This window comes from Chrysemys picta, chromosome 10 (assembly GCF_011386835.1).
Source record: "Chrysemys picta bellii isolate R12L10 chromosome 10, ASM1138683v2, whole genome shotgun sequence".
Classification (NCBI taxonomy): Eukaryota; Metazoa; Chordata; order Testudines; family Emydidae; genus Chrysemys; species Chrysemys picta.
In genome coordinates, this window is record NC_088800.1 from 35,502,585 (window position 1) to 35,563,532 (window position 60,948).

Here is a 60,948-nt window from a genome sequence, read left to right on the forward strand (position 1 = left end):
GAGCCGGGTCAGCCGGGCCCGTGGGGAGCCGGGTCAGCCGGGCCCGCGGGGAGCCGGTCAGCTGGGCCGGCGGGGAGCCGGGCCCGCGGGGGGCCGGGAGCCGGGGGGGTGCGCCAGGCCGCCGGGGGCCGGCAGTGCTGGGCCGGCCGGGGGTGGTCGGCCGGGGCCGGCACCCCAGGGCCCGAGCTGACCCAGGCTGGAAACGCCGGGGGGCCAGCCTGGGCCGCGCCTCCTCCCCCCACACCCCCCTTACCTGCTTCAGGCTTCCCGCGAATCAAATATTCGCGGGAAGCAGGGGAGGGGGCGGAGACTTTGGGGAGGGGGCGGGGTTGGGCGGGGCTGGGGGCGGGGCCGTGGAGTGTCCTCCATTTGGAGGCACAAAATATGGTAACCCTAAGTAACTATCTTGAGTAGTTTTGTATCATCTGCAAGTTTTGTCACCTCACTGTTTACCCCTTTTTCCAGGGAATTTATGAATATGTTGACCAGGACTGTGCCCAGGTCAGACCCCTGGGGGACACGGCTATTTCTCTCTCCAGTCTGGTTACTGAAGAAGAGTTGAGGAACCTGCAGTGCTGTGGCGCCAGGCCGGGCAGATTCAAGGCCTCCCCAGGGCTGGCGCGTTCTCAGCGACAAGGGGGTTTAGTGAGGCAGTTCCGGAGCTGTTGAAATGACGGACACATTGAAGGGGCAGGAGCCCAGCCCTTGCCGGTGTGACCGCGCGCTCCCTGCTCCAGCTCGGAGGCGCCTGGCCAGGGGAGCGAGAGGCCCGGACTAGGAGCGGAGCGATCCTTCACCAGACCCTCTCTCCCCAGGCAGAGCGGTCTGCCCCGCCCGCTCAGCCGCCCGCCTCGCCCCCGGCAGCGCCTCGCTGAGCCGGGACTCGGGAGTGCCCCGGCCAATGGGCCAGGCCATGCTAGCGCGCGTGCGCGGCGGCCATTTTGGCAGGCGGTGAGGGGTTGAGTCAGTGGCCGGTGGCAGCACACTCTCTTCCCGGTGGACGGGCCCCTCAGTGCACCTAGCGCGGCGGTGAGTGCGGGGCGGCCGCCCGAGGGGTGGGGCAGGGCTGGGCCCGAGGAGAGTAGCAACCCCCGGTGTGAACTGGGAGGCGGTGGGGCCTTCCCGTGCTGCGGGGGGAGGGGGATGACTCTGCAGTGCAGCCGCCTGCGAACTGGGCTCAAGCCGGCCTCCTTGGGCCGGGGGAACCCCATCGCCTCTCTCACGGGACTGTGGCTGTCCCCAGCCCCTCTCGGTAGGTCGGGGCGTAAGGGGGCTGGGTAGGGCCTGCCTCTCTTCCCCCCACCACCCGCCTTCTCAGTGGGCCGGGAGACTTAGCTCCCAAGTTCCTCTCGTGCAGGGGATGGTGCCTTGTCTGTCCCAAGATTTCTCTCTTTGGGAATATGGACTTTGCAGGAGAATGAGGGGGAGAAACCTGCCCCCGCCTCAACACTTGTACAGGCACTGATCAGCTTCATTACAACGATTTCTACTTTGACATAATGCATGAAAAGGGATCTTTTTTTATCGGGTTTACTTACCACCTGTCGAGGTGATTCCCACGACCCCCTTTTAATTATCTTATCACTGAGATTCATGTACATTAAAAACTTAACTACAACATTTAAAAAGACCCTTCTATTAGAATAATAAAGAAATGGCTGTTCTGTTATTGAGCGCTAATTACTGTAATTAGTACTTTCGTACATCATTTTTCAATGTCTGAGTGATAAATATATGTAGTTATGTTCTACAAACCTATTCTTTGTATTGACTTTTTTTTTTTTACAGTGTAACAACATACAAGCAAAATGGTGAGTTACTATGCATGAAATAGAGACCTTTTTGTGCCTGAGTTCAGCAGTATCATTAAGCTCTCTGCAGCTAAATGACTTTAAATAACAGAGGCCCCAGTCTTGAAAAAACTTATACACATGCCTAACTTTAACCACCTTAAATTTGGGATTTCTTACCTAAATTAAGCATGTGCAGAAGTGTTTACAGCATTAGTTGTAAAGCTTTGTGAGGAAGACCATGATTGGGATAGGGATAAAGGAAAAAGCACTGACGTAAATGCAAATTGAGCACTCTGTCCCTTGACTAGTAAAAAAAGGTAACTAATACAATAATGGCAACAAAACTACCTGTAATGCTATACGTCTCACCGATATTAAACTGAAATCACTATGTTACTGCTGAACATGATTGACAGTATTACTGAATAAAGTTTCTTCTGTTTAAAGGGAAAAAAAATAACAAGAGTTGTTCTGTTATGTTTTTGTTACAGTCTCGAAGATATGATTCCAGAACTACTATATTTTCTCCAGAAGGTATTGTTCTGTAAATGGGAACCAGATAACCAATCAACTTCTCTCCTTATGCCTCCCAAAAATTTTAAATAGCAACTGAAATATGTAGAAGTTTTGAGTGTTGACAATTTGCCTGAGTTCATTTGTGACACAGAAATCAGATCTTCTCATTAAGAGGAACACCCAAAACTATAAGGGAGTTCATGGCCATAGTGGAGATATGCTTTTAATTTTAATGCAAATTGAGATAATTTTAAGAATAAAATATAAAAGTTCCTCTATCTAATTGAGATCTGCTTCTTTACATTTCTTTTTGAAGGCTCTCCAGCTTAATTTATATATGGTTCTTGCCGGTTCCATTGGCAGTGAATTACGTGTTCGTGCCCAGAGGGGCTGACTGCCACCACCCTTTTGGTAGTAAGTTTGGGTGTGTTTTTTCAGTCCAGCTTTGGGCAAAATTCAGTGAGATTTTGCAGTAAAATTTGTCAGCCAAGAGGGTTCCTTGTGCCAGCCTCGATACACCCCCAGTTTCCAGAAAGACAACCGCATTCATCCTTATAACTCCGGAAACAATGCACAAAAGTAAGAAATGCAAAACCATAAGAATTTTCATGTAGGAACAGACCCAAAGGTTTATCTACTCAGTATCCTGTTTCCTTTTGTCAACAGTGTTTAATGCTGAATGCATCAGAGGAAGGTATTAACCTTCCAAAATTCAAACCATTGTTCAGTACTATCCTAGGCAGTGGAATGACACACAGAAAACATTTCCCAGCTATTGGCTAAGCCCTGACACATGAGTATTAATAGTCCATACAATAGTATCCTACCTAGTGTAACATTTGATGCTATTTATTCATAGAATTGTCTACAACTCCTTTTTGAATCTTGAAAAATTCATGGTTTTTTGTCTCTGCTTCTGCTTCAGTTAGTTTTGTAGATCAGGGTTTCTCAATCCTTTTCTTTCTGAGGCTCCCCACATCATAGTATAAAAACTCCAGGGCCCAGTGGGGAGAGGAGGAAGTTCGGGGGTGGGGGGGATTGAGCCAGCTCCCAGCAGAGTCCGGGGAGGGAGTGCCACCTCCACCCCAACTCTCTTCAGCAGGCCACCCGCCTGTCTGGATTGAGGGGGAGGGGGATGAGGAGGGAGGCGCAACCAAAAATTATAACTCAAAAGTGGAGGCTCAGCTCAAAAAGTTTGAAAACCACTCATGGTGCAGGGAGGTGGTAGCTAGGGGCTGTGTGCGGGCAGAGGGGTAGCTCAGGGTGCAGGGAGGAGGGTAGCTAGAGGCTGTATGCCAGGAGGCCTCCCTTGCGGTCTCTGTTCCCTGAGGGCTCTGCCAGCCATGAAACCGGGTCCCCTCGCCCGAGCGGCTCTTACCAGCTGTGTGAGCAAAGGGGGCTGGGAGCTGAGGAGCAGCTTCAACCACCTGCACTAGCAGCAGCAGGAGATGAGGCAACTCCGCAGGTGCCTGCTTCATGGCACCAGCCAGAGCAGCAGCTGTCCTGCACTGCCTAGCTCTGGCTTCCCACCTCTTACCTGGCCGTGGGGAGAGGGGTGGAGCTGCCCCAGGACTGGCCCTGCTCTTGCACTGTAGTTTCAGGGGGGCAACACCCCTGTGTCCTCCCAACTCTGCCCAGGGCAGAGGGCTCAGGGCATCTGCCCCTCTGGAATTCAGCCCTGCTGCTCCAGGCTTCAGCCCTGTCGGGGGTGCTGAGGATTGGGACTTCAACCACGCAGTTCCTGGCTTCAGCCCCGCGGGAGCTGCTGGGGCTTGGGCTCTGGGTTTTATCTGCGTGGCCCCGCGGACCCTCTGAAAGGGTTTGCGGACCCCCCAATTGAGAACTACTGTTGTAGATAACTTGCATTTGAAATTCTCTGTAAGGGCAAGGCTTTTTTCTATCTGAACCTGCCACTGTGCGTGTTCATTGGATTTCTTATTTGATTCTGACCAATTAACTTACCATCAGTGACAGACCTAGGACCTGATCTTGTGATGTGATGACTTCAGTGAGAGTTGGTTAAGTTATGCTTATTATGTTGTGCGAGGTGCTCAACACCTTGTAGGATTGGCCCTCTTCAGAGTTAAATGGTTGAATTTACCAACTTAAACCTCTTTTTCTAGGTCGCTTGTATCAAGTTGAATATGCTATGGAAGCAATTGGACATGCAGGCACTTGCCTGGGAATTTTAGCAAATGATGGTGTGTTGTTAGCAGCAGAACGGCGCAACATCCACAAGCTTCTTGATGAAGTCTTTTTTTCAGAGAAAATATACAAGCTTAATGAGTAAGTTGAGATGTTGGTGAAATATGTTCACTGCTGTTATAATTGCTAATAGGATATTTAATTACCTCTGTCATTCAGACAACTTGAAGAGTTTTGAGTTCTTGAGTGAAATTATTTTATCTGTGTTAACTTTAGCAGCTCTCAAAAATTATGGTTATAGCAAAATCTTTCTTTTCTAGACAGAATAACCCATATGTTAAAGTGAATATGGGAATGTTTTTTGTAATGGGAGCTGGTATTTCCCAATACGGGGTGCTATCACTGCATTAGTATTTATGTGATAACGCTCTGCTCTCTGATTTCCTCATTTCTCCTAATTTTCAGAATTACTCTTGAACAAATTTACCCATTGCTTCTATTGCTGATAGGTTTTCATATTTCAGTGATGTGCACTCTGTTACATACATTACCTTCCACTTCCTGATTTTCTTCATTTGCTCTCTGTTCTGTTTTAAAACTGAACAATTCTGCACATTATTTCTGCAATAATATTGATCCCTGTCTTGTTTATATGTTATCTTTAGTTTTTAGAGGCTGCAAGTCACATTTCAAATCATGCATTTTTGTCTTTCGTATTTTCTGTGAATATGAGTAAAGCATGCATTCATATTCTATGACATAACTGTAGTAGAGATGATCCATTTCTCAATCTTTTTTTCTAATTATTCAGATTTTTACCACCTGTGTTATCAGCAAGAATCACACTGTGGATTGTTTTCCACTCTGCCCAATAAAGGTCTGGATACTCATGTTCACTGGAGTTCTGCTCGGTGCACGTGAGGCATAAGTGACTTTGTCCTCTTTCCCCCCTCCTTTCTGCCTCAATCCTGGGGGCAGCCAGGGGCTTATTCAGCAGGGGGGGAAGAACTGGGTTATTCAGGAATCCTGTTACCTACAATCAAAGGAGTGATTACTTGTGTCTGCTCCTACTTTTTTTCCTTTAAATCCACTACCTGGATTATTTTTCTACTTTTGTATTTGATCCTGTCTGCTCGAGCAGTGGATATTTTATAGCCATCTCAAATTCAGCAGGAGAAACACTAAATTTAAGCTACTTGGCACAGTTAAGGATATGCAATACTCTTTGCTAAAAATAAATACAGCTAAGAAAATTCTCATCTGTTCTCATCTGAATCAGTTGTTTCTCTCAAATTGTTTTCCAGTAACAATTAACCAGTTTGTCAGTTGCGCGCACACTGAATATCCTCTAGAATCTCCATTAATAAGAATTTAAAGCTTTGTTTTAGTTGGTCATTGCACAGTATGTTTGACCCGAATAAAAGGTTGTCAGAATGTTACTGTGCTGTTACGGGAGTGGTTACAACATGTATCTGACATAATGCAGTGGCAGAAGCCTATGGCCTTTTTTGTTTTACAGTATGTGGGTTTCATTGTAGGTATGAAACGGTGTTCTTCCTCTGAAACGTTGCATAATGATATAACTATTGCTCGGGAATGAATAACAACCCAGTGAACGTGTGTATTTATATTTCAGGGATATGGCTTGCAGTGTTGCAGGGATAACTTCAGATGCTAATGTTCTAACAAATGAACTGAGACTTATTGCACAAAGGTATGGTTACAGATATTCTTGTAGCTTTACTTAAGAGCTGTAACATGTGACAATGAGGACTTAAGACTAACCCTGACTTCAAATTTAATCCTCTAACAAGGAATATGCTTCTCTTTTGGTCTCCGTGTATGTATTAAAGTTTAATCAAACAAAAGGAATAAATGTTCTACATTTTTGCCCCTGACTAAATTAAGTTTTGCTTTTACTTTCATGTATGGTTGGCTCATGTGAACTAAAAGGAGTAGCTCTAAAAGAACTTTAACATTTACCAGAACCTAACCAATGGCTTAATGAATACCTGGTACCAGTCAACAAATTGAACTTCTGGATCTGCTTATTTTATAATTCCTATTTACTATTCTGGTCCAATTGTATACATGTTATAAAATCTAATGCCTTGCATGTGAGCCTCCTTTTTGTGGCCTATGTATATGGCGCATATACCCAACTTTAACGCTATTCAGATAACTAAATATACTAGCAGAAGATAAATTTGTTCAGTTTTAGATGATTTGACAAACCAGGCCAAGAAAATGGAAAATAACAATCTGTGAAACTGTGTTTTACATTATCTTGTTATGTATTCCAGACAGCTCCAGTTTATAGCTGAATCTCTAGTCATATAGCGCAATAAAGGAAACAGTATCGTTTCCCCGTTTGTTTACATTGCATAAAATAGATAACCAAAATGGTTGGATTACATCCACTAAGGATTACCCTGTTCCAGTGAAATGCTAATCAATTTATTGTTAATATGTTAGAGGTAGTTAGAGTACTTTACTTCAGAAATGTCCTTTTTTAAAAATGAAACACTTAACTACTGGATAGCTAGGTAAAGACCTAATAAACGTGTGCAGCTTCAAGGTTGTCTGATTCCTTAAATAAGGAATAATATATAATTACAGAAAGTGTTCTCAAATATAAATTTGGTTTCTTATAAAGAAACATTTTATTTGCCGTATCACCTCATGGAGTACAAAGCCATTCATATAATCACCCAGACCTGTGAAAGGGTACACTTTCATTATACCCAAGGATCTGGTCCATTACTTTAATATGTTTTTCTTAATTTATTATTATTATAGCTGTAGACTTATAGTAAATTTACAGACGTTGTGATGGTAATGTCACAAGTAATAGAAGTTGTGTTGAAATGTAAAGTTACAGGCATGTGTACTCTTTAATAAATTGCTAACCTCAGTCCTTTTTGGGTAACTCGTTATTCCATTCTTATAGCCATCCTTGTAAGATTCACGCTGCTTTCATTTTTTAATTTTTACAATACACCTGTCTTGCCAACATGTTTTCTCTCCTAATTTATCCTGCTCCAAAAAGATTGTTCCAGATTCATTGGTCTCTGCTCATGGGCCATCATCAGGTAATATACTGAGCCCACTCACTTTTGTGACAAATGTACAACCTAATCATTATGGAAAAATTCAAAGTGATTTGTTTTTTTATTAAGTCTTGTGAACCAACTTTGGCACACGTCTTCCATTTGAAAGTTTGGTAACAGAGACATCAGTGCCAGGGATCTTGTTCAGAGACTTGTTTTGTATTACCTTCTGCTCATTCTCATCCTTCCACTAGCTAATTTTATTTTTCATTCCCCTGTTGCAAAAAAGTACAGTTTCCATGGAGGTTGCTATCACAGCCACATTGCAAATTGGCTGGTAAGAATTACTAAATAATAGGGAGGCCTAGTACTTTTTGCTGTGGTACCAGCTGTGTGTTTTGGGATTTCCATTCTCATTCTGATAGAACTGTGAATCAAAATAATATCTTAAGCTTTGCTGTGCTGAGCTCTGTACCTGAATTATGGAGCTGAAAAACAAAAAGAGTATTTTGAAAAATATATTATTTTTTATATTTCTTTTGAATATTAGGTATCTATTGCAGTATCAAGAACCAATTCCTTGTGAGCAGTTGGTAACAGCACTATGTGATATCAAGCAAGCTTATACACAGTTTGGAGGTAATAAATGAAACATATTTGAACTTTTAAATGTCTAAAGAATGATTTTATGAAGTTATTTACAATATTTGGTTACTGGCCTATAAAATTGCTAAGCGCAAATGACCCCTGAAAAATTGCTGAAGGAATTTACTTTTGTTTTCAAGTGATGGCATTGAAATGATGATGAATTTATAGATACTAAATTTGCTGGTATACACACAGCCATTAATCACTATTGAAAAGTTGGTGGCTGAGATGTAGGGCTTTTTGAGCACAGGAATGCCCTGAATCCCAACAGGAAGAAATTAGTTTTGTGTATTTTATTTATTTATTTTTTAAATCTAGGACCCATATATTGTACCAATGTAACTATGGACTAGCAGCTGTGGCTAGGGGCATCTGTCTTCAAATACTTCTTAAAATTATTAGTGTGGGTCAGACAACATGGTTCTGTGACTGTAAGAGAACAATGTTATAGCCTAGGGAGTGTTTCCAAATACACAGAACTGTGATGTTTCCACAAACACAAGCAATAAAAGTGTTAAAACACAGAAGACCCTAACTGGCTGATAACCTCCATTATATCTGTAGTGTGACTTGACCATTAATGTACTTTGGTTTCTGGAGCTCTTATGCTAAAAATTTAAGGATGGTCATTGAAGATTTGTTTTAAGATACTAAGGTGGTAAATTCCAGTTTGTTTACATGGAAATAAATTGCTGGTAGTGTAAGAGATTGAAATAAGACTCCAGCAGCATTCTTCCTCACATCTTAGAAGGAAACAATAAAAGGATTTATAGTAGAGCTTATCTAAAATACCAGAAGTACAGAGCAGTCTATTAAATCCTAGCTCAGAGGAAAGGATTTAACATTTTCCTTGACTCTTTTTTTAAAAGCAGCGTTCGGGACCAATCTTGTTACTAAATTTAGATTACTAATACCCTTGTATTTTAACAGGAAAACGTCCTTTTGGTGTTTCATTGCTGTACATTGGCTGGGATAAACATTATGGATTTCAGCTGTATCAGAGTGATCCTAGTGGAAACTATGGAGGATGGAAAGCCACATGCATTGGGAATAATAGTGCTGTAAGATATTTTTTCTTAATAAAACAAAATAAATGAACTTGTCCATGATAAATAGGTTTACAGTTGTACTGTACTAACCACAATTCCATATTCATTATTACTACAAGCAGAAATAGTTGTAAAACATTTCCTACAGGAATGTTAATGCCAGCAGTATTAATGATCTCTGACAGCTGACACCGGAACTTTAAATTGCCTATATGCATTGCTTTGCATTAAATAAATCTCCATTCTTTGTCTGACAGGCAGCTGTGTCAATGTTAAAACAAGACTATAAAGAAGGAGCAATGACCTTGAAATCTGCACTTGCTTTAGCCGTTAAAGTGCTAAACAAAACCATGGATGTTAGTAAACTCTCTGCAGAGAAAGGTAAGCAGTATTGCTCTCCCATATTTAAAGGTGAACCTGCTTTAACTCCTTGCTGCTGAAAAACCCAAACACTTGCTGTAAAAAGATTACAATAAACTGGATGTGTTTCAAACAATTGCTTTTTAGTGTAAAAAAAAAAAAAAGTCAGTGATAATGCAGTTTTAAAAAACAAACTAGTGTATTATATTGCCACACAGGGTAGTTGTAGCTGTGTCAATCCCAGGATATTAGAGAAACAAGGTGGGAGTGGTAGTATCTTTTATTGGACCAACTTCCTTTGGTGAGAGAGACAAGCTTTTGAGCCATACGGAGCACTGTCTTGCCTCTCTCACCAACAGAAATTGGTCCAATAAAAGATATTACCTCTCCCACCTTCTCTCTCTATTATATTGCCACTCAGTTGCAGTGGACAATGGCCAGTTTTGCAGATGCAGGAATTACTAACTCTCAACCTTGAGCCTGCAAACAAGCACGTGCTTAACTTTGTTTATATGGGCAGAGCCATCCCTAGGGTACGGTGAACTACTCCAGGCCCTTTGCTTTGTGGCGGGGGGGCGAGGAAGAGCCCTCCTCCCAGTGCCTCCCCGTTGATCAGCGCTTCCTCCTCCCTCCCAGCGCCTACCAACGATCAGCTGTTTCCCGGTGTCTGAAGGTGCTGCGGGGGGAGAGGAGAGGAGCGAGGGTGCAGTGCGCTCAGGGGAGGGGGCGGAAGTGCGTGGGGAGGGGGCGGGAGGGGAAGAGAGAGGGTGGGGTGGGGCCTTGGGGAAGGGGTAGGGGGAGCACCCTCTCTCCCCCCTTCCCCTCCTCCCCCCGGCAGAAACTTGGTGCCTTGTCCCGGGCCCTGCACGCCCCTAGGGACAGCCCTGTATATGAGAGTAGTCCATTTATATTTTTAATACTCACATGAGTGAGTAACACCTGTACAAAAGTGTTGACAGAATCAAGGCCTTAAGCTGAGATTTTCAAAGGAGACTGTTTTGAGTTTGGTGCCTAACTCCCTCGGGCTCCTTTGACAATCCTAACCATAAAGAACCTTGGCTATTAAGTATTACTGATTTTAGGTAAAAGTAACAATGCAAATATTTTCTGTCTGTTTCAGTTGAAATTGCAACATTGACAAGAGAGAATGGAAAGACAACAATTAGAGTACTAAAGCAAAAAGAGGTGGAACAGTTGATAAAAAAACATGAGGAGGAAGAAGCAAAATCTGAGCGTGAAAAGAAGGAAAAAGAACAAAAAGAAAAAGATAAATAGAACTTGAAATCAAGCATTTTATAGATTATATAGGACCTGCTTCAATGAAAGATTTGGATTTCCACTTCATGAAAGCCTGCAAATCTGATAAAGTGGAAAAGCCAGAAATATTACTTATTGAGCCAGGCCTTCAGTCATCATAAAATTTAATACTTGATTTACCACTTCTTGCATTGAATTACTATTACTTTAATTCTAGAATTCATTTATTTCTTACATCTTTTTGTTTTGTATTACAGAATAAAATGTTAAAAGAATGGTAATGGGTATTTTATTTCATCAGTAATATCTAAATACACTGATTTGAGGGAAGTTAAATATTTTAAATCAGTCTAGAGCCTATACGTAGCTACTTGGTAAATAACAGAGTTATGACACTACTGTGAAAAATAAAGCCTTTCAGAAGTTTAGAACACCTTTACAGAACATTTCCTATTTAAAATTCTAATACTGAATGAAAGTATATTTGTCATATATATATATATTATCTATAATTTTTTGGCATATTAAGTTTTATAATATCAAGGCTGCTCCACTAATATTCCTGTAAGCAGTAAGAGTACTTCTAATTTGTAGTAAATACTGTTAGTTTAATAATATAACCTTCCAGAAAAGTATACACTTTCAAATAAACTAATTGCCAAAGTTTAAATGATGTAAGATATCAAAATAAGCTATTTTCTCACAAGTAAGTAACATTACCCTCCCTAAAGAAGGTATTTGTAAGAAAAAGTAAACTATCTTTAAGATCCATCTTTAAATCAACCACTTCCACAGAACTTAGGCTGTTTGACTGTTTTTTGTATTCCAAGGGCATTAAACAGTTTCATCTTGTTTTCATGCTCTAGCTTGATGCTACTGGCTTTTCTGACATTGTAGGGAAGGATTAAACCGCTCCCAACAGCTGTATCCATTTGCTTTAAAATTTATGAAAATACTTAAAAACAAATCTGAATAAACCTAAATCAATGTGCAGTGCCCCTTTTTAATACTCCTCACTAAGTACTGACAAACTAGACATTTAGATTATTGGGTGAGGTAAAAAAACAAAAAAAACCTAGCCCAAACTTAAAGTTCTACCCATTAAGTATGAAATAAAAATCCATATGGAACAAATATTATACGATGAAGTCCTACAACTTAGAAGAACTAACTTTTCATTCAATGCTAAAGGGATTTCATCTAGGATAACCAGCCAAATAGGTATTGTATAGGTGGTGATGTGCCTTTTTACTGTCCTTTCTGTTCAATAGTCTCAATTCTCTGACACATCCCAGAATATCACAGGTAATTCTAAAAAATAAGACTGATTGTTCCTTAACTGAGGGGGCTTTAACTGATGGATTTCAAGCTGTAATATTGGTCATTGGGCCTTTAGTTTAATATTCAGTATTTCTTACTGTTCCTCTAAAGGAAACCAGGTTCACAGGATTGAAGTTGATCTGAAAAAAGTTGAGTTCAGTTTCATGTGTCATTTGTATAATCTATCCCAGATAGTTTTGACTGGTAAAGTACCTCCTCCAAATGTGGCCAAAAATTGCCCGCAGTCTGAGCAAAAGTAAATTTATATAGCCTGTTGCCTCAAAGGAACATAGAATTCTATCAGATTGTTTCCAAACATCCTGCATTAAAAGTTTAAATGATTTGGGGATCATAACTATGATTTATTTTAAGATGAGGCATTTGTTCTCATATAATGTATAGCATTCTTCCCGTTTATTTTTTAAGACTTATCTAGTTGATACCTGCAGGTCATATTGAATTCTCTCAACTTTTAGTAGCACATTATATATCAAAGTGGACTTCAAAATATTTTAATCCCAAGGCTTTACATTAATTGGATTTATGTGCTGATTTACTACTAACTATAACTCAGTGTAGTTAGAGTGGGAAGAATTTTTGACATTCTGTTTCAGCTTTAACCATAAGAGCAAGTTTGCTGAAAAAATGAAATCCTGACTAAAACTGTTCATTATATAGACTAATACAAAGTATTAAATTCCCTTCATTATATATGGCCATCATAAAAATGAAGCTTAAACTCTTGTACATAATGGAGTTGCTCCTGATGCATTAGTCTAGACTAGTGTAGAAATGCCAAAGTTTTGAGCCTTTTCACTTTTTAAGATCACAGAAACGCACATATTACAGTGATGGGGGCCATATAAGTACCAAGTATCCCAATAGTGATAGTTCCAAAAGTAATGAACTATTTTTGAAGACATTAACATCATCTGAAAAAGATTGGGTATGCACAGTAAGGGTTGGTCTACCCTGGGGGGGGGAGGGTGGAATTGATCCAAGATACGCAACTTCAGCTACGCGAATAGCGTAGCTGAAGTCAAAGTATCTTGGATCGAATTACCTGGGGTCCACATGGCACGGGATCAACAACCGGGCTCCCCTGTCAACTGCGCTACCCCCCGCTCGCTCTGGTGGAGTACCAGAGTCGACGGTGAGCGCGTTCGGGGATCGGTATATCGCGTCTTAACGAGACGCGATATATCGATCCCGGATAAATCGATTGCCACCCGCCGATACGGTGTGTAGTGAAGACGTACCCTAAGTGTTCTCTCTGGCTGCTGGGAATTGAATGCAGCAGTTGGCTTGTGTGCGTGCTCTATAAATGATGTACACACAATTATTGGCTTAGCATACATATAGTTTGGAGGGGCTGTCACAGTTCAAGTTAAGCGTACCCCACTTTAAGTGTCAGATGTCTAGTCTAGCTGACACCTTTCTCAGGATGGGATCTGACAAAATAGCTGTCTCCATTCAAGGGTTTTAGGCTCCAGACTCTTGCAATTCATAGTGATCACCTCAGCAGGTGTGAATTCAGCAGCTGCAATTCTTGTCTCTCCAGGCAATAACAGGGTTATTCGTGACCATATACTAAGGTCAGGGCTGATATTTTGTTCAGTTTCAAGTCCTTTGTTGTCTTAGTCATCTTAAACCAGGTCAAACCAGTCTAGGCTATTGCTTCAGGGGGTGTAGCTTCAAAAGACCTAATCTGCATTGTTTCAGTATTGGGAATTTATATTATTTACCCCCAAGTGTCTAGTTCCATTAGTTCACCCACTGATCCAGGAAAACAATCACTAACAAGCCCATAAACGTGCCTATAACATTATATAAGGTTGATAAAATAGTCTTTGTCCCAGATTTTTAAAGATATTTGGGCATTACTGCTCTCAGCATTGCAATGCCTAGCTGATTTACGAACCGAAATCTCATTTGAAAAGGGATTTAGGCACTTAGGAACCTAAATCCCATTGACCAAATGTCTACTTTTTTAACTTGTACTCCCATATGTTAGTATTCATATATTGTCTCGTATCTTATAACTAGATTATAAGCTCTTTGGAGCTTGGACTATATTTGTGTTCTCTGTGCAGCACCTTAGCAGAATGAGGTCCTGGTTCACGACTGGGGCTCCTTGGCACTATGGTAATGCAAAAAATCAGAATAAAATGAGTAATACTACATTTCTAAAAGTTCTGTTTTTTTTTTAATTTAAACTGTTATAGTAACAGAGAAGGCCAATATTTTATTAATGTCCCTTGAAACGTTGAAATGGATGCAGGCCTGCAGCATTACCAAGACGATGTTCAATAACCAGCATTCCTCTAACATCTGAAATATACAGAAAAGTTATAGTACACATGAGTCAGCTTCCTCCCAATTTCTGGCTGTATTTTGATCAGAAGTAGAAAGATATTTTCAACACTAAATGTATGCCACAGATCCTTGTAGAGGTATATTAACACTATGCCCAGACTCTTATCTGCTTTCTCAGAAGTATATCTAATATTTGACCATGCTAAACCTATCTTCTACATTCCTTAGCCTTGCAAGAATGTATTTCTTGTGCCCACCACGGTATCTGTGCCTCTTTCAGAGCTAAATTAGGAATGGGTTATAACACCAACAACAGATTTTAACAGTATGTTTATTTCAGGTTTAATAATCCGCATTGTCTTTCTACCTATTTACATATTTATTTTTAGTGCACAAAATAGGAACAGTTTACAATATACTAGTACCTAAGTATTCTATTTAGCTGTCCCTCTAAATTTAGTGTTATTTTCCAACATGTAAGTTCATGTGGTGTTGTCTGGTAAGGTGCATGTTTCAAATTAATATATTCCCTCTCTGGAAATGTTTGCATTATATGATGATACTGAACAATAATATATAAAAATAAAATGAAGTGTAGTTCTCATTTCAGTGGATGCTGGAACTGGTTAGAGTCAGTATTCACTAATGAATTGTTAGAAATGTGAGGGTCCTTTTGTAATCACAAAAGTTATTTAAATTATTTAGTAGCAAATTAGGACTAACTATAATCAATATATCATCTGCATAAAATGCAACCCTTTTCTGTTTTCCTTGTAATCATTCCTAAAATATCTCTGCTATCGTTGGCCTATACATAAACAGTACCATAATAATTACAAAAAGGAGCAATGCCAAGGGCTCAGTAAACTTGTTCTCCAGATTATTATGCTCTCTTTATTTTTTATGCTGTATTCACTTCTATGGAAGTTCTTTGTCTGACCTACTGTATTTTGCCTGCGTATAGCAATGTATCCTTGGTAGACAGCCAGAGCTTCTCTCAGATCTACCCTCTTGGTCCAATCAAATATCTATTTGGTATCTAATTATAAAAGCATGCAAATTAAGAAGGCCACCCCAGCAACTTATATAAATATGTAGTCGTGTATATCATAATGCTATATAAATAATGAAAATAACATTGTCCATTATTTGACTTATTCTTATTAATCATGTTTAATCCCTTTGGTACTGGGGAAGTACATATCCTCTATCAAGGCCAAAACTATTCAAAATCAATATGTATTTGCATTAAGGAAGTAAGGCAAAGTACAAAAGTCATGTGGTGATGTAAGTTACACATAAGTAAGTGGGGGGTAAGGAGTTTAAATGACAGAAAGTTAAATTAAAGTGGGAGAGAAGAACTGCTTGAATGTATCCTTCTGTCTTAGTTTCTTTCCTGCTGCACTTCTCCCTTTTTGCCACTTAATGTATGAGTTACACCAGTTAAGTCCCTGATCTTACAGGCTGATCTGTGCAGAGGATCCTTTATTACCTGTATGGAGACCCATTGATTATAATGGAGCTCTGCATGGCTACAAGGATCCACCTGCACAGAACTCCAGTGACCTCAGTGGGTCTCTATACAGATGCAAGGGATCATCTGCGCTGATTATCTTGCAGAATTAGAGCTTTAGTATCAGACTAAGGAGGGGAATGATGGTCCAGTTGTTAGGGCCCTAGTCTGGGACTCAGGAGCACCAGGTTGAATTTCCCCCTTTGCCACAAACCTCCTGTCTGACCTTGGGTAAGTGATTACATCTGTCAGTGCCTCATTTCCCCATCTGTAAAATGGTGATAAGAGTAGTTGGTTGCCTCACAAGGGTGTGCTACGAAGACAAATACGTTAAAGATCATGAGACACACACAAATAATATGATAATGCAGACTACGTAAGTACCTAAAATAGAGAGATGATAAACTCCCGTACACCTACTGACAAGTGAGTAGTATATATCACCTTGGCACAATGAGCTTATGCTTCCAGATAATTGTTGTACAAGTATTCTCTCTTTCTTATGCTCTCAGACGAGACTTCTAATTAAAAAAATGTCATTCAAATATTTTCCCAATTTCTTTCAAAAACTTAAAATACTCTTCATTAGGACTTTTCAACTCTAAAGACCCCTGCTTTTCAGGTTTAAATTGCTTCATTCATTTCTATTGTAACAGATTTTTCAGACAGGGCTTTTAAATTAGCGTTTTTAAAAGGATTGATTTTAGTATCCCATTTGCTAATTTCATACTACTTTGCTTTAAAAAAAAACGCACTTCACAGAATTTTGTGAAAACATCTTATTTTACTAATAGAACTGAGCAGTTTGCTATTTTTATCTGTAATTAACTTCCAATTTACTGGTTGCATTACTGGCTCTGATGGAAGATTCATAGAAGTCACTTTAGTGTGGACTTTTAGAATCTCCATTTCTGGTTAAGTGGATCCTATTAAAGATACCAGAAATTAAAGTATTACTTATGCAGTTATTTTGATATGCACAATTATATGCTTAATGCTAGCTATTGGAATGTTAACATTTTGTTCAAGTTCAAAACACCAGTGGCAAATTAGTTTCTTATTTATATATGTTATTTACTATCTTATTAAAAATATATACACATGCACCAGATGCAGGAGCAGATTTATCATGAAACAAACAGTGTGGTGGCACAGTGCCCCCAATGAGAGGGGAGCCCCCAAAATGCAGAACAAATCTCTGACAGCCTGCCCCCGAGTCCCAGCCAGCAGGGCTCAGGCAAGCAGTCTGCCCGCATGCCATGGCTGGTAGCCCCAAGCTGCTTCTGGAAGCGGCCGGCTGCTGGCATATCTCTGCATGCCCCTGGTGGGTGGGAAAGGTGGCTCCGCATGCTGCTCCCACCCTAGGCAGCACGCGGAGACCTGCTGCTCCCCTCCCCCCAAGGGGCACGCAGAAACATGCCAGCAGCAGGGCTAAGGCAGCTCCCTGCCCGCTCTGCCTCCCTCCCTCTATGCCGCTTCACTCCTGGAAGTGGCTGACATGTCCCTGTGGCCCCTGGAGGTATGTGTCTCCGTGCACTGCCCCTGCCCCAAGCGCCAACTCTGCAGCTTCCATTGGCCAGGAACTGCAGCCAATGGGAGCTGCAGGAGCGGCGCCTGTGGGCAGCAGCACGCAGAGACCTCCTGCCCTCCTCCCCACACACCTAGGAGCAGCTGCTGGAGGGGTGTGTGTGCCGGTCGCTTTGGGAGCCGCGCTGCCCGAGTTAAGGGCCACTCCTCTGCCCTCCTCCAGCATTCCAACCCCTGCCCCAGCCCAGAGCCCACATCCAAACTTCCTCTCAGAGCCCACACCCCTTAACCCTCCTCCTACACCCCAATCCCCACCCCAGCCCAGAGCCCGTACCCAACACCCAAACTTTCTCCTAGAACCTGCCCTCCGCACTCCCTCCTGCACCCCAACCCCCTGTCCCAATCAAGGTACCTCACTTTATTTTCATTTACTTCCCATTACTTATAGGAGGAGGGTGAAGAAAAAAAGAATGAAAAACTGGGGAGATAAGAGGGAATGTTTTTTTTCTTGGCTGGATCCCAAGGGGGGCCCCCCAAAAATGAAGCTGTGCACAGGGGCCCACTAACTCTAAATCTGTCAGTGACCAGATGACCCTGGATATTTGTAGCATAATGATGGGCACATACCTAGACTTTAATCCTTTTCAATCTTGCAACATCTATTTTACCCAAATGGCACCCATTTGCAAGCAAATTCATGGTTATGAAGAAAAAATAATTTGTCTTTTATGCCCTGGAAAGTCAATAAACTACATCCAATACCTTTAACCAGAAACTATCATAATAAAATACCTTTCATGCACTTCCTATATATAGCTCTTTAGAAGCAAATTTGACTTAGGAACACAGACAGTGCAATGTGGTCATAGACCAGTCACAGGCAGAACCTTAAATTTGTGATAAACAATAGAAATGTTGCTGACTGATTTTTGGAGTGCTCAGAAAATTGCTTGCTCCAAATTTAAATTGATATTAAACATGAGAACAGAACATATTTTCATGATGCTCATTAGGCCAAAATGCCCAATTTTATAATCTTATGTTGAATCCTTCATGTAAATTACAAATTGCAAACTAAGGATTAAATCCTACATCTTGAACACCTACAATTAATGGGAGTTCTGGGGTGCAATGAATGCAGAATCAATCACTCAGTGTATGTAAAGCAAGAGATTGTCAATACTAAACAAGAAGATATATGTTCCCAGTGTATGAAATGTCATTTTTTACTGCAGAGCATTCTAATCCATATAACAGGCCACTGGAGGACTACACTAGAAAAACTACCATGTAAGCAATCGCTCTTTGGACGGCTTATGCTGACTGCATTATGACTACTGCAGACATGAATAATCTCAATATGACATTCAGCATATTAAAACAAAGAGCATACAGGAAAAATTTAATTTAAAAGTGTTAAAGTATTGATTTTCATTAAGGTAAACCAGTGTCTGACATGATGAAGTATTGTTTATTATTTTGGATGGTGTCACAAATTTTATGATGTATACAAATAGGCACACTGATCTGTTCTCTTCTGTAAAACAAATAATTGATATAAAATATAGTTTTGATCACTGACAATATGTATAACAATGACATCCCTAACACATATAATAAACATATTGAAAAGGAGAGAAAGAATTGCTAAAAATGATATGAGTTGAAAATGTTCTTCATTTTCTGAGAATAGAACAGATACACACATGTACCCCACACTAGTACCCAAAACAACTTTTAACATAATGGCTAATAAACATTGTGGCTAATAAATATTGTGTTAAAGTAATTTAACCTATTTTTTCCTCTCCTTCTCTCCACAAACTGAAAAGTATTATCAGGTAATACCTCAAATCAGAAATATATTAGTTTGAGTATGTCAGTCACTTCTATTTTCTGTTTTCATATGTATCTTTTTAAACGTGTATTTATATTATATTGATATAGGAAAAATCAATAACAGCATTTAAAAATTAGTTTTACTGCTAAGCCCCCACTCAGGGCTGGGAGGAAAGTGAGGACCCACTGGAGTTGCAGGAGGATCAGAAGTGTAGACAGAATTAGTGGGTTGTTTGGGGGGCAGAACTGATGGGGGCTGGGGAGACAGGATTGATCTGGTGTTGTGGGGGCAGAATTAATTGCTGGGCAGGCAGATGGACAGATGTGAGAGTGACAGCTGGCTGCTGCAGGGGGGCCCAAAATCAATACACCTGGGAGAGACAGCTACATTAATTCTCAAACACATACACTGGAGGGGTAGGGGGAATTAAAAAAACAGAAGACAGATCAAAAACAACCAAAAAGCAAAACTCAAAGTAGTATGTTTTTAAAGGTCTCATGGCTTTGGAGGGTCTAACTCATGATTTTTGAGCTTTTGGAGTTGGCAGTAAGAGTCTATAGCAGAACAAGGAATGGGGGGCAACAGGATGGTACATGTCTGGCATGGTGTCCAAACATAAGGCCATCTGCCGTGCCTGCCATAAGCTCATACACATGGCATACAGCATCTACCCATGGGCCACAGATGTGCAGCACAGCGTCCAAACACGGACAACCCCATTGTGCCCAGTGTTAGCTGCCTACCAGGTCATTCTTAAGCTGCATGAGGAGCAGGGCTGCATCCATGCCACAGGGCAAGGAAGAGAGGTCTGAGAAACAAACCCTTCATTACCTCAGCTGTAGCAGGTGTGATGCCCCTGCTGTGCCAAGGCCATTCCGGGACCCCTCCAGGCAGGGCTCGCAGACCTGGCTATAATCAAGCTGAGGCGCGCACATTAAGCACAAAGCTTCCAGATCAAGATAGACCCTCCACTTTATTCAGCCCACTTTAAGCACCGCCCCCATGTATCTTTTGTGACCCCCCCCTCACTTCAGTGCAAGAGAGCAGCCCTCCCCCCCTTCAGAGGAGGAGAGCACGCGCCCCGCTGGGAGGGACACAGCGAGTCCCTAACGGGTTCCAGCGCGCCCCGAAGTGGGGTGTCTCGCTCCGTGCCCCGCCCACTCCTCCCGGCGCGGGGCAGAGCGGGGAAGCCTCGCCGCGCTGGGGAGATGCTCCTTCCCCGAGTGTGAGGCGGAGCTGCCTGAGGCTGGGGCTCCGCGCGCTCTCCGGGCTCCCAGGCGGCGCTGCGCTGTGCTAAGCGATGGCGGAACAGGCAATCCAGGCGCGCCGCGTCCTCTCCCCCGGCACCCGCCTCCTGTTCCTCCTCACCTGCCTCTTCGTGCCCCTCCTCGGGGTGCCCGGTCCGGCCGGCAGAGCCACCGCCGCCAGGGGCAGCGCCCGGACCTCCTACACGGGTAAAGGGACCACGGCTGCACCCTCCCACCTGTGGGCGGGGGGGGGGGGCTGTGGGGGTGTCGGGGAGGCAGTCGAGTGCATGTTAGGAGGGAAGGTGAAGTGGGCCCGAGGAGGGGTATAGCGGGTATGTTGGAGATCGTGGAGGGGTTTGGAGAAGGGGGATGCAGGGGAAGGGGATCGTGGTGGAGTTTGGGGGAGGGGAATGTAGGAGAGGGGGTCGTGGAGGAGTTTAGGAAAGGGGGATGCAGGGGAGGGGGTCGTGGAGAGTTTGGGGGAGGGGGATGTAGGAGAGGGGGTCGTGGAGAGGTTTGGGGGAGGGGAATGTAGGAGAGGGGGTCGTGGAGAGGTTTGGAGAAGGGGGATGTAGGAGAGGGTATCGTGGTGGAGTTTGGGCGGGGGTCTCAATGGGGAATCACGAATTATAATACTTTTTAACACTGGGTTTCAAATAACACAAGCTGTGTGCAGGGGTAATTTGCTTCCGATGGATAAAAGTCTGAAACCTATAAGGGGTGGTATCAGGGTTATGCTCCTCGTTCTCTTAGCTCATCTTCTCTCCTCACTCTTTATTGCCCCCTGCCTTTAATCCCACATCTCTGAATAGTTCAGTTTGGGACTTTGTGAGATAACAGTGGTGCAGCATGGTGCACAGCTGGCAGTACAAACTCTGTTCAAGAAATGACAACGGATTTTGGAGTTAAACACAGTTTGCTTGGAAAATCCTGCAGGGATTTAAATAGCAACACATTTTATTTATTTTGCATGCTATGTCAACTTTTTGAAAGACCAGACTCAAACATTTTAAATCTGGTTTGAAGGACAAGTCAAGGCTTGAGCACTAACTTTGCAATCCTTAGGGACAGTGCAGAGGTAGAGCTCAGAGGAATTTTTTATTTGATTTTTAATGAAAGTAATCTAGAGAGACCATGATTAAACAGACACAGCTTTATTTAACAGAAGAGAGGGAAAAAACACCCCACTAACAACCTTGTTTAGAGGTTTTTCTTTGCCCTGGTCAAGCAAAAGTTCTCTGGGCGCACACATACGTATTTACAAATACTGACCACAACGTCTCATTAGGTGGTTGTACAACTACTCCAAATAATGAAGAATGCTATTGTTGTCATTATATCAGACCTTAGGGTTTTTTATTTTGTTTTGGTTTTGTTCGCTGTAAGGTGTATTGCATTTATTCACAACTGATGTGGTCATGGATTTGTTATGTATTTGCTTGGTGTGTTTATCTATATGCCAGAGGCAAACAATATATTTTAGTAATTCTTATGATACGTGACAAATATTTCTTATTGTTGAAATACCATTCTTATGGATTTATGATAAAATTTTGTTTGACTTATTCATTGAGTTAACCCTGTTGAAGTCCCAGGGGCTAATCTCAAAGTAAGGATTTGATTTGTACAGTTTAAATGTATAAAACACTCCACAAAACAAAAATGTGTTGATAAAAGTATGCAAATTTGAAAGGGTACAGTCAGCTCAAGCTTGTCCCAAAATACAAATGTTGTAAAATATTGCTTTCACAGAATGTAAGAGCAGTGGAATGTATGAGTCTTCCAAACCGTTGGTTTTAGATAAATATTTCACTCATGGCAGTATTAAAAGCCTGAAAATTAAACTCACTTGAAGCAAAAGTGAAATTGACTTAATTAATTTTCACGTTCTAAACTGGGATGCAAAAAATAAACGAACAGTGCAAATAGTGAAATTTAAACTGGATTAAAAATGTGAATTTTAGTTTGAAATGTAACAAATCCTTACCTATGTTACTATCATGCTAAAAGTGATTTTTTAAAAAGTTACTGTGAATTATACTAGTTGGAAAAATGATATGTTTTCACTAAGTGAGTCTCATCACAATAGAAAGAATAATTATATAGGGCTGTTAAAAAAGGTCATAGTCAAGTACTTTTGTGGAGCCAAATCTTGCCCTTGGGTACAAGCATGCAACTTTGTCTTCAGTGAGAACTGTCTATGTGTATCTGAGGGGAGAATTTGTTTCTCTCTTGGCCATTTTAACTACAATAAAATTGTAATTTACTAAAAATAGAAATTGGTGGTAGATATTTAACTAATTGTTTGAAAAATGTGGTGAATTGGGGCAGTAAACTATATTATAGTATTGCTTTAGAATAGTATATTAAAAGTGTGAGAGAAATCCTTTACAAGTTATTTAGTAAACAACTTATCAGATATAGGTGAACTAAATTCCATATGACTTGGTTATTATGTTTTCCAAACCCTTGAAAATTAAAATTCAGTTTTCTATTCATTAAAATGCAGCTATGTGTGAGTGTGCATGTTGTAACTTTCTTCCTGGAGTATCCCAGTTTTACAAACTGTAGTTGTTTGTTGCAAAACAAAATATGAGATGATTGCCTTTAAATCAATGAAGTGTTTTGTAATATAGAAGAATTTCAACCTAAAGGATAAGAATTAGTTTTCTGAAGTGAATTTTGAGAGAAGCTGCATCCATTGGAATTGTACAACAAAGTTTCCTATATTTATCAGGTTACTTATATCATGATTCTCCTTTAAATGATTTTGCTTTCTTTTGAGAATATAAAAAAATTGAATCTTCCAGTAGATTGTAGAGAAATTTGGGATGGGAGCTCTTGTATAGTTCCACTCTGTCCAGAAATGAAAACCTTAATTTGATATTCTGGCAAATATGTATGGAAAACATACTTGCATAACTTCTGAAATCTACTACTGTTCTTGCACACTGAAGAAGAGTACCTGATTTGTACAAGCCATGGGGACAATACATACCTGTGTATCTGAGATTGGAATCTAGTGGCATGAGCAGAATTCTGCTGTGGACAGATGATATACCAGTGCACAACATCAAGGGCTGTACTGGCAACTTGCCAGGAGCCTGAGGGCTGTACCTTATTTATATAAGTATTTACAAAATTGTCAATTTAATTCCATGATGTGTACAGAATAAATGAAACTTGTATAAATAAAATGTTTCTAACCTTAAAATCCTTCATTATGGCTTTTCCTTTCTCTCCTTCCACTTCCCACTTTACTTCGTTTGTACGCTTTTCCTACTTTTCCTCTCTCCTTCACCCTTTCAGATGTTTTTTTTCCTTCCAGATTTCCCCATCAGTTGTTTAGTTGCAGCCTGCCCCAACATTCTGCATGTCCCTTCTTCTGTCCTCAGTGCCAGGTCCCTGGTCAGCAAGAATTATGCCTTTCCCCCATACTGTTCCTAGGCTGATAGTGGCTTATCCCATTGACTTCAGTGAAGCCAGGATTGCCACACAGTGGCTCTGCCTCCCACTTCCAGGCTGCCAGCCAGCCAGCATCTGGCATTTGGTTTCTTCATCTACCTTAGCTGTTTAGTAGGAAGTAGACATCACTTCTGCTCCCCACTGAACTTATCACTGAGCGGAAGAAACTAATGCTAAACCAAAAAAGAATGTTGCTAGGGCTCTGCAAGGCAGTGCATTTTATCATATGCACAGCAGTGCTGCTGGTATTCAGCGACCCTGGAGATTGGTGGAGCAATAAACATCTTGGCAAGCCATAGGTTGAGACATTGTTTATCATTTAATATTTACAGTAGTGCACACAATACGCTAAGCACATTACAGGCATTCAAGAAGGGGGGCAGTATAAGGTCTGAGGAGCTCTTAATCTAAGGACTAACAGACATGGGCCTGCGAAAGAATAGGCAATCTATATACAAGTCATTCTCTGTAAGCAGCATGGCCATATACTATGAAGATGCTGGTTATCAGCAAGGCTCGCAAAATCTACTAACCAGTGGTAAGTAGTAAACTTTCCCTGGTGCCAAGCCATTAGTAGATATTTTGCAGAAGTTTTGATTTAAAAGTTCCTTGCTTTTCTGACTGCAATAATAACCTTCTAAATGTGAACATAAAAAACATAAGTGTTCCCTTCTTTACTCCACAAACACAGCTCTGTTCTTCTGCTCATGTTCATAACTTTGCCAAGCAGCACCAGGATGAAACAAATCTAAAAAAATCTGGTCAGTCACACAGCTGCCATTCAAACTTTTGCTGTTGGCAGTGTGAAACTGTCAAGTACATCCATTTCACTCTGCTGCTGCTGCCTGGGAAAAAGGAGTGGTAGAAGTAGGCTCTGGAGTTATTCGCTAGGATAGAGGATAACTCTGCTCCCACAATAGCTAGAAGGCTCTGATGGTGGGAGAAGAAACAGAAGGCTCTTCCTTTCCAGAAGCTAGAGAGGGTGAAGCTTCATACTCATAAGACATTTACTGGCCAGAGGCTGATACAAAAAACAAAGCCTCCCCCCTGCATCCCATCCCAAAAAAGGAAAATAGAAATAGTAGCACCCTTTTCCCTTTTATATGAGTTAGGCATGAGGGGGGGGGGAATCACCCCCCAACCAACATTGCCATACCAGCAAAAGTCCAGTATAAACAAAGTTATACTGGGGAAAAGGTCCTTTTGCAGGTACAGCTTATTTCATTCAGGGATCTGTTAGTTGGCAAAAACACTCTTACTGGTTCAGAACAAGTCTACACTACAAAATTAAGTCAACCTAAGTTATGTCAACGTACAGCTGCTACAGTAATTAAATGTCTTTTGCATGTCTGTACTATGTTCCTTGTGTCTGCAGTGCGCATCCTCACTGGCAATGCTTGCATCCATGCAGACAGCAGTGCACCCTGGGTAGTTATCCAACTGTGGAACTCACAACCATCTAGCGCAGGGTGTTTTGGGAAGGGTTTACAATGCCTCATTGGGGCAAACGAGTCATGCAGCGGTGATTGGGAACATGGTTTCAATATTCCGTGATGTAGTTTTCTCCATCCCAGAATTTTATCTGCATCCCATAATGTTTTACACATTTTTTTCAAAACCCGTGCAAACCCGTGCATCCGCCATCTCTCTGAGAAGCATGCACAGTTCTACACTATTGTGATGAGCGTTGCAAGCACAGCGCATCTGTTCCTGCAATATCTGCAGAGTAGCCATGGGGAACATGACAATTCTTTGGAGATCAGCTTGCTGTGGGATATGGAAAGAAACAATTCAAGGTTGCTGGCATTCACGGAGCAGCTGCAGAACATTGGTTCTGGGCCCGAGAAACAAGTACTGACTGGTGGGATCGCATCATTATGTAGGTATGGGATGAGGAGGCTGCTGAACTTTCGGATGCGCACGGCCACATTCCTGGAACTGTGTGCAGAGCTTGCTCCAGCACAGTGACACCAAAATGAGACTGCACTGATAGTGGAGAGGTGAGTAGCAATTGCTGTGTGGAAGCTTGCAACGCCAGGTTGCTATCAATCAGTCGGGAATCAATTTGAAGTTGGGAAATCCACCGTATGGGTTGCTGTGATGCAGTTTGCAGGGCCATTAATGGAGTCCTGCTACGAAGGACTGGGCAATATGCAGGACATACTGGATGGTTTTGCAGCAATAGGGTTCCTGAACTGCGGTGGGGTGATAGATGGCACGCATATCCCAATTTTGGCATCAGACCACCTTGCCACAGAGTACATCAATAGAAAGGGCTAATTTTCTTGGTATTGCAAGTGCTGGGAGATCACTGGGGACGTTTTACCTACATCAATGCAGGATGGTCAGGGACGCATCTTTAAGAACACAAGCCTGTTCAGAAATCTGCAAGCAGGGACTTTCTTTCCAGAACAGAGGATTACCACTGGAGATGTTGAAATGCCAATAGTGATCCTGGGAGACCCAGCCTATCCATTACTGCCGTGACTCATGAAGCTATACACTGGCCACCTTGACAGCAGCAAGGAGCGCTTCAACCACAGGCTCAGCAAAAGCAAAATGACATTGGCACTGTCTACTCAGAAGATCAGCTGTCAGTGAAAAAAAATCGCAATGGTTATAGCTGTCTGCTGTGTGCTTCATAATATCTGTGAGGCAAAGGGGGAAAAGTTTTTGCCGGGGTAGAGGTGGAATGGCTGTCTGCTGACTTTGAGCAGGTAGGTGGAGGTAGGTGGAGGTATAGGGTTCAGGGAGGCTTTGAAAGACCATTTTAATTGTGAGCCACAGTAATGTGTGTTGCTGTAGTGTGCTGTGCCTGGCATTGTTTTTTTGCATCCCGGTATGAACCTTGTAATGAATGCTGTGTGTGCAGTAATATAACATTGCCAATGCACCTATTGCTATTATCTGTGAATGATGTCAGCCCCAGCCAGCATATGTTATGAACTAATAAAGATTAACTAAGTTTCCATAAATAGACTTTTATTCCAAACCCATGCTAACAGACATATTTATAATTGAATGAAACTTTATAAATACAGAGAATAGAACCTTTGAAGGGGAAAGAACAGTCATTTTCATTTCACAAACACATATACCAATGTGCGTCTGTTACTGTCTGTACTCTCCCCCGGAGTGGAGTGGTAGGGGTAGTGCAGCAGCCCCAGATACCATGTGGGAATGAGGGGTGTAGGGAGGTCCTGGAATGCAGTTCTCTACGGGCTGCAGAGGGAGGAGAGCACAGGTCTGTTGAACCTGAAGATCAACAATAGTCTCCAGCATGTCTGTTTGCCGCTTGAGAAGTGCTAGCATCTCCTGCTGCATGTCTCTCCCTGTTCTGTTTTGCAGGGCCATCTCTGCCTAACTCTACAGGGGAATGAGAAGCAGATAACTAATAGAATTGCTATTTCACTACCTCTTCTAGCATGGTTAAAAAGGACTAAACGAACAGATATGTCCCTGCAATTTTAAAGCAAATTACATACTTACCAGAGGTTCTTTCCCCCACATCAGACTTGCCTGCGCTGGACTCTAGGGACTGGCTCAACTGCTCTGGAGTCAAACACAGGTCCTGGCTCACTGTGCTACTGAATCCCTGGTCACCTGTCCCCCATACTTCTCCTCCTGCTCTTCCTCATCCAACAATTCCTCCTCACTGTTCACTCTGGGGTCTGTGACTCTGACTCCTCTGAAGTATCCAGGGGGCTTTTGGGGGTGGTCGTGGTGCCTCTGCTGAGGATGGCATGCAGTTTTTTGTAAAAGCGGCAAGTCTGTGGCTCCGCACCAGAACGACTGTCAGACACCATTGCCTTCTGTTCTGCCTGCTGCAGCTCCTTGGCTTTCATGTGGCACTTCTGCGGGTCCCTCTTGTAGCCCTTCTCCCCCATGCCCCAAGCGATTTGCTTGTAGATATTAAACTTTCTATGGCTGTATTGGAGCTGTGCCTGCACAGCCTCTTCTCACAGACTCAGGTCACCCACCACCTCCTATGTACGCCAGACAGGAGCACATCTGCAGCATGTAGCCAGCACGGTCAGCTGGGCAGTTGCTAGGTGAGCTCTCCACAGCAAGCAAACAAGAAATGGAATTTCAAAAATTCACAGTGATTTAGAGGAGAGGGGCATATACTTGTGTGCTTGGTAGGGATGTAAAATGGTAACGGGTTAACTAGTAAGCATTGGTCTAACTGGTTAACCCGCCCTAACTGTTAACCCCGGCCACGCCAGCCGACCGCCAGCCAACCAGCCAGAGCAACCCCAGCCCAAGCCGTACCAGCTGGCTGGAGCGACCTCAGCCGCACGGGCCAGCCAGAACAGCCCCAGACGCGCCAGCTGGCCAGCTGGAGTGACCCCAGCCGTGCCGGCCGGTGGGATCTCAGCCCCAGCCGTGCTGGCTGGCCGGTGGGAGCAGCCCAGCCCCAGCCATGACGGCCGGCCGGTGGGAGCAGCCCCAGCCGCGCCGGCCGATCAGCCGATGGGAGCAACACCAGCCCCAGCGGTTAACTGGTTAAACGATATAATTTTAATTATTTAAATGGTTAACTTTTAAAAACAATATTTACATCTCTGGTGCCTGGCCACCAGGCAGTGGAGATCAAAACGGTGACCAGAGCAGTCATGGTGGGGCACTGTCCGACACTTCCTGGAGACCATTAAAGTTTGACATAAATAACACAATGTCTACACTGGCACTGCATTGATCTAACTATGTTGATCTAAGTGCTATGTCTCTTGCAGAGGTACTGTATTTTCTGGCGTATAAGACTACTTTTTAACCCAGGAAAATCTTCTCAAAAGTCGGGGGTCGTCTTATACGCCGGGTGTCGTCTTATAGGGCGGGTGCTGAAACTTCCGAGCCGGACTGGAGAATCTGCGGTTGCCGCATATGGTGGGGGGAGCTCAAAAACGGCCGCGGCCGCATCCCCACCCGATGACGAGGTGAGGGGGCGCCTCACCGGGAAGGTGTAAGTGAAGGGCGGAGCAAGCTGCAGGCATCCGGGACGCCCGGGGTATGGAAAAAAGAGATAGAGCGGCGCTGTGCCCAGAAAAACACGCCTCTTTCACCCGTCTGGCCCGCCCTTGTATCCTATTACCGTACCTCCTTCTCTGCCTCTCAGATCTCGCTCCTGAGGACTGCAGTGAAGCGGCGCAGGCGTGCATGTGCGAGATCTGAGAGGCAGAGAAGGAGGTAATAGGATACAAGGGCGGGCCAGACGGGTGAAAGAGGCGTTTGCGCTACCGTTCTGATAGTCTTGGAGACAGGGAGGGCTGGGCAGGCAGGGAGAGCTGACCAATCCAAGCAGGCTTTGTATACAACAACCAGCCAATCGCCGGTAAGGTACATCGCTTGCCGTGATTGGCTGGTTGTTGTATACTGGGTACCACATACAGTACAGCACCAGTATCTGTACCTGTTCATACAGTATAGCACCAGTACATACAGTACAGTATACAAATGTCCAACAGTCAAAACCCCATCATGGCTCCACCAGCAAGAAGAAAGAAATATGAAGCCAGTTTCAAACTTAAAGTTGTAAACTTTGCCATGGAACATAATAACTGCGCTGCTGCAAGACAATATGGAGTAACAGAAAAGATGGTTCGGGACTGGAAAGCAAATGAAAAAGCATTAAAGAGTATGCCAAGGGGTAAGTGTGCATTAAGAAGAGGCACTCCACATTGGCCAGAACTCGAAAAACATGTAGCAGACATGGTGAATGAGCATCGCCAAAACGGTTATGTAGTGACATGAAATAAAATACATTTGTTTGCACTTCAGTGGGCCAAATCTAACCCAGATCACAGCAACAGATTTAAGGCCACTGTATCCTGGTGTACTAGATTCATGGGAAGGCATAATATGGTACTGAGGCAAAAGATGAAAATTGCCCCAAAATTACCTGCAGATCTTGATAGCAAAGTAAATAGTTTCCATCGATACGTAATACAACAGCGCACTAAACATGGCTATGCGTTAAGTAGTATTGGAAATATGGATGAAACTCCAATGAATTTTGATATGGTTGGAAATAAAACTGTCCATCAAAAAGGTGAAAAAACAATTTTAATTAAAACAAGAGGACATGAGAAGTCCAGTTTTACAGTGGTACTAGGATGCACAGCTGATGGCGCCAAACTGAGACCAATGATTATTTTTAAAAGAAAAACAATGCCGAAATTCAAGATCCCTGTTGGTTGTTTTGTACATGTGAATGAAAAAGGCTGGATGGATGAAGAAGGGGTAAAGCTATGGCTTGATAATGTATGGAGCAGGCGACCAGGTGGACTTATTTAAAAATGTAGTCTACTGGTGTGGGATATGTTCAGGGCTCATTTAACTCCCAGCACCAAGCAAATGCTTGCAAGACTAAACACAGATGCGGCAGTTATTCCTGCAGGATTGACATCGTTGGTACAGCCACTGGATGTGTGCCTAAACAAGCCATTTAAAGATCGCATTCAAGAACAGTGGAATGAATAATGGTTAGCGGCGAAAAGTCATTCACAAAAGGAGGAAACATGCGTGCTCCACAGTTGGATGTTTTGTGCAAGTTTGTCATAAAAGCCTGGAATGATATTGATGCAGAAACAGTAATCAAGTCTTTCAAGAAGTGTGGCATATCAAATTCATTAGATGGTATGGAGGACGACTACTTGTGGCAAGATGAAGAGGAAGCCGAAGCTGAGACCACACCATCTGATACGGAATTCGATCCATACGATGACTGCCTTACAAATGTATCACAAGATGTCATTGATGTACTTATGATATCAGATGACGAACAGGAGGATTTTGAAGGCTTTTAAAGGGAAACTGTCACGCCAGCAAAACCTGTAAAAATACCGTAGCTTGCAGTTATGATGGGCGTTGCTAACTCGCCAGGGACTTGCCCGGCACTTGCTCTCTCTCTCTCTTGTTTGTTATCTTCCTCCTATCATCATCAGTTCCAGTTTGGTTGACAGCTTAGAAAACAAACAGCATGGCAGCTCCCATGGGTTTATTGTCTTATCCTTCCTTTCAGCTTTAGAGTGAATTAGGAAAAGTTTAATCCACTTGCACTGTTTTATGTTTACATGTTTGATGACAAACAGCCTTATGTTTATAAGTGACAGTTTTCCTGCTAAGTACCTGCATGTCATAAGCATTTGAATTAAAATTACCATATTGAAATCAAATCTGATGTTTTTTTAATTTTTTTTTGGTGTGCGTTGGAAGAGGGGTAGTCTTATACGGCGAGTATATCCCAAACTCTATATTTTAACTGGAAAAGTTGGGGGTCGTCTTATACGCCCAGTCGTCTTATACGCCGGAAAATACGGTACTTATTAAGTCGGCATAGTGGGCGAGTTACATTGGTGGGAGCAACATTTTAGTGTAGAGGCTTACAAAGTTAGGGCGACATAAGACTTACAGGCCATAAACTCTCTTTCCACTAGGATTGGCAAATCCTTCCTAGTGTAGGTAAGGCCCGAGTAACTGTGGGGATAGCAGGAATGCCTGATTTTTTCACTGCCTTCCAAGTGTATCAATAGTCCAGGAACACACACACTCAACATTGTTTTTTTCCGTTAGAACATATTATAAAAATTACAAATTACCATTCTGAGTCTTCTTCTGCTTTCCCTAGAGTAGTTATTTCATGGCATAGAATTTTTTGTTTGTGTTGTTTTGTTTCTAGTTTGTCCCTTTGTTTTTACAGAAAAAGGAATTAATAATCTACTGTTAAATGGTATCTGGATTACCAAAGAACTCTTGCCAAAAAAATAAAAATAAAAGCAAAAATGTCTTTATAAAAAGATGGGCAGCAAGGATTTTCTGAAACAATCCTATAGTTTTCACTGGAAAGGGATTTTTTTTTAGAAATTGAAGGATTGAGTTTCAATCTACCTTCAGTTTTTAATTAAATACTTCTGATTTTGGCATGAATGTGGAGGGAATTCAGCATCCAGGACCTCATTAGGTGGGGACAATGAGTTTTGTTTAGAATTTCTGTTTATGTGGTTATATAGTCTAAAGTAGTTTAGGGCTCCTGGCCTTGAACAAAAATTTTTTTACAATCAGATTACATTTGTGATTGGAACAGACCATATGTCATCACAGGCATCAGTTTTAAAGGTGACCTACAATGGACTTGTTTTTAAAATTGGGGTTATGCCCTGTTCTCAGCCCATATGTGCTTCAAATTCAGCAAAGGTTTTTTCTTGCTATTTTTGTACTTTTATAAGTATATTTATACAACTTAGAACAGCATCAAACATCCATTGCATTTGGAAAATGAATGTTAAAAAGGAAATGGCAAACAGATACTTTACTCAGTGACCAGAAAAATTTGCTCATTCATACTCTTGTTTGCAAATATTTGAAGTGGTGGCAATAGAAAGCTGATGAAAATAATCTTGCTTCTCACTTCCTTAGTACGGAGTTGTTGACAGTGGGTGAGATTTTAAATAATGTCTTGATCAGCTTTGAACTAAACTGGATATAATAAACAATTGATACAACATTAGCACTAGGCACTTGAGCAATTAGATCCTTCAGAAATAGCTTCAAGTTTAACTAGAAGCAGGAAAATTATCTTTTCACTGAGAATTGAAATATCCCATTTATAGACATTATACCTTAATTAGTAGCACACTCATATCCTAACTAAAAAAAAAATCAGCATGAGATTGACAGCTGTGGATACTGACAGCTTCTTTCTACAGAATAGGTGTCATGTACTTATGTACCAGATATGGATTAGAGTTGCCAAATTTGGTTGGGCATATTCCTGGAGGTTTCATCACATGACATAATCTTTAATTAAATATTAATCTTTAATTCCTGGAGACTCCAGGACAATCCTGGAGGGTTGGCAACCCTAATATGGACTGATCACAGAGTTTGCTTATACACATCACATGGGTTCATCATACAATCCTTTAATGCTCTGCCAGATATGGCTGAGGTTCATTTAAATAAGGTATTTACTTATAACTCACAACCTAGTGGCTGAATGGTATAATACAGTTTAGCAGTCTATTACACCTCCCCTTTTATGTTCTACATTCCTGCCATTTACAATGTGTATGCTATCATGCTGTCTTTGAAGTATGTATGTCTGCTAAGTGTCTCTGAATCATACTGGTTTTCTAATTACACGACCTACATGCGTAACAACTTATCATCTGGCTTGCCATTAGTGGCAACAACTGGCTGTGGTCGGGCCAGAATCCTTGAATCATCATTGTCTTGTTCTGCATCTGCCATCTGTAGAGTTTGCTTTGTTGATTGTTCTCTTTGAGGAGCATACTGTAGATGTCAGCTGTTTCCATTGATCTCTCTACTGTTGGTCTTGATCAAATATGATCTGGATGCTGAATTATTTTTCTTTATGACAGCTAGAGTTGTCCATCCCTTTTCTCTATCCAATTCGACATGAACACAGTCACCAGGTTCTAGACCCAGCAGTTCTCTGCGTGACATCTGTTATGAAAGTGTTCATAAGCTCTTTTAGCCCTTGTATCCAATTTGGCTACTCTCTTCAGGTCTGGCCACTTTGGAGATGGATTGTTTTCCAAAATTGGAACAGTAGTTTTGAGTTATCTTCCCAGCAGAAGCAGGGCTGGACTCTATCCAGTAGCTGCTATATGTTCATCATAAGGTCCTTTAATGCTCTGCCATGTATCACTGAAGTTTATTTCAAGTATTTTCATCCAGACTACATCACACGATCCATTGTCTACAGCCAAGCTCTAAGATACAACAGCATTTCCTCCAATCCCTCAGACAGAGACAAACACCTACAAGATCTCTATCAAGCATTCTTCAAACTACAGTACCCTCCTGCTGAAGTGAAGAAACAGATTGACAGAGTCAGAAGAATTTCTTCCTGGCCCTTCCATGCTGGTATAGGAGTTTGTGGTTGGGAGGGATGGGGAAGAGACAGAGCCAGAGCCAGGCAGCATTTACCTTCTGCTGCCAATTCCCTTGAGTTTGGGTGTGTTTCCAAGTTATTGCTAGGTTGTTTTCAAGCCAGTAGTTCCTTTCCCGCTCCAAACAGCTGCAACTCCTGCATTCCAAATGAGTTAATTAAGTAAACATTAGGGATGAAAAATGTTAACCGGTTAACCGGTAAGCATTAGTCTTACCTGTTAACCTGCCTTAACCGTTAATCCCCGGGCAGGCTGGCCCGCCAACCCCAGCCACACCAGCCGGATCGGCCCCAGTCCGAGCCGTGCCGGCCAGATCAGCCCTAGCCACGCCAGCCAGATTGGTCCCAGCCTCTCTCCCTTTAATTGGTTAACCATTTAAACAAAATATTTTTAATAGTTTAAATGGTTAACTTTTAAACGATATTTACATCCCTAGTAAACATGAGTTCTTAAATAACCAAGAAATAGTTTTAAAACTTGACCTTACCTCGTGTTAAGAAGAAAAATACAAAATAGTCTTTCATTTTGCTCAGATTTGAAACAATTACACCCAAGGTACAGTAGAGTAGGACTTATACAACCACATTAGTGAATGTTTTATATGATGCTGTTCTAACCAGTAGATGAAAGTATTCCTTTTGTCTGAATCCCTTCCACCTTACTCCGCTGAAGCAAGAAAGCAAAAAAAACAAAAAAACAAACCCTGTCAGTCACCCCACCTATAAAGGATGCTGCCATTTCTTTCTAACTTGTTCTTTATCTTTGTGCCGTGGGAGGATGAGACTTACATTGATTGGTGCCCATTTTGAGGAGGGCATTTTTAATATGGTTAAGAGGTGTTTGAAACTACGCTATTCTGAATAAGCAGTTGTAGTTAGTTCAGTGGCATTATCTAGTTTAAAAAACACTCTCTGTAGGATTTTTACAGTTACCTGGTACCTGGATGATTTGTAAAAATGGCACAAGAAATTTTTGACTATGTCTCACTTTTTCCAGTGTTACTCATAGATGGTGAGATAAGGGCCCTCTCTTCTTGGGCTTCAGATTTGGAAAGTATGATGGTGCTAACAAGAGTAATGAATAATAAAATCAGTGAATTTTATCAAGCTAACCCTAGGTGGCTTAACCTCCACCACCCTCACAGACAAAAAAGAGGATTAGATGAGAAATACATTTCTACATGTACATACCTGAATCGATCTACCATAATTAAATATCAAGTTGTACCAATGTTCATGAAAATGAGTACATTGTATTTCACTATATGTGTATATTAAACATATTTCTTTTGTTGTGTAGGTATATCAGAACCTTCTTTTATTGCTAAAAGTGAAGATCGTTTGTTTAAACACTTATTTCAAGACTATCAAAAATGGGTTCGCCCAGTCCAACGCTTGAATGACACAATAAAAATAAAGTTTGGTCTTGCGATCTCTCAGTTAGTGGATGTGGTATGTATGGTAAACAATATTAAAACTACAAACTGAGCAAAGCTTTTAGAATAGGGAAGTGTTTATGAAAAATAACTTGATATTCTATTGTTAAATAATTGTGCATATTATATATATATATAAAATAAATGAAACATTTTAAAAGGAGGCATATATAGATAAGGGTGCAATGAGGAGGAAAGTCCCAGAAAGAGAGAGCCTCAGAGAAGTGAAGATGGAGGAAGAAAAATAGAATTGTTAGAGGCCACAGAGAGAATGATGAAAATAAGTGGCCCTTGGACATATTTTTGTTTTCTGTAAAATTTGTTAACTAAAGCTTTTAGTATATGTAGAGTATCAGAGGAGTAGCCATGGTAGTCTGGATCTTAAAGCGACAAAGAGTCCTGTGGCACCTTATAGACTAACAGAAGTATTGGAGCATAAGCTTTCATGGATGAATACCCACTTCGTCAGATGCATATTCACCCACGAAAGCTTATGCTCCAATACTTCTGTTAGTCTATAAGGTGCCACAGGACTCTTTGTCAGTATATGTAGAGTTATTGGGTTTTCTATTGTTTAAAATTAATTTCAATGAATAAATACAAAAAGTTTTAAATTGTAGCAATCTGTTCTCTTGTTGGTTCTATAAACATAAAATATAGAAAAGTTATTGCACAAAAAAAGAAGAAATAAAGATAATGTCCTTGAACATGTCAGTTCCATAAAAGAGGAGATAATCTACTGGCATGGCATAGCTTAGAACATTAAAGATTTCAACTTGATATTTTTTAATTTACTAATTTTAAAAATGTTTCCTAATTGAGCACCTTCTGAAAAGTATATTCTGAATTTAAACAGAAAAAAAAATCTGTAAGGCTTTTTCTGTTCCCATAATGGTTTTAAAGAGTATTTTCAATTAGTCATTTTGTTCCTTGATGACTCTACAGGGAAACAGTAGTACTATACGTGAAATGCTGTAAAATATACAAAGTAAATCAATGTTGGATGTGAGGAGGAGGGGAAATCACTTTTTCATTAACTTATTTTGGTTACTGTAATCTTAGTTGGTGGCTGTAACAATAGTAGTTAGAAAAAATAGACAAACAGGCTTTTCAAATGGAATCCTTCTTAATTAATATATTTGTATTGCAACTTAATGAGCCTCCTTTGAACAAAACCACAGTTGGTTACAGTGAATAAGCAGTGTAAAATCATTGTTCCCATAAAAACATGCTGTTTAAATTTTTTATAGGATGAGAAAAATCAGCTGATGACAACAAATGTTTGGATGAAACAGGTATGTGCAAATGTCAACTGAAGAGTCCATTGAGTGACTAAAATGTAAAGTTGTAAGCAGATTTTTTAGGTGGTTGTATATTTATAGGATCTTCATCTAAAAACTATATTAACCTTTATTTTATATAGCATGTTTAACACAAAAGGCACATCATAATGCTCAAAAGAAGTAATAGCCACAAAATTCAGTTAAATAATTAAAAAATACATCTAAAAGCTTTTTCAAAAAAGAAAATTTCTAATAAAAGTGGCATATTTTAGATACATTTATGAAATGAAGATACATATATTCAGACATATATTTTGAAATTCCTATAACCAGTTTTTAGTCAGAAACTGTCACAAGCACAAGATAGTATAGCTTTGTATAATTGCTTTTAAAAAGTTATTTTAAAATTATACTGTTAAGATATTTTTTATCCTATTTTGATTAACAAAGCTCAGGACTTTTAATTTCATGTCCAATAATCTATCTGGAGGTCAAGGAGGAGGGGCTTGCTATAAACACCTAGTTGGTTTATTCTGCCCTAGGTAAAGGTATTAGATCATAAGCAGGAAGTGCCCTCAAGTTATAATAATCACAATCCAGAACTAAACTTTGACGCAGTTATTATCTTTAGATATATTTGTCACTGAGTTACCCTTAAATTGTCACAAAGTGTTTCCTCCTTTCACCCCACTTACCATCTTCAGTCCTCTAACTCTTCCCTGCACCTTTATTGACTTTGAGAAACGTTTAGGCCCCCTACGTGCAGTGAGCACACGGTTTACTAAATTATATTTGTAGAACTTTCTCAATTTTCCTCTTTCCCATAAAAACTGCAATATATACTTAGTTGTTTTCAGTGTTGTTGCAATTGTGTTGGTCCCAGGATATGAGCGAGACAATGTAGATGAGGTAATATGTTTTATTGGACCATCTTCTGATGATGGAAAGTATAAGCTTTTGAGCTACACAGAGCTACTCTTTCCTTCTACAGACTAGAAGAAGAGCTCTATGTAGGTTAAAAGTTTGTACCTTCCACCAACAGAAGTTGGTCCAGTAAAAAATATTACCTCACCTTTCTTGTCTCTTATTTATACTCAAGCATTTCTTTTTAGATTAGCTATTAAATAGTTGACTGTGGTGGGGGAGTACGTGGGACTCCCTTACACTGGTTTTTGAAGCAGTAGCCTGCCCTTACCATCACCTGCTACTACTTCAGAATAGCAAGAAAGTCTGATGAAATCCACTTATGCCCTCCCCAACTATCACTGTTCAGTACTTTAACTAGATGAACCGGTTCAGTTAAAATAAGTGGCCTAAACTGACATTTAAAGCTCTACCCAAATGGTGAATCTTTTGAGATCCTATTTTTTCTTGCACTTCTACATTTTCTAGTTCAGAAATAAAAGTACCAAAATGTTAAGGTGGAGTTATATTATTTCTAGTGCTGACAGATCCAGAAAGCATTGGCAATCTCATGAGACAGCAGGATCTTCTTTTCTGACCCTAAAGTTCAGATCAGCTTTAGATAAGCTTCCAAACTTTTGGATGCTTATCCAAACCAAACTTTTTCAAGTTTGCCCATCCTTATTTTGTAACTGCTTTAATTTATGTGACTACATTGTTAAAGAGGATTTTAATATTTTTAAAAACTCCATACAGAAGTACTGTGGAACTAAATGGCTCTTAAAATTGAAGAAAGAAAAATTGGACCAGGTAGATAATGACTAACTGGGTCACCATGTTCATTTTAATATGTGAGATGTGGAAGCAAAAAGTCTGATCTCTCTTTTACATCCCTTCTACTTCTTTTTCATCCAAAAACTATCTATATATTGCCTGTTTTAAGTCAGTTTTAAAGATACTATAACATTTGTCATGTACTTATAGGAATGGATAGATGTAAAATTAAGGTGGAAACCTGAAGACTACGCTGGAATAACATCTATTCGTGTCCCATCAGAGTCTATCTGGATTCCAGATATTGTGTTGTATGACAAGTAAGATTTTAATCTTATTCTATAAAATAAATCTACCCCTGCCACATTGACCATCCACTCTCCACATAGAATGAGGCATGGGTTCTGCAGGTAAATAGTGTGTGATCCCATAATTAGACTGTATTATAATACATGCTCATAAGGTGTCAGAATTAAAAATGCATGGACTGCCTTACCTTTGGCATTTCCAGACTTCTGAGTGCTTTGCTTTACAATCTTAATAACATTCCCTTTTTCTATGAAATTTTCTAGGACTTTTTAAAAAAAATAGTTAAATTCCTTCATATGAAAAGATTTGCTAGTCAGAAGTAGAACACTGTCCTGCACAAACATGCATTCATTTATGCTAGGGCTCCTGCAGAGTCCTACCAGAGTGCACAGTTCTGAATACAAACTAATAGGCTGAGGCCATCAAAATACATCCTCATATATATAATACTCAATATACAAAGATGCTAAATGAAACTTTACTCACCTTTCTTATACATCTATGCAGAGAGGTAATAGAACTTGGAGAGACTGAATTTTGAATGAAAGTTTCTGCTCAACTTATATTTGCATACACAGTGCCTGTAGAACACTGGTTGATTGTTCAGTTAAAAAAACTCTGTTATTGTATTTATAAAACAAAGAAGTTTGGAAGTGCTAAATGTATTGTTTGTTTTTTTGCATGCATAATTAAGTTAAAGTAAAATTGATTTTCACCAGCCCACCAATATGCACATCTGTTAAGCAGGGGCAATTCCTATCACAAGTCAGGTTTTGACCCCCTCTTCTGAGGCACTAGAGCTGTTCAGAAAAGTTGCACAAATATTATTATTATGGGGAAAATGTTTGTTCATGGTTTGCTTTTCCTTAATCAGCTTAAACTTAAAAAAATACAGTCCTGATCTAAGGACAAAAGTGCAAAATTTCCACTCTAAAGGTAAAAATCTGAGAGTGATAAGCATCTGAAATGACACTTTGGAATGGTGACACTTAATAGGAAACCTTAACTAAAAGCATCTGGTTGTAATGTGTGTAATAACATAGCCAAATATGTATATTTTTTCCTTTCAGTGCAGATGGTCGTTTTGAAGGAACATCTACAAAAACAGTAGTAAAATATGATGGGACCGTTTCTTGGACTCCCCCAGCAAACTACAAAAGTTCTTGTACCATAGATGTTACATTCTTTCCATTTGACCTCCAAAACTGCTCCATGAAATTTGGTTCCTGGACCTATGATGGCTCACAGGTTGATATTATTCTAGAAGATTATGATGTTGACAAGAGAGATTTCTTTGATAATGGAGAATGGGAAATAGTAACTGCAACAGGGAGCAAAGGGAAGAGAACTGATGGATGCTGCTGGTACCCATTTATTACATATTCATTTGTAATTAGACGGTTGCCTCTTTTTTACACACTGTTTCTCATTATTCCGTGTATAGGACTTTCATTTTTAACTGTCCTTGTCTTTTATCTCCCTTCAAATGAAGGTGAAAAAATTTCTCTCTGCACTTCGGTACTGGTGTCTTTGACTGTCTTTCTTCTTGTTATTGAAGAGATTATACCATCATCTTCTAAAGTTATACCACTTATTGGAGAGTATTTGGTGTTTACTATGATTTTTGTGACACTGTCCATTGTGATAACTGTCTTTGCTATTAATATTCATCATCGTTCCTCTTCTACTCACAATGCTATGGCACCTTGGGTCCGCAAGATATTTCTTCATAAACTTCCAAAGATACTTTGCATGAGAAGTCATGTAGATAGATACTTTGCTCAGAAAGAAGAAACTAGCAATATCAGTGGATCAGAATCATCTAGGAACACCTTGGAAGCAGCTCGAGAGTCTATCCGATACATTACAAGACATATCATGAAGGAGAATGACGTTCGCGAGGTGTGTGTATTGGTGATGTTGCACTCATTTGTTCAGATGAGAAAGTAGAATAGAAATCTAAACAATGGCTTAGAATACCTGTCTCTGTTCTTATCTAGTATAGCAGTGACCAAATATTTCCTGAAATAGCTAGAAATGCTAGCTTTGTTTCAAGATGTCCTGCTTTTGGCAAGTGATAAAAAGGCCTTCCAGTAAACAAGTACATTTTTGATAGACTCCATATGAGTACTGTATACTTTCTGCAATGGTGATCAAAATCTGTCTGGCTCCCTTTTACAGTTAAGCCTTTTGTGGTCTTTCTGAAAATATTTTCTTATAATTATAAATCCCTTAAAGATGTTTGGTCAATTACAACAGTAGAGTGAATGAATATTCTAAATCTTATTTTGCCTGTAGGGTTGCTACTGGACTGTTTCATTATCACATTATTGTTGGAGAGTATGTATTCTTAATTTTAACACATGACAAGATATCTTTGTCATTTTAAATTTAATTGATTTTTATAAGTAAAAAAATACACATTAAAGCTATCTTATGTGTAGTTCAGCAAAAATAGAACTAAACTTAATTTTGCAGTCTTAAGTCCAAACCAGAACAATGTATTATTATTATTTGTGTTACTGTAGTGCCTAGGAGATGTAATCAGAGACCAGAGGCCCATTGTGCTAGGCGCTGTACTGGTATCTTATCTTCGTGCATTTTATATATAGTATCTCTGTATGTACAGTATTTCCTATATGTATTATGTCTACTATATTATTACTCTCAGACCCACAATGTTGAATTTTATGTGTCTGATTCTTCTCTCACTTTCACTGGTGTAACTTTGTTGATTTAGATTTACACTAGAATAAGTGAGTGGAGAATTATTTTTCAACTGTGATGTTGCACCAACATATGTTTTTTGCATTGAACTACAAGTGAAGGGGTATTTGTAAGGAAAAAATGTGCAGGTGTATTTATGCATCAAGCAATCACACATTCAAATAACTGCATACCTGAATGTGTGCTAGGGGTACAACAGTTGCTCTGGGTCAATTTTCTTTTTATCACTTGCATTCTTTGCCATAATGTTGCAATATCTTGATTTTAAATATATATTTATAAATATAGTCTATATATTGTGAGGGAAAACACTAATAAGAGAAAAAAATCATAATCTAAGGTCTTGATCCTACAATGAGCTTCCCCTAGGTAGGCCCCAGTGCCTGCAGGATCAGGGCCTTGGTCTAGTAGCTGGATCACTTGTAAATATTTTACTTATCTTTCAATAAGTGGGGGGAAAAACAGAACTAATTTGATTTCTCATTGTGGGTCCAATCCTGCTAACAGTTGCTACAGGTGGAATTTTTGCTACTGTGAATATTGCTATTGAAGTATGCTAGTAATGAGGTGTTGAATACTTTCATCTCCCAGGAAGTTGGAAGTGTTCAGCACCTTGCAGAGTTAGGCCCTGATTCTTTGGCTGTAACTAAAGTATTCAGCCCTCTTCCCAAAATGAGTTTGACAACTTTGCTCTAACTCAAAGTGTAACAATAGAAAGATCTTGAATGCTTATCGAACTGGCAAAATAGAAAAATTTATACTATGTGCTAGCTTCTTCAGTCCTTATTCAGACAGAAGTCCCATTGACATCACAATATCAATAGGACTTCTGCCTGAATCAGGACTATAGGATTTGGCCCTGTATTTGTAAATGTTCTAGAATATTGAGCAATTCTTGTTTGTTTGTTTTTTAGGTTGTTGAAGACTGGAAATTTATAGCTCAGGTGCTTGATCGAATGTTTTTATGGACTTTTCTTCTGGCTTCAATAATTGGATCAATTGGGTTGTTTATTCCTGTTATTTATAAATGGGCAAATATAATAGTACCAGTCCACATTGGAAACACACACACATAAAATATTAGTGGGGTACCACTTCTGCTATGAACGTGATTCTTAAAAGATACATGGTAGTTCTATGTTCATGCAAATAGTGTGCATGGCACACTTTTAATATAATTATAATCTTAAGTATAAGGAATCATGCCTATATTTAATCATGGCATTTTAGGACACGTGCAATACCTACTGCTTAGCTGTTAGCCTACTAATTCATTTCTAAATCTGGACAAAACAAACACACCTTTTCAAACACTTGCATGTATTGTATGCCCCCCCAAAATACAGTACATAGATAACTGCTGAGAACTAGAGGGATTTAAAAAACTTTTTAGATGCTAGTTGTTTTAGAATTGGCAAAACACTATATAAACTATACACTGTACTACTGAATGTTAAAAGTGTGTAGATGTTTATGTATTAGAGCATTGTGATTGGTTACTTAACTTACCACAATGAGCAGAAGAGGGTTTTAAGAGAATAAATTCTTTTGAGTGTTCTGAAAATTTGAGTTTTAAAGTAAATTACAAATATTAACCATCTATTCTAATGCACTAGGTGTAATATGTACATTAAAATAATCTATGGTTCTATATTTGTCTTTATTTATACATTTTCAATGAAAAATACTATTAACTTTAAAGACACAGCTCAATTATCAGTTTAAGTTTGGAATTAATACTATTTTGCACTTCTTTAATTTACCAAAAATAAACCTCGCAACAGGTATATAGTATTGTTTCAGATAGGGAAAAACAGGCAAAGAATTAAATGACTTGTCCAAAGTTGCCCTTGAATTCTGAAATAATTCTGATTCCCAGTGCTATAACCACAAGACTATACTTCCTCTCTAACATTCTTTGTTTTTCAAAATGACATTTGTAAGCACTTATACAAAACAAGAATTTGAGTCCTGGTTTCTGAAGAAAACTTGCTGAAAGCTGTGCATGCCTTTATAACCAAATTCAGTTAATTCAATTCTTCACTTTTGGACTCATGCATAAGTCTGAATTATAAGAATTAAGCTTAGGTGGGAACACATTCTTTGTTTTTTTTTAGTGGTATTGGCAACTAAATATATTTGCATAATAAAGCATCTTTTTTAGTTTTTAAATTTTTTTAAAAATAAAACTGTATTTATTTGACATCTATTCAATGTACAGCCATCTGGTCTGAAGCAAAATTCTGTCTCTGGATTTAATTTTTTTTAATGATTTTTCATAGATTACAAAGCCAGAAGGGACCATTGTAATAGTGTAATCCAGTGGTGGGCAACCTGTGGGCTGCGGGCTGCGCGCGGCCCGTCAGGGTAATCTGGTGGCGGGCTGCAAGACAGTTTGTTTACATTGACTGTCCACAGGCATGGCTGCCCGCAGCTCCCAGTGGCCGTGGTTCGCCGTTCCCAGCCAATGGGAGCTGCAGGAAGAGCCGTCGCTTCCCGCAGCTGACATTGGCCATGAACGGCAAACCGGGTCACTGGGAGCTGTGGGCAGCCATGCCTGCGGATGATCAATGTCAGCAAAATGTCTCGCATCCCACCAGCGGATTACCCTGACGGGCACGCACGAGCCACAGGTTGCCCACCACTGGTCTAATCTGACTTCCTGTATAACATTGGCCATATAATTTCCCAAAAATGATACTTAGAGCATATCTTGAAAAAGTCATCTGATATTGATTAAAAAATTTCCAATCATGGAAATTTACCATGACCCTTGGTAAATTATTTCACTGATTAATTACCCTCACTGTTTAAAAATGTATGCCTTATTTCCGGTCTGAATTTGGCTAGCTTCAACTTCCAGCCATTGGATCATGTTACACTTGTCTGCTAGATTAAGGAGCTTGTTATCAGATATTTGTTCCCCATGCGGATGTTCATAGTCTGTAATGAAGTCACCCCTTAACCTTCTCTTTGAGCTAAATAGATTGAGCTCCTTGAGTCTGTCTCTGTAAGGCATGTATTCTAATACTTCAGTCATTCTCATGGTTCTTTTCTGAACGCTCTCCAATTTTTCAACATGCTTCTTGAATTGTGGTTGCTAGAACTGGACACAGTATTCACAACAGTGCCAAATGTTAAGTGCTGAGAAACGTTTCTGCTGCAACAGTGTTGTTACTGGTCTTGGAGCTCTGATGTCAGCTGCATTAGCAGACACTGAAGCATGTAAATTCAGCAGACCTCGATGTTAATCATAAGAAAGACCACCAGTTTGGTTCAGTGGTGAAGGCACTTGGTCGACAAAGCACGGTACTAGGGCCCCATAGGAGCTACATGTACACTAATACATGTATGCCCACGACAATGGTACCAGCTCAGTCAGCGCACCAAGACACTGCCCCCTAGGCTGGTCAAAGATGCCTCTCCTATGACGTCTTATATACACTGATACAAACAAGTTATGTATTACACTCCAAATGTTGTTAGTTACCAAGCCTACACCTTGTACCTGCTAGTTCAAACAAAACACCATTATCCTGTCATCCAATTGTTATTTTACGAGGGGTTGGTGTTTTCCTGTGCCGTATCTTAAGAATGTGTTTACATAGTTACTTGAGAACTCTGGATGACCTGCACCATCCTCTCAGGTCAGGAATGTGCTTACTTGATGTTAGCTAATACGTAGGGTGTTGTTATTTTGTCAAGGCCAAGCCTACTCTGGTTCACAGCCTTGGTTCACACTTTTAGTTATGCCTAGCGCTCCAGCAAGGCCTACACCAAATACAGTAAAATAACCTCTCTACTGTAGGTGATTTGGGTGTGGGAGGGGAGGGGATGAAGGGTCGAGTGCCTCCCCCCAGCAGCCAGCCTGAGTGGGGAGTGGAAGGGGCAGGGCCAGAGCCAGAAGAGAAGGGGTGGGACCGGAGCCTCTTCCAGCCACGCTGCCTGGGACGCTGTCTAGAGCAGCGCAAGTATCAGAGGGGTAGCCATGTTAGTCTGTACCACAAAAATAACAAGGAGTCTGGTGACACTTAAAGACTAACAGATTTATTTGGGCATAGGCTTTTGTGAGTAAAAAACCCACTTCTTCAGATGCATGGAGTGAAAATTATAGCTACAGGCATTAATATATAGTGGCACATGAAGATAAGGGAGTTACTTTACAAGTGGAGAACCAATGTTGAAGGTCAATTCAGTCAGGGTGGATGTGGTCCACTCCCAATAATTGATGACTAGGTGTCAATACAGACTTCAAAGAGAAACTGCAGAGCTACAATTTATTTGCAAACTTAACACCATCAATTTGGGCTTGAATAGGGACTGGGAGTGACTGGTTCACTACAAAGCAATTTTCCCTTTCTTGGTATTGACACCATCCCTCCCCAGCCAGGTTCTTACTGCTGAACACAGAACATGCCAGGGTGTGGGGGGCTGGGCTCCAGCTCACTCAGCCACTGTCCTGGAAGCCAAGCCCAGGAGGCAGCCCACCACCACCGCTGCCAGGCGCTCTCTCAGACAGCTGCTGTGCTTCCCTGGGCAGCATCTGGGAGTGGCTCAGTCCCACTCCCTGCCTGTGTCTGGCTGCCAGGGAGAGCAGCCGAACAGCTGGGAGAGGGGGAAGTCATGCGTCCTCCCCTTTACCTGGTATCCCCCAGTATGGAGGGCACCCATCGTCTTCTGAGCTTCCCCTGTTTATGCCTCCACTGATCGGATTAGCCTTTTTGGTCACAGCGTCATACTGGGAGCTCATGTTCAGCAGATTATCCATCCTCCTTCCCCCAAATCTTCAGAGATCCTGTTTCCCAGGATAGAGTTTCCCATCAGGTAAGTATGGCTTACATTCTTTGTTCCTAGATATATTCATTTACATTTAGCCATATTAAAATATATATTGTTCCCACGTACCCAGCTTTTATCAAGTGATCCAGATAACTGCATCAGTGACTTGTCCTTTACATTATTTATCACTCCTCCAATTTTTGTCTTTTACAAACTTTTAGTGATGATTTTATGTCTTATTCCAGGTCATTGATAAAAATGTTAAATAGTGTAGGGACAAGAACAGATCTGTGCAGGACACCAGTAGAAACACACCTTCTCAATGATTCCCTGTTTACAACTACATCTGGAGACCTGTTAGTTAGCCAGTTTTAAATCCTTTTAATGTGTGCCATGTTAGTTTTATATAGATCGAGTTTTGTAATCATAATGTTGTGTGATTCCAAGACAAACATCTTACAAAAGTCTAAGTCTATTACTTCAATACTATTACCTTTATCAACTGAACTTGTAATTTCATCCAAAAAATATCAAGTTACTTTGACAGAATCTATTTTCCATAAACCCGGGATGATTGATATTAATTATATTATCCTCTTTTAATTCTATATTAATAGACTCCTGAATCAGCTGCTCCATTATTCTGCCTGGGATCATTGTCAGACTGAAAAGTATATAATTACTGGGGTCATCCAGTCTGCCCCTTTTAAATACTGGCACAACATTAGCTTTCTTCCAGTCTTCTGGAGCTTTCCTGAAGTTTCAAGACTTATTAAAAATCAGTATTAATGGTCAAGCTAGTTCTTTAAAAACTCTTAGATGCAAGTTATCTAGACCTGCTGATTTTAAAATGTCTAACGTTAGTAGCTGCTGTTTAACATCCTCCTGAAATACTAGTGGAATGGAAAGAATGTTATCATATGATATGACTACATCATTTGTTTTTTCCCCAAATATAAAACAGAAATGTTTATTGAACTCTTCTGCCTTTTCTGCGTTATTATTAATGATTCTACCATTTCCATCTAGTAATGGACCAATATCATTGTCAGGATTCTTTTTGTAAACAAAACTGTTGTCCTTAACTCCGCTGTACATGGATTGCGCCTTGTGTCCCTTTGCTTCCCTTATCAATCCTTCTACAATTCCTAGCTCTTGATTTATATTCATTACTGTCAACTTCCCCTTTCTTCCATTCGTTATATATTATTTTTGTATAGCTCCCTTCACTTCCCCTCTCAATTTCAAGTCCGTTTTTGCCAGTATGTTCTTCCTTGCTTGTGGAATTGTGGCTTTTGGGGCATCTAGTAAAGTGTCCTTAAATGATTGCTAATTATCATTCATGTTTTTCTGATTAAATTCATCCAGCTGATTTGGCTCATAATTGTTTTTAGCTTTGTGAAATTGCCCCTTTAAAGCACTGAGTATAAATATTACTGGTCTGGACTTTATTCTGTTTACACATTATGAGTGTGATCACGTTCTATGATCACTTCCTCTTTATCAGTCAAAATGCGGTCTAATATAGAATTCCCCCAGGGTGGATGCAACACTTATTGAGTTAGGAAATTATTATCTATAATATTTAGAAATTCCAAGGATGTTTGAGTACCAGCAGCATGAGACTTCCAGCATATGTCACTGAAACTGTTGTCCACCATGATCATGCAGCTTTTCCCTCTGCACATTAAAAATAGGTGCAAAAGGAGATGGTAATCCTGTTTCCTCATGTGATTGGGTGGTCTGTAGCAGACACCAACTAATACTTCATCTTGTGCTTTATCTGTTAGGACATTGATCCTTATGCATTCAAAATCATTTTCTTCTGAATGATCAATGACTTGGAAACAAGGTAATGCCATTTTTGAGAAAGAGTGCTATTACCTTTCCTCTTTTGCCCACTCAGTTTTTTCTAAGAGGTTATAACCATTGATTGTCATATTCCAGTCTTACAACCCATCCCATCAGGTTTCAGTAACACCAACTAGATTGAATTTATGCTCATACTGTGCCCTGGAATCTAAGATCTCCCTGTGTATTCTACACTGCTGTTTTTAACATGAGTATGTCACACCATAGCAGCACCCCCACATGCAGGTTTAATTCAGTAAGCCAAACAAGAACATTTTAGAAAATAACTTTCTTTAATACTTGTTTAAATAGCTAGAAAAAATACTGATTTTTCTATTTAGCTACTGTGAAGGTTTCTTTTGTGAAAATTACAACATTCTGTCCTTTGATGTTAATGGTACATGGTAGTGGCTGCAGCGTTGGGGAATTAGATTTTTCTTTTTTTTTTTTTCTGTTTGGATCTGGTGTCATGCTGATTTTCATACTGTCTGGAATTACTTCATATTTAGTATTTATAAAAGTTATTTTGTGAACATTTTCAATATAGTTGCTCATTTGTTTGTTTAGTTTGGAAAAGAGAAGACTGAGAGGGGACATGATAGCAGTTTTCAGGTATTTAAAAGGGTGTCATAAGGAGGAGGGAGAAAACTTGTTCACCTTAGCCTCTAAGGATAGAACAAGAAGCAATGGGTTTAAACTGCAGCAAGGGAGGTCTAGGTTGGACATTAGGAAAAAGTTCCTAACTGTCAGGGTGGTTAAACACTGGAATAAATTGCCTAGGGAAGTTGTGGAATCTCCATCTCTGGAGATATTTAAGAGTAGGTTAGATAAATGTCTATCAGGGATGGTCTAGACAGTATTTGGTCCTGCCATGCGGGCAGGGGACTGGATTCGATGACCTCTCGAGGTCCCTTCCAGCCCTAGAATCTATCTATGAATCTATGAATTACTTCACATCCTATGTCATCTGTGGAGTAACTTTCTAGGCTTTACAGAGTGTATAAATTACGCTCACAATCAAGAGAAAAAAACGCACATTGCCATTTTCTGGCCTTTAATTTACAGGTACATGTGATTGAAAAGATTCTAACTTATCTACTTTATGTCTATAGTTACATGTAATCAGACATTAACTTGTCTTACTTTGTTGTTATAGTTCTTTTGAAAAGTTGACGTCTAATAAGGTATCTGATTTGACCGGTGGTATGACTCAACTTTTATCTTTCTTAGTATTAAGGTGCATCAGCACCTTAGTCTATCAGCACCCTAGTCCATTCCCTGTGAGTGGTGACACAGAACTTGTTTTGGATCTCCTCTCACATTCATATTTTCTTCATTGATTCTGCTTACAGGTGCAGTGGGCACATGTTTAGTTACTGTAGTCATGTTATATGAAAATGAGAGCAACAGTATGGACTAGATACCTGGTTCTAACCTTGCTGCTAATGTTTATTCCCCCTCTTGCTTCAATACAAAAATGAAAATTATGCTGTATTTACATTTGAGCTGATTGTCAGGTTCTAATACAACAGGGCCCCAACCCCAATCCTGATTTAAGTAACATTTTTTTCAAAATGAGGGAAAGCTTTCAGTCACTTCCATAATTTTTACGTATTACAGAAAGACAAAATTGCTCTCACCACAATTATTGGGCTCTACAGTTCATCCTCAAATTGCTGCTCTAAGTGTTTTAAAACCAAATAATTTCTAATAGATCCCCTATTCCTGGGCCTGTGCTTCTGTGAATTATTGGGGTCTGAGTGCACCAAACAGTAGCTAATATTATCCTATACAGAGTGTCATGTAACCAGAATAACAAATATGTTTTGCAACTACATAATTCTCTTTATTTTTCAAAAATTTTATATAACTACATTCACATTTCCATAAAATTTCCAATTTTGCACAGAGAGAACAATTCACATTTTTACCAAGCGCCTTCCCCAACCCTTTTAGTGTACTATATTTATCTTCATGCTCCTGTTTAAGTATCTCTACAGTTATTGGTACAAACATATGGGATGTATGTATGAGAAGCAGTTCTATTACACTTTACAGGAAATTTTTATATCTACCTATCTTTTATTAAAGTACTTGTCTATAGCATATGAAACAAAACTATCCTGTAGTATCTTAATTCCTTCATGTGAGCTGTTTGTCTCCTCTAAAGTGTGTATGTGTGTGTGTGTAATGATATTATTAGATCTGAATAACGACATTTTGCTAGCAATTTTGTTCCGTTTCCAAAATGGGAGGTGAACAGAATCATGTGATGGCCACTTTGCTACCTTAACATATTATCCAGCTATAAATGAGTTGGCCTTGTTCTAAAGTAACTTACCCACTAATTGTTCCTCTCAAAACCTGGCATAATAATGGGTACATCATATACCAACAAGTTACATATTAGTACAGCAATTCAAGAGCTACAGTTTCTAAATGGCTGTATACTGGAGTGGCTTTCTGGCACTAGTTGTGATCTTGCTCCCAGAAGAATTGTACTGAAGCGTGTCGCATCCTGGAGGATGTAGCACTGGACATGAGTGTTGGAAGTAGGTCAGGTAACCCAAATTCTTCAGCCTTTTGTCAGTCCTCTAAACATTCCTGTGGAAATGCTGTGATTTCCAATTTCTGTTGGACATGTCTATATTATAAATGCTGTTTAACAAACACTTCTGTGAATTTTTATATGCTACTTGCATTTTCTCCAGCTCTTGTAAGGGATATCTGGCAATAGCCTGGAGAATATTACCTTCAGATTGGCTGTCATGACATTTTAATATCAGTTAAAGCTTTTCACATTTATAACGAAGCTTTGCTGGGTGAAGCTTAATAAGCCTAGCGACATCTTTTATTCTACTAATAAAACATTATATACAGAAGCAGCTAAATTAACTAAAAGAGCATAAAATGTTTGGTCAGCAAACAAATTTCTTTTAGAACAGAGTATTTTGAAAGTCTACATTTCATCTCCAGCCATCAATGGTTGTAAGAACAATCCCGCTGTTCCTAGAATACATACCAGAATAAAAACCCACAGAAAAATGCGATCAATTACCATGGCAACATACTTCCAGTCATCCTGAATCTGAAAAATATAAACACAGACAAATAAGACATGAAGCAGGCATGTTCTGATAAAGGTAAAGTTTACTGATCAGTAAATTGTTTGGTAATATCAGAACTCTTTTCTGTGTTCAGCAAAAATGTACATGGGAGCTCTTCCATGTACAGAATGTTTCTTCTTTCATATGAACACAACTTCCAACCTGGCTTTTGAGGTAGCAGAAATTCATCCAACATTCATCTATCTGTAGTAAGGCCAAAAAACAGTGCAGAATTAACTACTATCTCTTCGTCCCCCCCCAATGGTTTGATTCATTATGGCTGAAACTTGCTTTGCATGAGTTGCAGAAGCTATCTTTCTAAATTAATCCCAACTTTGTAACACTATTTTAAGATAATAGAACTGTCCCTTTCACTAAACACACAGGGGACATATGGCCCCTCTTCCGTGGGCACAGAAATTTGAAGGTGAAAGAGACTCTATAGAGGGAGCACTTTCAAAAGTCACTTGGGCACATTTGCCCCTGAGCCCCAGGGCTCCCAGCCGCCTCTGTAGCTGGTAGCTCAGGGGTGATTTAAAGGCCCCACCTCTTCTGGTTGAGGCCATGCCTCTTCCGATTGAGGCCACTCCCCCCGCTGAGGACTCCGGCGTACCGGTAAATCCTTTAAGTTACTTTCACCCCTGGGAAAGCCTCACTACTTCTGTGAGCCAGGTAAGTAAATATGTATTTTATGGCAGGGTGACTTGCCCAAGGGCACACAGAGAGCTAACTGCTGTGCTAGGATTTCCCAAGTTCTCATTCTGATGGCAAATCTTGTGCTTGTTCCTCCCTCCAAAAGAGTTAATATAATAGATTCCACTTTAGCAGATGGGTTGGCATTGGCAGTAAAAGGAGTTCAGTGCAACACCGTGTTTCCCCAATATGAATTTCAATCCACTGGGTGATTCATGGCCCCATACACCTGTAATGTAAACAATGTGGGTTATTTGTATCGAGAAATTGTGAATTGTTCTGCAATGTTTTTATGAAAGGCATCTGGGATGTTTATTCCTACAAACAAACAAAAAACACACTCCAACACTCATGGTAAATAGTGCCTGTAGCCTCAGTAACTAATGCTGAAAATTGTTCTTACCTCTTTGGCTTCATTCTGCATTTTCATATTCTCTGCAATGTATTTGACACTTTCAATGGCATCTCTCATTTCTGGTGACAAAACTGAAAACGAAAGCAGAGCATCTACCGAGTCATAGCTTGTACTCCTTGTAAGATTGCCACTGAAGTCAGAAAACTTTATTCGTTGATACTGACAACAGCTGCATGTTATATCTTGACATATAAAGCCATCTTTGCAGCATTTGGTTTCAGAGCTGCTGAAGCAATTTAAGTCTGAGAGCTCAGCACTGTAAAGTGGCTTTGGCTTCTGATTATTCTCTTCATCACTGGCAGGCCTGGTCATAAACATGATCTTGGGAAGTAAGTTCAAGAAAATGGTCTTCACCCACTCAGGCATTGTGTGTGTCTTCGGTGTTCTATAGTGTACATTAAGTACAAACACAGTAATGACAATGGAAAGAGTTACAAATATCATGGTGAAGAGGAGGTATTCTCCAATAAGTGGGATCACCAAAGAGGTAGAAGGGATGGTCTCTGTGATCACTAGGAGAAATACAGTTAAGGATAAAAGGACTGATATGCATAGTGTCACCTTCTCACCACAGTCTGAAGGCAAGTAGAACACCAAAACAGTTAAGAAAGAAATCAACAGACATGGGATAATCATGTTGATGGTATAAAATAAAGGCAGGCGCCTAATATAAAGAGAATAGGTGATATCTGGATATATCTCTTCACAACAGTTGTACTTAATGTCATGTTTATATCCAGGAGCTTTAATAATAGCCCATTCTCCACTCTCCCAGTAGTCTTTGAGGTTCATTGTAGAGCCAATTAAAACTAAGTCAATTTTAGCTTTATCATAAGACCAGGAACCAAACTTCATGGTGCAGTTTTGGTAGTCAAATGGAAAGTAGGTTACATCTATTTTACATGAACTTTTAAAAATAGCTGGAGGTATCCAGGTCACTTCTCCTGTGTATTTCAATAAGGCTTTTGTCTTGTCATCAACTTGGAAGTCCCCAACTGCACTGCAAAAATAAACCAGGGTGGAAAAAAAAGATAGGCAGTTCAACTAATTAGATTACTTTCATATAATAAGAGGTTAAGAACATAGGTATACTTATACACAGTGACTCTGGATTCATGCACTGTAAGTCAGCAAATGCACACTTCAGCATTCCAGCAGTAACGTTAACTGTGCTGAATTGCATGGCTGGCGTAAATAAGCATAGTTCCATTGACATCAGTGGATCTACATGGACTTACAACTGCTGAAGATCGAAATGGTAGTATTTTCTCATCCTGTAACCTGGCTAAATGTGATCCATACCCAAGGCAGCAAACATGAGCTCCTTTGTGTCAGAACAAAGTGATGGACAAGCTGATCTTCCTTACTGTGCTTGGTCCACTCTTTCTCTTCCCTCCATCCCCACAGTAGCTTGCAGTACCGCTCCTCTATGAAAGCAGGAATTCAGGGCTCCTGCCACAGCTTGTCACTGCAGATACATGGATCAGAGCAGGGCCAACTCCCCACCCTGTTCACAATCACAATTTCAGCTGTTGTTTACATGGAAAAGTAAGACTGGAAAAGCATTTTTAGCTATTTATGTGATTAGCAAACTGCAGAAGAGAAGGAGCCAGCACCACATGACTAGCCAGCTCTTCATGGACCTACCAGCACGTGCTCTACACACCACAGTTTGGGAACTCCTGTATTGGAGAGTATTTCAAGCATGTTTCATTGAGGCCAGCTTCCTTATATAGTGTATAGTCAACATATCATCTCAGTAACACATTTGGTCTCCTATTGACTCATTGAAAGCAAAAGTCCTAGGAGTGTACCAACCCTGGGGCTTTTATATAGTTATACTTAATGCTGTGTTGATGTCAGATGGGTAGCAATTTTAACTGAAAAAATGTCTGGATCTAGTAGTCCCTTTCAACTAAAGGTCAGAATTACTGAAGAGTTTCTCATCTGTACATGAGAGGAAAGTTGTGTAGCAGAACTATGTCCCCCTTCTTACTGCCAGCCTTGCATATAGTGCAGAAAATATTTATAGAAAGAGTGGGAAGCAGAAGGAGCACAGGGATGCAGAGTCTGAAGTTTCCTGTCTGTTTCGCTTATTAAAATGTGTGCGTTTTGAATTTTTAATACTTATTAGCTCAACAGACTCCAAAAGTATTGATGTTCAAAAGGAGCAGTGATTGGGGGTAATTCTACTACTAGAGAAATAACAGTTTGCAACACATACCATAGTTGCTGGGTATTAGTACCTGGGTTTGATAAAAATCTTAGGTCTTTTGTAATATTCATGTGAATGTTCAATTTTTTAAAAGTTCATGATACAAAACCAAAACAAATTAAGAGTAAAGGCACTTGATGTGGCATATTCTTACTTGTTATATAAGACAATGTCTGGCTTCCAGATCCTATCAGATGGGACTCGAATAAACTCAGCACCTCCATATTCCTCTGGATTCCACTTAAGTTTGTAATCGTTCCAGATCTAATCATGGAAGAAACCAAAGTGCATTAGAATTACAAAAAGACCCATCTGAAATTGTGGACTACTGCCTATTCTTCCCATTAAAACAAATTGCTGTAATGTCACTTTTATAAAGTTGGTGTTTGTTTTTTTCAGAAGCTCTAATGACTAGATGTATCACCTTTTAAGAACATGTTATTTATTTGTATTCATTAGCATATGTTTTAAATAGACAAGACAGACAGAGGGTGACATGGGAAACAGACTCAATTAGGTGAAGTGACTTGACCAAAGTCACACAGCAGATCAGTTGCAGAGCTAGGAATACATCTCAGGTCTCCTGATGCCCAGTCCCAGTTCCCTTTACACTAGACCAGGCTGCCTCCTCTTCCTCTCAGCCTCCAATTATATTAGAATTTGATTGCTCCTGATATTTTCATGCTATGATCCCAACTCATAAGGTAAAGCAATCTTACAATATCTCTAGAGCAACCAGAGAGATTTCTGAGATCGTAAACTAGCTCCCTGCCAGATCCCTCCAGCTAAGGCGGCACAGGAGGGGAGGGCGGGGTTAATGCTTGAATAGGAGATATCAAAGGAATGCCTAAGTACTATAAGAAACAGTGATGATAGTTCAATAGGTGACACAGTTCCCTCTGAGACACAATGTGGATGTAGTAATATCTTTTATTGGACCAACTTCTGTTGGTGAGAGAGAAACTTTTAAGTTTACACAGAGCTCTTCTTCATCTCTGGGAAACTAAGGCTATGTCTACATTGCACTTTTGTTGGTAAAACTTTTGTCAGTTGATGCTGTGAAAACAACCCACACCTTGACCGACAAAAGTTTTACCAACGAAAAGCGCTGGTGTGGACACTGCTTTGTTGGCAGGAGAGCATCTCCCACGGACAAAGCTACTGCCCCTCATGGGGTGTGGTTTTATTTTGTTGTCAGGAGAGCTCTCTTCTCTCCTGCCAACATAGCACTGTCCACACCAGAACTTCTGTCAGTGAAACTTATGTCAGTCAGGGGTGTTTTTTATTCACACCTCTGAGTGACATAAGTTTTACCAACAAAAGTGCTAGTGTAGATGTAGTCTGAGTAAGTTTCCCAGAGCTGAAGAAGAGCTCTGTGTAAGCTCAAAAGCTTGTCTTTCTCACCAACAGAAGTGGGCCAATAAAAGATATTACCTCACCCACCTTTTGTCTCCAATATCCTGGGACCGACATGGCTACTGCAACACTGCATACTGCATGCCGAGTCAGTATTGAACAAAGAATCCAGCATATTTTAAGGAGAGTGGCAGGTACCATTGTTTTGGTGAGACTCAAAAACTAAAATCTTGGCCAATTTGGTCATTAAAATGCCATGGTTCTTTTTCAGAGTCAGGGTGTTAATGCTGTTGTCTGGGTAATTACAAGCTGTTGTATAGGTAATTACATTGTCTCTACATGAAGTTCCCTGTAGCCAGTGTAATTACTCTCCACAAGATGAGCTTCACAGAGTTTCCTAGGCCTCCTGCGCTGCTCCAGTGGGTTTTACCAAGGGAGGCTCCATAATTATTTAATGCAAATAAATAGCCTACCACTAGGTGTCAGCAATGGATTAAGGTAAGTGTGGCCAACCCAGATCTCTGCACCAAAGCAGCATAGTACCTACCAGACCAGCATCTCTGATGCTGTGATCTTTCCTTTACTTAAATGCAAGTCAAATCAATACAAATGCTGGCTAGAAAGAATGTCCCAGTGTCTTTGAGCATTGGCTTATTTAAGTTTTTGTTTACTAATGCTGAGGCATTTTGGTGTTGGGCTGTTTTCCATGACTGGAGGGACATTTTATTTACTTTACATAATAGTTACATTTCCATAGTAGAAACAGTTTGTATTTAGCAAAATGTTTACCATTTTCCTCCTCTGTTCCTCCCAAAATATTCCTAGGCCAGTTTATTTAGCTGGTGTTCCTTCTTTTGACCTAAATATTCCTGTTTACAAATCTTTAATGTTAGCAGTTTACATTTTTAATTAAAGAGATTGAATGGAAATATAGGAATTCAGGATGACCTAAGGGTTAGAGCTCTAACATGGGACCTAATGGTTACAGGGAAGAACCCACTGTAGTTGAATGGCTAGAGCATGGAATCAGCAGGTCTGGATCCTGTTTTTTGGCTTGCTATGGGACCTTCTCCAAATCATTAACCTTTTTGTTCAGTTCACCTAACTAATATTGCAATAATAATGCTTTCCCACCTATCTACAGTGCTGTGAGATGTCTGGATGAAAAGTGCTATATAAATATAACGTGCAATGTCACTTTTATACTAGTTAGCTAAATGCTGATATTAATGAACATTACGCAAACCATGGTCAGTAGAACATATTGCTTCTCAAATTGTGGGTGGAGGACACAGCAAGAAACCTCACATATTGACATTAAAAGAAAAATGAACTGAGCTGATATTATCAGTGCTGGGATTATATTTACTTACATGTTTCAGCCACAAGTTGGTCTCCATTATCTGGTTCACTTCATCCTGAAAAACACAGCCATGTTGAAAAAATGAGTGGGCCTTTCTTTGGGCTAATAATGTAATACTTACTAGGTTCAGAAAGAAGCCAGTACTCACCACCTTCACTAGCTGTGACATGGATACCTCAAACTGAATGATGGCAGGGTCTGACACATTCGCCACTGGTCTGATAAACTGATTGTAGTTGGCAAACAAGGCTGCAAACAGCCTGTGCTCCGCTTCTGAACAACTGCAACCTGAAAAGAGATCATGTTGGCTTCTGATTTTGAAACAACCCAGGAAGTTTCATGTGGCCAAATGCTATTTCCTTTGAAAATTAAATAACCAGCCATTAAATCTGCATGATGTTAATTTGGCATTCATTTAAGGTGAAAATAGAAGAATAAAATGTAATGGTAGATGGAGATTTTCATATGTCTCTGCTAGTGGACTTTAAAGGATAATTTAATAAAATAATAGAAACTGGAGCTGAAAAAGCCCTTTTCCCTGGCTCACCTTGTCCCTCAACACTACAAAAAGGAGTTGGGGTTGAATGGGGTCAGAGGAAAAAAAATTTCTTACAAACTTAGGCCCATGAGGAGCTAAAACTACATTTTCTAATATGACAAGTTACTGTCCCAGGAGACTGAGGCTCATTATAGGATGGTTGCAATGATGCTAACAGCTTGTTCATTATAAATAAGGAAACAAGGATTAAAATTGATTCACCATTTCAGAGGGAGTACATTCTATTTGCAATTGTCCCTTTTTGATGCTGGTTTTGCTATCTGTGGTACCTTATGGCTATAAACTGAAGGTCTCAAAGCACAACTGGGAATCTTCTGTCCCCTAAACTATGCTTCCATTCTTATAGGCAACAGATAAACACAGTGGGAGGCAGACCCTTCCTGGAATTTAGTGGCCTTGTCCTAAAGAGACTCACTAGTGGTACTTGGATGTAATATGCCCAAATCCTTTCATTTAAAAAAATTAGATCTCTTCTCCATTTATGGATAATGTTATATTTCAACATGGCTGGTGAGACAAACTAACAGGGCTAAATTCTGCTTTCAGCAACACTTGTGTAAATCTGGAATAGCTACACAGAGTCTGTCGATCTTTTAAAATATGACAGTATGACTGAATATAGATTTACATGCAGTTGCTAGGATATGTTTGAGGGTTTTTTCCTCCAGTCATACTAGTTTAGTATTTTCCAGCAAACAGAAGGGAAGCAGAAATACCAATATGCACAATAACTGATCTATAAAGTTTCACAAACAAAATATCTACCTTCTGATCTATTCTAGAAGTTCTGCTGACATCTAGTCTGAGCGTGACACAATGTCAGACCACATACAGTTAAACATCCCCACTCTCTATTCATTTTGAAGACTATTTTTTTCAAGGGTAGTAAAGTCACTCAAACCAACACACCAGATTAAAATAGATAGCTTTATACCTTCCTATTTCTGGAAAATTAACTTTTTAGCCAGTAGACTTGCTCTAATCATTTAGTGATATCTCACCTATAATTATTAGCAAGTAAAGATTCCCCTGGATTAAATACGCCTGAGTCCTTTATATAGGTGGGTTTTAAGATTCATGTTCAGCCTTTTGCCAGCTCCTTGACTGTTGACCAATTTACATTTCCACAACGTGTGAATTAAATCTCTGTGTTTACCACACATCCAGCATCCATCACATTGTAGACAATAACTACATATATATATAAAACAGTGTTTCAACATTCTGGTTAAAGTTGCTGTCATCCCAGAGCACCAGTAATAGCAAGAAGGAGATCTTTGCTCTGCAGAGATAAGGTGCACTGTTCAGAGCCACCTTTAAGGCTATTTCAAGCAGCTGTTTGGCATCACCTATTTCTGCTGATGCCCCAGCACTTTAGAGCATATATCCACTGTGAGCTAAACCTTAAAACCATTTTGAAGTTTTCCAACTCTTTGGTTAACATTTAAATGGCTTTGTGAGATCCTGGGACCCATTTGGCATGCCAAATCAGGGCTGCTATTTGTCACGAGTTCATAAGGCAAGATTTAAAAATTGTTTAATAAAAGAAGCTGGGATTCATACGAATCCTGCAGCATGCCACTTATTAGTGCTGAACCTAAGTCCAGACCAATTAAAAATAATTGTACAAAGCCATATCCCATCCTCCTTCTACCCCCTCCTCTTAAAAAAAAGTCAAGGACCACTCACCTTTAAAGAAAAAGAAAACAGCAGCAGCTAGAAATAGAGCGAATGTGCTCCCCATGGCGTTATGAATTACTGCTCATCAACAGAGACTGCTGGCGACAAGCTCAGCTGCTAGGATTGCACAAGCATGGGAAGTGCAGACAGCTCCAATCTTCCAATGTATAAAATCCTTGTATAAGGCAGACTGCAGGACCCTGGAGAGCAGTTCTGCACCATGGAGATCCCATTAGCAACACTGTGCTGTCTCCTTTTCAGTTGTTCATATTGTCATAAACAGAGAGCACTGGAAACACAAAATAAATTGTAGACAAAATAGATGTAGTTACTGGAGGCAAGAAGTAATCATCGATTCATTGGGCAACAAGGGTAGGCAAGAGGCCATTAGTGGATGCATAAATGAGCCCAGTACTTGGATAATGCTAAGAGTTTTTCCAATCAGCTCCTATATAGGAGATTAATCTTTATAGGAACTTTGTGCCAAGCTATTAGAACAGATTTAATTAATAAAAATCTTATAACTGAACTGTGCTGAAATAGATATTGACATTAGAGACACTCAAATTAGCAGTAAACTGAGCCCAAGAGACCAAAACTGCCAAAAGGGGGGTGAGGTAATCTCTTTTATTGAACCAACTTCTGTGGGTGAGAGAGACAAGCTTTCAAGCTTACACAAAACTCTTCTTCAGGTTGACACTGGTAAAAATTTGTACCCATTTGAGGCTTTGTAGTGAGGAGAGCCCCAATCCTGCAGGCATGTGTGAAAGTATTTACTTCTTCATCTTAATTTTGCATTTCATCTACTTTAGCTTCACTTTCAGCTTACTGAGGGGGGTGCTCTGTGAAGGCAGTAGTAGACTTGCTCCCCTACTTTGAAATCAATGGGACTACTCACAGTAGGAAAATTAAGCAAATGCATGTGTTTGCAAGATTGGGGCCCAGAGATTGACATAAGGTACAGTGACCACAGTTAGGTCAAGAGCTCAAGTTTGAGGTTAAACTAGTTTGGGTTTAATAGCACTGAAATCTCCTGAGAACAGCTGTGCTTGCAAGAATCCTGCCATCTTGGGTCAGGAAAATCAAACGTTGGTACCAAATTCAAAGGGGAAGGGAAGGATGCAGCGATTCCAGACTGATTCCTCTGAAACCTGACATTGAGGGAGGGGGGTTGGGTTTGAGGTTCTGTCTGAGGCCCATCTCTAGCAATGATAGTGGCTTGAAAGCTCACTGGCACCTCTCCTTGGAATTTAAAAGGAGACTGTTGCAAATTCCTATGGGGCATCAAATGTTCTGATTTATTGTTTTTTAAATTGCCAGGGTTTTTCTTTTATGCAGTGTTGTAACAACTGTGTTGGTCCCAGGATATTAGAGAGACAAGGTGGGTGAGGTAATATCTTTTATTGGATCAACTTCTCTTCATGAGAGAGACAAGCTTTCAAGCTTATACCAAGCTTTTCTTCAGGTCTGGGAAACTAACTCAGAATGTGACAGCTAAATACAAGTTGGAACAGATTGTTTGGTGTAAGTAGTTACCAC

At 40.2% G+C, this 60,948-nt stretch overlaps 3 protein-coding genes and 1 long non-coding RNA gene across 6 annotated transcripts in view; 2 read left to right on the forward strand and 2 right to left on the reverse strand.

Moving 5' to 3' along the window:
* LOC135973957 (uncharacterized) overlaps window positions 1-705 on the reverse strand; it is a 9,615-nt gene extending 8,910 nt beyond the window's left edge. For 2 of the 3 annotated variants that reach the window (XR_010591079.1, XR_010591080.1), the window contains exon 1: window positions 454-579. This is a non-coding gene — a long non-coding RNA (uncharacterized LOC135973957). Of the gene's footprint in view, window positions 1-453 lie in introns of all 3 variants that reach the window. The other variant, XR_010591078.1, reaches the window with a different exon arrangement.
* Window positions 706-911: 206 nt separating this feature from the next.
* PSMA4 (proteasome 20S subunit alpha 4) lies at window positions 912-11,093 on the forward strand. The gene is made up of 9 exons (XM_005294498.5): window positions 912-1,029; window positions 1,789-1,811; window positions 2,285-2,327; window positions 4,433-4,595; window positions 6,091-6,168; window positions 8,055-8,143; window positions 9,083-9,213; window positions 9,459-9,582; window positions 10,682-11,093. Exons 2-9 carry the CDS (start codon window positions 1,809-1,811, stop codon window positions 10,834-10,836), a joined length of 786 nt encoding a protein of 261 aa, XP_005294555.1. The 5' UTR covers window positions 912-1,029; window positions 1,789-1,808; the 3' UTR covers window positions 10,837-11,093.
* A 9,321-nt stretch (window positions 11,094-20,414) lies between these two features.
* On the forward strand, window positions 20,415-43,039 carry CHRNA5 (cholinergic receptor nicotinic alpha 5 subunit). The gene is made up of 6 exons (XM_005294504.5): window positions 20,415-20,788; window positions 35,260-35,411; window positions 36,646-36,690; window positions 38,566-38,675; window positions 39,735-40,566; window positions 42,306-43,039. The coding sequence occupies exons 1-6, from the start codon at window positions 20,635-20,637 to the stop codon at window positions 42,465-42,467; spliced, it is 1,455 nt and encodes a 484-aa protein (XP_005294561.2). The 5' UTR covers window positions 20,415-20,634; the 3' UTR covers window positions 42,468-43,039.
* A 6,806-nt stretch (window positions 43,040-49,845) lies between these two features.
* On the reverse strand, window positions 49,846-59,706 carry CHRNA3 (cholinergic receptor nicotinic alpha 3 subunit). Its single transcript, XM_005294499.4, has 6 exons — window positions 59,419-59,706; window positions 57,319-57,458; window positions 57,181-57,225; window positions 54,606-54,715; window positions 52,225-53,236; window positions 49,846-51,109 (listed from the first exon to the last, which is right to left on the reverse strand). The coding sequence occupies exons 1-6, from the start codon at window positions 59,471-59,473 to the stop codon at window positions 50,981-50,983; spliced, it is 1,491 nt and encodes a 496-aa protein (XP_005294556.1). The 5' UTR covers window positions 59,474-59,706; the 3' UTR covers window positions 49,846-50,980.
* Between the last annotated feature and the right edge of the window lie 1,242 nt (window positions 59,707-60,948).

Excerpts from the sequence above, each read along its gene's own strand:
- PSMA4 (XM_005294498.5), top strand. Across the intron at positions 4,596-6,090 it reads AAAATATACAAGCTTAATGA|GGATATGGCTTGCAGTGTTG; the intron begins GTAAGTTGAGAT and ends TTTATATTTCAG. Across the intron at positions 9,214-9,458 it reads GCATTGGGAATAATAGTGCT|GCAGCTGTGTCAATGTTAAA; the intron begins GTAAGATATTTT and ends TTTGTCTGACAG.
- CHRNA5 (XM_005294504.5), top strand. The coding sequence starts at position 20,635 with ATGGCGGAACAGGCAATCCAGGCGCGCCGCGTCCTCTCCCCCGGCACC. Across the intron at positions 20,789-35,259 it reads CGCCCGGACCTCCTACACGG|GTATATCAGAACCTTCTTTT; the intron begins GTAAAGGGACCA and ends TTTGTTGTGTAG. Across the intron at positions 40,567-42,305 it reads AGGAGAATGACGTTCGCGAG|GTTGTTGAAGACTGGAAATT; the intron begins GTGTGTGTATTG and ends TTTGTTTTTTAG.
- CHRNA3 (XM_005294499.4), bottom strand. The coding sequence starts at position 59,473 with ATGGGGAGCACATTCGCTCTATTTCTAGCTGCTGCTGTTTTCTTTTTC. Across the intron at positions 57,459-59,418 it reads TGTTTTCTTTTTCTTTAAAG|GTTGCAGTTGTTCAGAAGCG; the intron begins GTGAGTGGTCCT and ends ATCTCTTTTCAG. Across the intron at positions 53,237-54,605 it reads GACATTGTCTTATATAACAA|TGCAGTTGGGGACTTCCAAG; the intron begins GTAAGAATATGC and ends TTATTTTTGCAG.